We start from the raw sequence: 72089 nt of genomic DNA, 5'->3' as shown, positions 1-72089 counted from the left end.
GAATATTTTTAATCACTCATGTTAGACCAGTGAATTGTAGCGAAAGATTTGATGAAGTTTCTGTCTGTTTGATCATTGTGTTGGAAAACTGGCGGTCAGATCAATCACGATTGATACCCGGTGCAGCGGAAGTTTAAAAATTTTATTATGGAACAATTCCATAGTGTGAGTATCAACCGTTCAACGATTAAATTATAAGTGTGTGTAAAATTAAATAACAATTATTAAATTTTACCTTCAATCTCGAAGCGAGATTATTGGACACCACACAGATTTCTCTGCGCTTCTTGTATCTCCCAGGAACTGATGAACTCCTTCTATCAGGTCCACGAACGGAGGTTTAATCCCTCTGATAGATTGCACTAGAAAATCTATCAGAAGTTTTTCTGCGAAGAGAATAAACGAATTTGATTTGCTATTCCTGACTGCAATTCAAAATTACAGACCGGAAAATTCTCTGACAGAGAGGGAGGGGTCGGCCGAATAGTTATGAGAGAGAGCTAGGGTTTTTCGATTTCTGTCTCTCAAATTAATGACCAGTTGTGTGTAATTTCTGTACTGCAATAACTTATTTATAATGCAGGCCACTAATAGCTTAGGGCCCATTAGTCATAAGTTGAGGCCCGACAGGCAAAGCCCGCATGTTCAGAAATTAATATAAAATTCATCGTGACTCCGATTGATGAACCGATTTCACCAATGTGCACAGAAACCATTTCTGCACATTTTAAAGTCTAGATAAATTTTCCTGAATCCGAATTCAGTGGTTTCCAAAAATGTCCATCCCTATGTCATTTTAGGAAATCCTACTCCCTTACTCTTATTTAAGAAGTCCAACTTCTTTGTTCATTAAATTTAACTCTTTAAATTTAACTATCTCAACGGGGATTAAAACTCCATTACACTGTGTGACCCTCAATGGTTCAGGGATACAGCTAGCCGTGGGCTCACAACTCCTTGTGACTCGGAACAACACTTTCCGACTTGCCCAACGAATCATGGTAAAGCGCCTAGCAACATCGCCCCATGATTCCCTAGGTATCACTGATAGTGCCTACAAGAACCAGTAGATTTTGGTTAGCGTACAGTACGGTCCCTTCATCCATATATCCCGATCGAATCAACAACCATTGGTATATCGAGAGTCGCTCAAGATTCGATAACTATGCAATACATCTTGAAGATCAAATTAGTGACATCGCATGTGCTACTAAGAAACCATTTCTTAAATCACATCTTGTACTCTGGCCAGAGATTCGTCACACTAATATCTCCTCAGATCGCATAGGATATCCACACTCGCAAGTATGTGGTGAATCCTTGACAACAATGCATCGACTCCTATATGTGTCGTAACTGCACCCAATCCCGACACCTGATGACCCCATAGAGTCGGTAAACGAGTCAAAGCACAGTACTAGCATATAGAGTCTCCATGATGTTTCAAGTAGTAAGGACTAATGGTGTACAACCAAAACCGCGAACTTTATCCACTCGATAAGTGATAACCACTTGGAAAGTCCGGATAGGGTAGTTCGATTATTCATCCTATGAATATCCATTTGCATGCTTCGAACATCTCCATGTTCCCTACCAATGAAATGTGGTACTCCGCATCGCAAATGCTAGTCTCAAACTCGAGCGATCCTTATCCTTATTATCGGACGGCTCAATCGACTAGGAACAGTTTAGAATATACAGTGACTATAAGATGTATTTCATGATAGACATCCCCATGTTCTACCACATCTTACATACACTATAGTATATTCAAGGTCTTTATCAAAACAACAATAGTATATCACAATATAACAATATGAAGAAAGATAAAGTCATTGCCATTACTAAAAGTGTAAATTACATTAAACAAAAGATCGTTTGTACAAAGAGTCATCAAAACCCATAGCCACAAGTTGGCTCACTGGGCACCCACTCTTTCAATCTCCCACTTGCCCTATAGCCAACTAGTCATACTACGTAGACCCATTGCTTCGCGATGTTTGTCAAACAATGGTCCCGGCAAAGGCTTCGTAAGTGGATCAGCGATATTGTCTGCAGAGGCCACTCGTTCGACAGTGATGTCTCCTCTTTCCACAATCTCCCGGATGATGTGGTATTTCCTCAGTACGTGTTTGGATCTTTGATGAGACCTTGGTTCCTTTGCTTGAGCAACGGCACCCGTGTTGTCACAGTACACCGGGACTGGACCAACAAATTCAGGAATGACGCCCAACTCTTGGACGAAATTCCTCATCCAAACGGCCTCTTTAGCAGCAGCTGATGCTGCAATGTATTCAGCCTCAGTGGTGGAATCCGCTGTGGTGTCCTGCTTGGAACTCTTCCAAGAGACAGCACCGCCATTGAGCATGAACACAAATCCAGAGGTTGACTTCGAGTCATCCACGTCACTTTGGAAGCTAGAGTCGGTATAGCCTTCCAATTTCAGTTCTCGTCCTCCATATACCATGAACATATTCTTAGTCCTTCGTAAGTACTTAAGAATGTCCTTCACGGCTTTCCAATGCATTTGACCGGGATTAGCTTGATATCTGCTCGTGACACTCAGAGCAAATGCTACATCCGGTCTGGTAGATATCATCCCATACATGATACTACCTATAGCTGACGCATATGGTACATGTGTCATATTCTCTATCTCTGCATCAGTCTTGGGACACATAGACTTGGATAGAGAAACTCCATGACACATGGGTAGATGTCCTCTCTTGGACCCATCCATTGAAAACCGTTTCAATATGGTATCGATGTAGGTTGATTGTGTGAGTCCTATCATTCTCTTAGATCTATCCCTATAGATCTGTATCCCAAGAATGTAGGATGCCTCACCCAAATCCTTCATCGAGAATCTACCTGATAACCATATCTTTGTTGAATGCAACATCCCTACGTCATTCCCAATGAGTAGGATGTCATCAACATAAAGTACTAAGAATGTCACAGCATCCTTAACTACTTTCTTGTACACGCATGGTTCCTCCGGGTTCTTGATGAAACCAAAATCTTTTATTGTTTCATCAAATTTCTGGTTCCAACTTCATGATGCTTGTTTTAGACCATAAATTGATCTCTGAAGCTTGCATACCTTATGCTCGCTTCCCATGGATGTGAACCCCTCAGGCTGCTTCATATAGATTTCTTCCTTAATGTCTCCATTAAGAAAAGCAGTCTTCACATCCATTTGCCATATCTCATAGTCATACCATGCAGCTATGGCAATAAGGATTCTTATGGACTTGAACATTGCAACTGGTGAAAAGGTTTCATCATAGTCAACTCCTTGCCTTTGAGTATAACCTTTTGCCACCAATCGTGCCTTGTAGGTCAATACCTTACCATCAGGCCCAAGCTTTCTCTTGTAGATCCATTTACACCCTATTGGAACAATTCCATCATGAGGATCTACTAAAGACCAAACTTGGTTTGTATGCATCGAATCCAATTCAGACTGCATAGCTTCAAGCCATAAATTTGAATCCGCATCAGAAATTGCTTCCTTGAAGTTTCTTGGATCACATCCAATGTCGGGTTCATCTTGATCCCCTTCAAGAAGAAGACCATATCGAACAGGAGGTCTAGAAGTCCTCTCGGATCTTCTAGGTTCAGGCGTGTCCAGCAATGATTCCTGAGGTGTAGGATCGTTATTTTGTATTTCGGGTTCTTCTCGAACTTCTTCGAGTTCCATCATCTCGCCTTTCTTATCCAATAAGAACTCCTTCTCCAAGAAGGTGGCATTCCTAGAAACAAACACCTTTGTTTCCGCAGGATAATAGAAATAATATCCGATTGAATTCTTCGGATACCCCACAAAATAACATAAGCTGGATCGACTATCTAACTTGTCTCCCACTGTCTGCTTCACGTAAGCAGGACATCCCCAAATCCTCAAGTACGAATACTTAGGAGCTTTGCCATTCCATAACTCGTATGGTGTTTTGTCCACTGCTTTAGTGTGGACGTTGTTCAACAACAATACCGTCGTTTCAAGCGCATAGCCCCAAAACGAAGGTGGAAGCTCAGTGAAGCTCATCATAGATCGAACCATATCCAACAAAGTTCGATTACGACGCTCCGATACACCATTAAGCTGTGGTGTCATAGGAGGAGTCCACTGAGAGAGAATCCCATTCTCTTTTAGATAGTCCAAAAACTCGGTACTCAAGTATTCTCCACCTCGATCCGATCGAAGTGCTTTAATACTTTTACCTAGCTTGTTTTCTACTTCAGCCTTGAATTCTTTGAACTTTTCAAATGCTTCAGACTTATATTTCATTAAATATAAATACCCATACCTTGAATAATCATCAGTAAAGGTAATGAAGTAGGTGTGGCCATGTTGAGTCCCTACTCTAAATGGTCCACAAACATCTGTATGGATCAAATCCAACAGATTTTGACTACGCTCAGGTTTCCCTTTAAAAGGAGATTTAGTCATTTTTCCTTTTAGGCAGGATTCACAAGTAGGTAGAGAGTTAATATCAGACATATCAAACATGCCCTCTCCCACTAGCTTGTTCATTCTCCTTGAGGAAATATGACCCAGTCTAGCGTGCCAAAGGTTTGCCGGGTTTTGACTATCGATTTTCCTTTTGTTTGTTGTCGCCGGTTTATCAACATAATTTATTGGAACGTCTTTTAGTTTTAAGTTGTATAGATCGTTTTCAAGTTGTCCATTTCCAATCAAACATTCATTCTTGTAAATATTGCAAATCCCATTCACAAAATTGCAAGAATAACCATCTCTATCAAGCATAGAAATAGAAATAATGTTTTTAATTAAATCTGGAACAAATAAAACATCTCTTAATAATAACTTAAAACCGTTCTGCAAAGTTAAACAAACATCTCCAATGGCCGTAGCTTCAACTCTGGAACCATTCCCGAGCCTCAGCTAGGTCTCACCCATTCTAAGCCTGCGACTTCTTGTCATCACCTGCAAATCATTGCAAATGTGAGATCCACATCCGGTATCCAATACCCAAGAAGTTGTATTAAGTGAAATGTTTATTTCAATATAGAACATACCCTTTGCAGTTCCCAACTGCTCTAGATATTCCTTGCAGTTGCGCTTCCATTGACCCGGCTTCTTGCAGTAATGGCAAACATCCTTGGATTTTCCATTGTTTGAAGCCTTTGTCTTGTGCTTCTTCTCGGGCTCGACTTTCTTGGGTGGGGCAGAACGTTTCTTGCCCTTCATACTTGGCCCCTTCTTAGCAGAAGATGAGGAGCCCACCAAGAAAGCTGGCTTATCCTTCTTAAGTGTGGATTCATATGTAACGAGCATATTGACCATCTCTTCAAGGGTGGCCTCTATCTTGTTCATATTAAAATTTACCACAAATCCGTCAAACGAAGAAGGAAGAGACAGAAGCAGTAAATCCACATTGAGTTCATGCTCCAACACCAAATCAAGGGTTGCTAATTTCTGTATGAGCCAAATCACTCGTACCCCATGATCACGGACCGAAGTCCCTTCACGCATGCGACACGTCATCAGCTCCTTAACAGTAGCGAACCTTTCAGCCCTCGATTGAGCCCCAAAAAGTTCCTTGAGTTGAGCGTGAATGTCAGCAGCATTCACGGTGTCCTCAAATCGCCTCTGGAGTTCATCAGACATCGAGGCTTGCATATAGCATTTGGTCTTGATGTCATGGTCCCACCATGCATCAAGTTTGGCCAATTCCTCCGGACTTACATCAGCTGGTGCTTCCTTCGGAGGTGCTTTCTCTAACACGTAGAGCATTTTCTCCGAAGTTAAGACAATCTTCAACTTCCGGAACCATTCCGTATAGTTGGCGCCAGTCAACTTGTTTTGTTCGAGGATCGAGAATAATGGATTTCGCGAATTCATCGTATGAAATACTGAAAAGAAAAACAGACATATATCAATGATTGTTTAAGTAATTTACTAAGACATAAAATAGGCGAATTTAATTTTATGAATCTCACTCCCACTATTTTAACGATTTCACCACCCTCTAGTGAAAACGGGAAACCTTTTCCTTAGTGAGAACATGGAGTCCAATTGACAAACTTATGGTCCCGAATAATATCAGCCAACCATAATTCTCAAAAGGTAGAGCCCAATTGCTTCCAAAGCAACCCCCATGTGTTTACCTCATGTCCAATAAGGGCCCAATAATATGACGCCGTTTAAAGTGACATGTCAAGATGACCCATCAATATTAAGTTGTGATGGACGGTCGCCATGTGGATCCCCCAATAATATGAGCCGATCCCATGGGAGTTCCACCCAACTTACAACATTTGTCGATCCAATGTACAGCTTTCCGACGGACGGGCCCCCCCAATAATATGAGCCGGACCGTATCCGCGGGTAGCATCACATACATTGACCGTTGATGGAAGGTAGGAACATTTAAACAAATTTAAATTTCCTTTATTTATCTTGATATCAATTTTAAATCATATTTAAAATGAGGGATTTTTAATTATAAAAATTTGTCTCATCATAATCATTTTATTGCACGCTTGCCGGATTCACGCAATTATGTCTAAACATGCATACAATCATAATATCATATATTATATAGGATGATCGATTCCATTTCTAATTGATCCGTGGTTGCCAATCACGAGTCTTAGTCCAATCCTAGGTAATATGCAGTATGCAATGCAATCCTATTACATGTGCTTCCAATTTACATTTCTTCAGTCTTTATTGTCTGCTGGGCCCACCATCTTCAAATCTTGATCTCCCATTAAATCTAATGTATTTACAATAAATAACAATGACAAGTAGGGGATACATTTTTAGGGGTGGGAACGGACCATAAACCAAGCCCACTTTTATTACATATGACATTCATACTGGGCCATAAACCAGGCCCATTAATAAAACCAACAACAATAAAAACAAAATGTAAATTCCTAACATACACCTACAAAATTGGTCATGGCAATCGATCATCCTTATCCAATACCATTTAATTCAAAATTAATTTATTGGATAACATGCAGTGGCAATTCAAAATTAAACAGGATAAAATCATATTTTATATATAAAATCTTATTTTACATATAAAATCATATTTTATCTCTTTATCAAATAAAATCATATTTTATCTACAAAATCCAATTTTATAGATAAAATCATATTTTACTTAATATATCCATAAGATCAAATCTTATCATCAATTGTACCAAAAATAATTGATTTCAAAATTCAATTTAAGGATAAAATATTAAAATTTTCCAAAAATTCAAATTTATCCAAAAATCAGTTTTAAAATTTACGGACTCGAACAATTCGATCCGAAATCTCGTGAACCAATCAAAAACAATTTTTTGACCGGACCAAAAATAAAATTTTAACACATTAAAATTAATTTTAAATAAAAATAATAATTTTTCCCGCGGGCCGCCCGGGACACTCCCGGGCCGGCCCGCACCCGTGGGCGCGGGCTGGGGCAGCCCGGCTGCCCCATTAGGGCAGCGACATTCGCTGCCCTGGCGGCGCCTGGCGGCGCCGTGCGCCGCTCGGGGGCATCGCTGCCCCCACCGGGCAGCGATCCAATCGCTGCCCGGGTTTTGCCCCGAAATTTTTTTTTTTTTATTTAAAAATATTTATTTTGTTTCAAAAACCGAGACTCAAAAATTTTTGTACAATCGATTAATTTTAATCGTTTGATCTGAGCAACCTGGCTCTGATACCACTGTTGGAAAACTGGCGGTCAGATCAATCACGATTGATACCCGGTGCAGCGGAAGTTTAAAAATTTTATTATGGAACAATTCCATAGTGTGAGTATCAACCGTTCAACGATTAAATTATAAGTGTGTGTAAAATTAAATAACAATTATTAAATTTTACCTTCAATCTCGAAGCGAGATTATTGGACACCACACAGATTTCTCTGCGCTTCTTGTATCTCCCAGGAACTGATGAACTCCTTCTATCAGGTCCACGAACGGAGGTTTAATCCCTCTGATAGATTGCACTAGAAAATCTATCAGAAGTTTTTCTGCGAAGAGAATAAACGAATTTGATTCGCTATTCCTGACTGCAATTCAAAATTACAGACCGGAAAATTCTCTGACAGAGAGGGAGGGGTCGGCCGAATAGTTATGAGAGAGAGCTAGGGTTTTTCGATTTCTGTCTCTCAAATTAATGACCAGTTGTGTGTAATTTCTGTACTGCAATAACTTATTTATAATGCAGGCCACTAACAGCTTAGGACCCATTAGTCATAAGTTGAGGCCCGACAGGCAAAGCCCGCATGTTCAAAAATTAATATAAAATTCATCGTGACTCCGATTGATGAACCGATTTCACCAATGTGCACAGAAACCATTTCTGCACATTTTAAAGTCTAGATAAATTTTTCTGAATCCGAATTCAGTGGTTTCCAAAAATGTCCATCCCTATGTCATTTTAGGAAATCCTACTCCCTTACTCTTATTTAAGAAGTCCAACTTCTTTGTTCATTAAATTTAACTCTTTAAATTTAACTATCTCAACGGGGATTAAAACTCCATTACACTGTGTGACCCTCAATGGTTCAGGGATACAGCTAGCCGTGGGCTCACAACTCTTTGTGACTCGGAACAACACTTTCCGACTTGCCCAACGAATCATGGTAAAGCGCCTAGCAACATCGCCCCATGATTCCCTAGGTATCACTGATAGTGCCTACAAGAACCAGTAGATTTTGGTTAGCGTACAGTACGGTCCCTTCATCCATATATCCCGATCGAATCAACAACCATTGGTATATCAAGAGTCGCTCAAGATTCGATAACTATGCAATACATCTTGAAGATCAAATTAGTGATATCGCATGTGCTACTAAGAAACCATTTCTTAAATCACATCTTGTACTCTGGCCAGAGATTCGTCACACTAATATCTCCTCAGATCGCATAGAATATCCACACTCGCAAGTATGTGGTGAATCCTTGACAACAATGCATCGACTCCTATATGTGTCGTAACTGCACCCAATCCCGACACCTGATGACCCCATAGAGTCGGTAAACGAGTCAAAGCACAGTACTAGCATATAGAGTCTCCATGATGTTTCAAGTAGTAAGGACTAATGGTGTACAACCAAAACCGCGGACTTTATCCACTCGATAAGTGATAACCACTTGGAAAGTCCGGATAGGGTAGTTCGATTATTCATCCTATGAATATCCATTTGCATGCTTCGAACATCTCCATGTTCCCTACCAATGAAATGTGGTACTCCGCATCGCAAATGCTAGTCTCAAACTCGAGCGATCCTTATCCTTATTATCGGACGGCTCAATCGACTAGGAACAGTTTAGAATATACAGTGACTATAAGATGTATTTCATGATAGACATCCCCATGTTCTACCACATCTTACATACACTATAGTATATTCAAGGTCTTTATCAAAACAACAATAGTATATCACAATATAACAATATGAAGAAAGATAAAGTCATTGCTATTAATAAAAGTGTAAATTACATTAAACAAAAGATCGTTTGTACAAAGAGTCATCAAAACCCATAGCCACAAGTTGGCTCACTGGGCACCCACTCTTTCACATTGCACGACAATAGGTGTTTTGTGGATCTTAAATTTGTTCTGTGAATTTTGATGAGTCTCTAACATTGCACTTATGATCTTAAGCGCACCAAAATTTGAAAAAAAAATTGAAAAAACAATTTTTTTTGAAAAACTCAACTCCATCCATGGCTAAGTTTGCGGATGATATGAGATTGATGCTCCATCCAGGCTATAGATGACTGGATTGAAAATCCTATTACAGTTATAGTTAAGTTTGCTAGTTGATCGAGCAAATACTAACACTTAAATTCAATATAATTATCTCTCTTTTTTATGCTCAATATTATCGCAAGGGCACGGCTCAAGTTATAGAAAAGTGTACGCCTAGAATTTCCATAATTTGAGTTTTGTGCCTAAACCTGTTTTAATATTTATAATTTTTAATTTTTGGTATTTAATTACTTAAAATAGTTTTAAATTTTATATTATTTAATTATTTTAAATTTTCGGTGTCAGTCGCTTTTAAATTTAATTTTCCGTGCTCTTGAGCTATTTCTTTTAAATCTCTGCGAGGATTAGTATTTTAATTTCCAGACTATCGAATTCAACCTTTTATTTTGATTTGGGAAATCCTAGTGTGTATTTTGGTGCAAACTAATTTAGGGATGTAAAGTTAACACCTTAGTTTAGCACTTTAAATTTTAATTGACATTTTTCACCAAGGTTTGGATTTAACCCTATCTTTTAAATCACACACACACACACACTAACACCTAAACACACACACACACACCTTCTCGCACAACACTCACACCCACGCCGTAAGAGAGGAAGATTCCCCTGTTCTTCAATCCCGCTCCCTTGGGTCTTCACCGTGCCTTTTCTAGCTTCGATTTTTCTCAGAATCGATCCATGGCCAGTTAGAAGTGGAGCTAGTGATCATTGTTCTCGGATTTTCTTTTTCCCAGACTTCCTTTCTCAGCCTTGCTCTCGGCCGCAGCTTCCTTTTCCTTGGGTTCATCGATTCTTGCTTATTCCAGCTAGGCAAGATTGTGGTTCATTTCTTGCATCTATTATACGATTAATGTGTATGCATTTCGGTGAAAGTTGTTGCATTCCCCCCCCCCCCCAATATTTTTGATTTTTTTTCCAGAATGTATGCGTGCCCTGTTGGATTCCATCTTGGCCGAACGGCTCGTACTTGGATTTTTTTTATTTGTAGTTGGTTTTTAATGATCACAGGTGTAGATTATTTGATTTTAGAGCGTTGAAATGCAATGGTGTTTATGTTAAGCATTTTCAAAAATTTCAGTTCTTGGCTTGCTTGTTTCGATTTGTTTTTCTTTTTTTTTTTGTGTGTTGTTGATGGTGTGAACGGTATGGAAATGTGGGGGCTACCACAGGTGATATGTAGTTCACGTGGTAGCAATAGAATGAGTCGGATGTGATTTGAGATTGGGAGAGGGGCTGTTCTAATTTTTGGCAGTAACTAAGGGCTGTTTTTGGGTTGCCTGAGAATGAGCATTAGCGAGGGGTTATGGCAATTGTTAAGGGGTTTTTGGATGAGCCTAGAGGTTGGCATTGATGCTAGGAGAGTGGCTGGAGGATCGAGGGACAAATTGATAGGATTTGAATCGGATTTTAAGAGGTAATGTGGAGCAGATTTTGGTGACATTATGGACTGCCCAGAAATGTGGGTTCATAACAGGGTTAGAGGCTGAACTCGGAGAAGGGCTCGGGGCTGGTCGACGCTTTAGGGAGTTAGGGAAATGAAGTTTTGAGCAGAGTTCAATTTGGATGAGTTTTCCCTAAGTTTTAATCCTTGAGACTGAAGAGGGGCATAATTTTAGGCAAACAGACTTCTGTTCGGGTTTGAGCTTTTAAGTCAAGGATAAAACAGACTTGGGTTAAGGGTACGGGACTAGAATTAACTTAAGAGGTTAGGAAAGTGTTGTTTCAAGCAGAATCTCTTTTGGGCAAGTATCGAGTGAGTTATAAGATTGTAGGGTGTACCACTCCTTTCACCTAAGTGCTTTAACCATGGTTTAGACTCCCACCCTTGGTACCTCCCTAAATCACCATTTCCAGTCATTCACCATCGAGTCCTTTGCATGTTCATTGAGTCAATATCTTCGTAAACTTTACATCAACATGTGCATGCTAAGTCTCAAATTCAATAAAGGAAAGAAATATTTTTGAACGAAGTGAGATGGTTGTGGCTACATATTCATGTGTTCGTGTGGGGCTGAAAGACGTTTTGGCCTCCCTTACCAAATCATTATGGGTTTCCTTACCTTAGCATGTATTCGTGTGGGGCCGAAGCTATTCTGGTCTCCCTTACCAATATAGGGCAAGATTGGGTTTGGTTTCATCTCGACCTCCTTGCGGCATTGTGCACTATAGCCATGATCATGATCGCAATCACAGAGTCACAATTCATGGATCGGAAATCACTCAAAATTTATATGACCATGTTCCAGTACATTTTTATGCTATTCATTGATTTATTTGACTTAGTCTTGCACATGTCATATTAATGAATTTATTCTTTTTACATGTTCATTACTTTTAAGTTCAGGGAAACTAACGGTTATTTTGTTACACACTATTTTAAATTCTGTGTGTGCTTGTACCTATGTAGTACTCGTTATCATCCCCATAGTCTTGCTGGGTTTTTTAGACTCACCCCACTTCTTCCTACTTTCAGGTAAGGATGATTATCAGTGGACTGAGGGGCAGTATCCCCTGGGTGAGGTTCCCGGAGGCACAGGCCTGTGACCATGGCTCCATTTATTTTTTCGCTGTGTCTTTTCAGTTTGAATGTCTGTAATAAATTACATTTCTACTTTCATGTTTTATTTGGTAGCAGGATGTGTTTCCCTACGTAAGAACATTTGTTATGTATCTCTTTTATTTATGGTTGTTCGGTGGGGTGCTCAGCTGTCATGTTACTTTGTTTTTGGGACTTGTTGGAATATTTGGGAGATTTTATTTAAAATATTTTGAACTGTTGTCTGCGTTTGGTGGTTTGTTCTTTAAACAAACGGGTCATGCCGAAATTTTTAGTAAATTTTTGAAAACCCGCGTATTATTCTCTTTTATTTATTTGAGTAGTAGTAGCTAGTCATTTCAGTTGGTATCAGAGCATGTTCTTGGTTTGGTCTGTGCCTACTACCGATTGCCGAAACTCAAAGGGATCTTGCCTCAAAGTCTGTAAGATTTAAGTGCATTTATTACTATTTGTTTAAGATCATTTCCGCTAATCCTTATAATTTTTGAGCTTGTAAAAGTTTAAGGAAAATCTTTTTCTAAGGCATGAAATTTGAATGTGGGAATTTTAACATGCGTACAGATGGCCACTCGTCGTGGATGTGCTCTGTAGCCGCCTCCTCCTCCACCGCCGCCACCTCCTCCTCCACCACCTCCACCAGTTGCGGATGTCGGGACGCAGGTGCTAGCGGGTTTAGCCCGTATCCTAGAGCAACATGTGGACGCTCCGAGGGCTGGACTTGGGAATGTTTATGAGCAGTTTAGGAAGATGAATCCGAAGGACTTTGCTGGCACCACTGGTCCATTGGTAGCGGAGGGATGGATTCGTTCGCTTGAGGTGATCTTCCGCTATATGCAGTTGGGAGATCTGGACCAAGTCCGCTGTGCTATCTTCCACCTTCAGGACTATGCTGCCCTTTGGTGGGAGGGAGTTGAGAAGACAGTGGACACAGCTACCCTACCTTGGACTGAGTTTTGGAGACTTTTCTTTGTAAATTATTTTACTGCGGATGTGAGGGCCCGTTTGAAGATGGAGTTTTTGAGCCTGCGACGGGGAGACTTATCAGTGGCTGAGTTCGTGGTGAAATTTGAGCGAGGTTGCCACTTTGTGCCTTTGATTGGGGACGATGAGGCGGAGAATCTCCAGCACTTTATAGTTGGGCTAAGACCCACTATCCGTCGAGATGTGCTCATGGCGGAGCCAGCTGACTATGCTTCGGCACTCAGACGAGCTTTGAGGTCTGAGCAGACTTTGAAGGATATCAGCACTGAGGCGCAGAGTAAGAGGCCGCTACCATCTCATGGTTCACAACAGCAGCATGGGAAGAGGCCATTCATTGGGCCGCAGCGTCAGCAGGAACCCTTTAGACCTCAGGGGCATCTAGCCGATAGGCCCCATGGACATCATGTTCAGCGACCCCAGGGTCAGCAGACACCGAGACCCGCTCCTCCCAAGGATGGGGAGAATCCTGTATGCCCAAAATGCCATCATGCTCATCTTGGACAGTGTCTGGCAGGTGCCGGAGTTTGCTATCAATGCAAGAAGCCAGGACACGTGGTTTCAGATTTTCCATTGTGCGCCATGCCGACTGAGGGGAGGGTGTTTGTGATGCAGGCCAAGGAGGCCGATCCTGATACCACGCTCGTCACAGGTAATATTTAGAGCATTTAATTAATGGTGATTTAATTGATTCATAGATGCAATTTTCGATTTTGAGCTTTTCGTTTTGGGAATGAGGACTTGTTTTAGGTTGCATGCTTTGTGTTAATTGGTCGTGTTTAAATAGATAATTTTGATTATAGAATTTGTTGGCTTAGAATAAACCTAAGTAGGACTTGCCTTATTTGCTTTCAATCTTTTCGTGGTTATAATCACCTTTAATGCAGGTAGAATTTTAGTAGCCGGTGTGGCCACTAGAGCCTTGTTAGACTCAGGGGCTACCCATTCTTTCATATCGGAGGCTTTTACCCGCAAGCGGAGCATTGAGTGCGAGGATCTGATTGGTGGATTCACAGTGACCATCCCATCAGGGGAAGAACTGTCCACTAGGAGAATGGTGAGGAATCTTGAACTTCTGTTTCAAGGGCAATCAGTAGTTGCAGACTTGATAGTATTGCCCATGCCTGAGTTCGACTTGATTCTCGGGATGGATTGGATGACGAAGAACACAGTGGTGATCGACTTTCAGCAGAGGTCAGTGTTGGTCAGACCAGAGGGAGAAGAACCGTTTTAGTTTGAGGCTACTAGGGGTTCGAGGAAGACGCAGATCATATCTTTTATGCAAACTCAGCAGATGGTGCATGAAGGATGTGAGGCGTTCTTAGCCAGCTTATCATTGACAGAGTTTCCGGTGCATCCAAAAATTTTAGATGTGGACATTGTTAGGGATTTTGAGGACGTTTTCCCAGACGATGTTGCAGGCATTTTGCCTGATAGAGAAGTGGAGTTCTCCATCGACTTGGTACCCGGTACTGTGCCAATTTCTAAGGCACCGTACAGGTTGGCTCCTACGGAAATGAAGGAGTTAAAAGAGCATATTATAAGGGTTTCATATGCCCTAGTTTCTCTCCATGGGGTGCACCGGTCCTTTTTGTGAAGAAAAAGGACGGAAGCTAAGGCTGTGCATAGATTATCGGGAGTTGAATGGGGTGACAGTGAAGAACAATTACCCACTGCCCAGGATTGAGGACCTCTTTGATCAGTTGCAAGGAGCCTTTGTGTTTTCGAAGATTGACCTTCGATCTGGTTATCATCAGCTGAGGGTGAAAGAATCGGATGTGTTCAAGACAGCTTTTAGGACTCGTTACGGTCACTACGAGTTCCTCGTGATGCCGTTCGGGTTGACGAACGCGCCAGTGGTCTTTATGGATCTTATGAACCGCGTGTTCCAGCCGTTCTTGGACCAATTTGTCATCGTCTTCATTGACAATATCCTCATATATTCCAAGGATAGAGAAGAGAATTCGTAGCATTTGAGGATTGTTCTAGAGGTACTCCGGGAACGGAAACTTTTTGCTAAGTTTGACAAATGAGAGTTTTGGTTGGAGAGAGTAGCATTCTTGGGACATGTCATTTCCGAGAGAGGTGTTGAGGTGGACCCCTCCAAAGTTCAATCAGTGAAGGAGTGGTCAGTACCTAGAAACGCCTCGGAGATTCGCAGTTTCCTCGGATTGGCTGGTTATTACAAAAAATTTATCAAGGGATTTTCGTCCATTGAAGTGCCCTTGACAGCATTGACCAAGAATAATTTTAGGTATGTTTAGAGTTCCGAGTGTCAAAAGAGCTTTGATGTATTGAAGTAAGCTCTTACGACAACACCAGTATTGGCTAGGCCGTTGGGGCAAGGTGATTTTGTGGTTTACACTGATGCTTCCAAGTTGGTATTGGGAGCAGTTCTTATGCAGCGTGATAGGGTTATTGCATATGCTTCTAGATAGTTGAATGAGCATGAGAAGAACTATCCTATGCATTATCTGGAGTTAGCGGCAGTAGTGTTCGCTCTCAAGATTTGGAGACACTATCTTTACGGAGAAAAGTGCAAGATATTCACGTACCATAAGAGTCTAAAGTACTTCTTCATCCAGAAGAAGTTGAATATGAGGCAACGAAGATTTCTAGAGTTGGTGAAAGACTACGATTGTGAGATCAGTTACCACCCGGGTAAGGATAATGTGGTCGCAGATGCATTGAGCCGGAAGACGGCAGTGATTGCTTCCATGTCAGTGGCTAGACTGTTGCAGGATGAGATTCAGAGGTTCGGATTGGAGTTCTATGCTGAGGGTAGGGCTCCTAGATTGTCAGCCTTGTCAGTGCAGACCACATTGTTTGACCATATCAGAGTTGCTCAAGCAGATGATGAGCAGCTGAGAAAGTGGAGAAAGAGAGCTGAGGAGAAAGACAGTGGTTTGTATTCTGTAGTAGATGGGATTGTGAAGTTAAGAGATCGATTTTTGGTTCCTGCAGGTGACTCTCTGCGAGCTGCTATCATGGTAGAGGCGCACACATCACCGTACTCTATTCACCCAGGTAGTACGAAGATGTATCGGGACCTTCAGCGGGTGTCTTGGTGGTCGGGCATGAAGCGTGACATCGCCCAATTTGTTAGAATTCCTGACATGCCAGCAGGTCAAGGCAAAGCATCAAATACCAGCAGGATTGCTTAAGCCACTCCCTATTCAAGAGTGGAAATGAGAGAACATTACTATGAATTTCGTTGTTGGTTTGCCGAGGACAGTGAGGAGTTCGAATGCTATTTGGGCTATAGTAGACCGACTCACTAAGTTGGCACACTTTTTTCCAGTAAGGACGACCTTCACGATGATGCAATATGCGGAGTTGTACATCCGAGAGATAGTCAGACTACATGGTATCCCTGTATCCATAGTGTCTGCTAGAGATCCGCGGTTTACTTTAACTTTTTGGAAGAGTCTTCACTCAGCTTTGGGGACGAAGCTTTTGTATAGCACTGCTGTTATCCCACAGACGGATGGACAGTCTGAGAGGGTGATTCAGATTCTAGAGGATCTTTTGAGAGCTTGTGCCATTGACTTTCAAGACAGTTGGGAGACGAGGTTGCCATTGGTAGAATTTGCTTATAACAACAGCTTTCAAGCCACCATTGGTATGGCGCCTTACGAGGCACTCTATGGGAGACCGTGTAGATCTCCGGTATTGTGAACCGAGATCGGGGAGAAATCAGAGTTGGGACCAAAAATTGTTCAGCAGACTGCCGAAGTTGTAGCCAAGATCCGTGACAGGATGTGGACTGCACAGAGTTGGCAGAAGAGTTATGCTGATCACAGGAGGAGAGACTTGAAGTTCTCGGTGGGAGATCATGTGTTCATTCGAGTAGCACCGCTGAAGGGAGTTATGAGGTTTGGGAAGAAGGGAAAACTGGCATCGAGATTCATAGGACCCTTCGAGATATTTGATAGGGTAGGGGCATTGGCTTATACGGTGGCCTTGCCGCCTAACCTTGATGGGGTACATAATTTCTTCCTTGTGTCGCTGCTGAGGAAGTACATCTCGAACCCGTCCCATGTGCTCAGTTTGGAACCACTTCAGCTATCTCCTCACATGACCAATGAGGAGAGGCCCATCCGGATTTTTTATAGACAGGAGAGAAGACTCCGTAACAAATCGATTCCAATGATCAAGGTGAGATGGCAGAACCATTCGGATGAAGAGGCCACTTGGGAAGCAGAAGAAAATATCAGAGCTCGCTATCCAGAACTATTTGATGAGTCTCGAATTTCGAGGACGAAATTCTATATTAGGGAGGGAGGAACTGTGACGCCTAGAATTTCCATAATTTGAGTTTTGTGCTTAAACCTCTTTTAATATTTATAATTTTTAATTTTTGGTATTTAATTGCTTAAATCAGTTTAAAATTTTATATTATTTAATTATTTTAAATTTTCGGTGTCAGTCGCTTTTAAATTTAATTTCTCGCGCTCTTGAGCTATTTCTTTTAAAACTCTGCGAGGATTAGTATTTTAATTTCTGGGCTATCGAATTCGATCTTTTATTTTGATTTGGGAAATCCTAGTGTGTATTTTGGTGCAAACTAATTTAGGGATGTAAAGTTATCACCTTAGTTTAGCACTTTAAATTTTAATTGACATTGTTCACCAAGGTTTGGATTTAATCCTAGCTTTTAAATCACTCACACACACACTAACACTTAAACACACACACACCTTCTCGCACAACACTCACACCCACGCCGTAAGAGAGGGCGATTCCCTTTTTCTTTAATCCCGCTCCCTTGGGTCTTCACCGTGCCTTTTCTACCTTCGATTTTTCTCAGAATTTATCCATGGCCAGTTAGAAGTGGAGCTAGTGATCATTGTTCTCGGATTTTCTTTTTCCCAGACTTCCTTTCTCAGCCTTGCTCTCGGCCGTAGCTTCCTTTTCCATGGGTTCATCGATTCTTGCTTATTTTAGCTAGTCAAGATTGTGGTTCATTTCTTGCATCTAATATACGATTAATGTGTATGCATTTTGGTGAAAGTTGTTGCGTTTTTACCCCCCCCCCCACCCCACCCCCCCCCCATATTTTCGATATTTTTTCCAGAATGTATGCGTGCCCTGTTGGATTCCATCTTGGCCGAACGGCTCGTACTTGGATTTTTTTTATTTGTAGTTGGTTTTTAATGATCACAGGTGTAGATTATTTGATTTTAGAGCTTTGAAATGCAATGGTGTTTATGTTAAGCATTTTCAAAAATTTCAATTCTTGTCTTGCTTGTTTCGATTTTTTTTTCTTTTCTTTTATGTGGGTTGTTGATGGTGTGAACGGTATGGAAATGTGTGGGCTACCACGGGTGATATGTAGTTCACGTGGTAGAAATAGAATGAGTCGGATGTGATTTGAGATTGGGAGAGGGGCTGTTCAAATTTTTGGCAGTAACTAAGGGCTGTTTTTGGGTTTCCCGGGATTGATCATTAGCGAGGGTTATGGCGATTGTTAAGGGGTTTTTGGATGAGCCTAGAGGTTGGCATTGATGCTAGGAGAGTGGCTGGAGGATCGAGGGACAAATTGATAGGCTTTGAATTGGATTTGAAGAGGTAATGTGGAGTAGATTTTGGTGACATTATGGACTTCCCAAAAATGTGGGTTCGTAACAGTGTTTGAGGCTAAACTCGGAGAAGGGCTCGGGGCTGGTCGACGCTTTAGGGAGTTAGGGAAATGAAGTTTCAAGAGGAGTTCAATTTGGATGAGTTTTACCTAAGTTTTAAGCCTTGAGACTAAAGAGGGGCATAATTTTAGGCAAACAAACTTCTGTTCGGGTTTGAGCTTTTAAGTCAAGGATAAAACAAACTTGGGTTAAGGGTATGGGACTCAAATTAACTTAAGAGGTTAGGAAAGTGATGTTTCTAGCAGAATCCCTTTTGGGAAAGTATCGAGTGAGTTATAAGATTGTAGGGCGTACCGCTCCTTTCACCTAAGTGCTTTAACCATGGTTTAGACTCCCACCCTTGGTACCTCCCTAAATCACCATTTCCAGTCATTCACCATCGAGTCCTTTGCATGTTCATTGAGTCAATATTTTCGAAAACTTTACATCAACATGTGCATGCTAAGTCTCAAATTCAATAAAGGAAAGAAATATTTTTGAACGAAGTGAGATGGTTGTGACTACATATTCATGTGTTCGTGTGGGGCTGAAAGACGTTTTGACCTCCCTTACCAAATCATTATGGGTTTCCTTACCTTAGCATGTGTTCGTGTGGGCCGGAGCTATTCTGGTCTCCTTTACTAATATAGGGCAAGATTGGGTTGGGTTTCATCTCTACCTCCTTGCGGCATTGTGCACTATAGCCATGATAATGATTGCAAGCACAGAGTCACAATTCATGGATCGGAGTTCACTCAAAATTTATATGACCATGTTCCAGTACATTTTTATGCTATTCATTGAGTTATTTGACTTAGTCTTGCACATGTCATATTAATGCATTTATTCTTTTTACATGTTCATTACTTTTAAGTTCAGGGGCACTAACGGTTATTTTGTTACGCACTATTTTAAATTCTGTGTGTGCTTGGGACCAGAAATTGTTTAGCAGACTGCCGAAGTTGTAGCCAAGATCCGTGACAGGATGAGGACTGCGCAGAGTCGGCAGAAGAGTTATGCTGATCACATGAGGAGAGACTTGGAGTTCTCGGTGGGATATCATGTGTTTATCCGAGTAGCACCGCTGAAGGGAGTTATGAGGTTTGGGAAGAAGGGAAAACTGGCACCGAGATACATGAACCCTTCGATATATTGGATAGGGTAGGGGCATTGGCTTATACGGTGGCCTTGCCGCCTAACCTTGATGGGGTCCATAATTTCTTCCATGTGTCGATGCTGAGGAAGTACATCTCGAACCCGTCCCATGCGCTCAGTTTGGAACCACTTCAGCTATCTCCTCACATGACCTATGAGGAGAGGCACATCCGGATTTTGGATAGACAGGAGAGAAGAGTCCGTAACAAGTCGATTCCAATGATCAAGGTGAGATGGCAGAACCATTCGGATGAAGAGGCCACTTGGGAGCATAAGCAGATATCAGAGCTCGCTATCCGGAAATATTTGGTGAGTCTCGAATTTCGAGGACGAAATTCTGTATTAGGGAGGGAGGAACTGTGACGCCTAAAATTTCCATAATTTGAGTTTTGTGCCTAAACCTATTTTAATATTTATATTTTTTAATTTTTGGTATTTAATTGCTTAAATCAGTTATTAATTTTATATTATTTAATTATTTTAAATTTTCGGTGTCAGTCGCTTTTAAATTTAATTTTCCCGCGCTCTTGAGCTATTTCTTTTAAATCTCTGCGAGGATTAGTATTTTAATTTCCGGGCTATCGAATTCGACCTTTTATTTTGATTTGGGAAATCCTAGTGTGGGGACCTCGGGTGCTAATCTAATCTTACAGGTCGATTAATAACTAAAAATATTCAATCTGAATATTAGTCTGCTTAATAATCAAATAAATAATACAGGACATGTGGCGACGCAAAACCTTACATTTGGAGACGCAAAAACACGTCGCTAAAAGAATAAATTTTTTCTATGGGCAGACCCCCACACGGACCTTGGTCCGGACCCTGCACGGACCAAGGCACGGGGTCCGTGCCTCCTCTGGACCTAGGTCCGTGCGCAAGGTTGAAATAAAAAATGAAGGAATTTCAAGGCAGAGTCCACCCGAACCCTTGCACGGACCTTGACACGGGGTCCGTGCCCTGTACTAAAAATTCATAACTAAAGATTTTCAAGTCTGAAAAATGATATAATTTATCATATAAGTTTTTCAACACGATTCTACATAATTGACATGCATTTTAACATTCATCTACACATTTGTAATACATGAATTCGCAAGTATAAATCAATAGTCGACAACAACATATACAAAGGTGCTTGTATTTCTAACATGTTTACTACATTTATAAACTACATGTCATCTGCTTAAAACCCGAGTCACCACTTCTAATCTTTCAATCTTGTGCTATCCAAGCCATGTCTGACTTGATCATACCCCAACCTGATGCAATGCACACATACAAACAAAGCAACAGCCGGATAACTCCGGTGAGAATATAATTATCAGTATGAAAGACATGCATATACACCATATAAGCATATTGAATCTATATGCTATAATAATTCTCAATCATCAAAACATGTACCAACATGTAATCATAGAAATCTACTCCATTCTTAAATTATTAAAGCATAGCTATTCATCTAAATCAATAGCATATTAAGCATATCAATACATTCATATCTAGAATGACATATCACAACATGCTAGCATTTATAACTACATATGCTAAACCATAGAAATCTCTAGTTTAATGCATAAATGCAATGCATGTGTCAAGGAATAGACTATCAAATCTGATACCAATAAAGTTTAGTTCTTGGGATCCCAGGAAAATAAAATCTTTAACCGACCACCAACTTACCCAATCAAGGTGGCGTTAAATATCTCAAATCCCTTGACTTTGGTGCAACTATAGTGAGTCTTCTAGCTCTGGAATTAAATCTACATTCCATGCCACTCAACTACAGCCCTCCAAAAGTCATATGCACTCTAGGCCAATCAGCCCTCTGTGTGTTTCAAGGTAGGGTTCAAGATGAATGTAACATAATCTTGATGCATTAAATCATATAAATACGGATAAACATCTTGAACACACAATTTAATAAACATTCATAGCAACAATATCAAGTAAATCACATAAGAGTACTTAACCAAATAAGTATGTGATTTTAGGAAAAACTCGAAAACCATCACGTTCTCGAGTTGTTCTACCTTGCGAGGATAATGTTGATTCATACCTTTCGATCATAGCTTTGACATATTTAAACTTGCTAGCTTCAGATCAGATGGCATCTCAAAACGTCTATTCATTCCACGCTTGCTCATCGATGTTGATAGTTGAACAAAGTCTTGATTCAACTTTAATTGTTCAAACGGCTCGAACTCGTCGATTCTACTTCGATATCTTCACATTCAATTCTGAAATGAAGTATAAATAAGCTCAATACAAGCTTCCAATCTTAATCAATGCCTCTTTCATGCTTATACAAGTCAAGACTTGATAATATAACCGGAATTCAAACCGACGGCGTAACGGATCAAAATCGGAAATTCTAAACACATGAACATCATCAATACTAAACATGATATCATCTTCAATTCTTCAAAACAATTTCGAAATCAAAAGCCCCAAATTCAGATTTTCAAAAATTCTTTCAAAATTCCAAAACATGTCCAAACGACGATCTTTTCTTGATCTGTCTTAGATATGCTATCGTCGTACATGCTAGAACACGTTTATACAATCAAATCTTAATTCTAACAATAACTTAAAATTCAAACATGGTAGAACTTCATAAAACTTAAGTCAAAACGTAGCATTCAAAGCCGTGATCGCAAATATATGATCAATTGAAAATTATACCGGGCGGATCAATTTTTATCGGAGCTTGAAATATAAAAAATGGCTTGGAACCCTTTCTCTTTTCTCTCTCGGTTTCTTGGCTGAGAATATGATCCCTTTTCATCCTTATTACACGTTTAAACATCAAGTTTCAAGGAAATTGCACTTTGGTCTTTGAACTTTGACATATTTGCAAATCATTCCTCGGACAAGCGATTTAATTCAATTTTAATCCTAAATAATTTAAGAATATTAGAATTTAAGTCTAAACTCTAAATATTCTTAAATATTCTCGGATTAAAATTAAATTATTTCAGACCTTATCGCATTTTAGTCCCTGATCTTATCACAATTTGCAAATTGGTCCTTTCTCGGATTTCATCCTCAAAGTCAATCCCTGATATTTATAACATTGGAATTTACATCTTAAATTACATAAATATCAATTCAAATATTTTTAATTTTTTAATTTAAGAATTCCAGATATTAAAATCTTAAAATCCAAAAAATTCTCAAATTAAATATTTTTGACCCGAAATTTAAATCTCTGATTTCCATACATTATTAAATTCATATTTCTATTATGCGGAATTTAAATCTTAAATCCCGTCATTAATAACTTAATATTTTCGGGCCTTACACCTAATGTGTATTTTGGTGCAAACTAATTTAGGGATGTAAAGTTATCACCTTAGTTTAGCACTTTAAATTTTAATTGACATTTTTCACCAAGGTTTGGATTTAACCCTAGCTTTTAAATCACACACACACACTAACACCTAAACACACACACACACCTTCTCGCACAATACTCACGCCCACGCCGTAAGAGAGGGCGATTGCCCTGTTCTTCAATCCCTCTCCCTTGGGTCTTCACCGTGCCTTTTCTAGCTTCGATTTTTCTTAGAATCGATCCATGGCCAGTTAGAAGTGGAGCTAGTGATCGTTGTTCTCAGATTTTCTTTTTCCCAGACTTCCTTTCTCATCCTTGCTCTCGGCCGCAGCTTCCTTTTCCTTGGGTTCATCGATTCTTGCTTATTCCAGCTAGACAAGATTGTGGTTCATTTCTTGCATCTAATATACGATTAATATGTATGCATTTCGGTGAAAGTTGTTGCGTTTTTACCCCCCCCCCCCCCCATATTATTTTCGATTTTTTTCCAGAATGTATGCGTGCCCTGTTGGATTCCATCTCGGCCGAACGGCTCCTGCTTGGATTTATTTTATTTGTAGTTGGTTGTTAATGATCACATGTGTAGATTATTTGATTTTAGAGCTTTGAAATGCAATGGTGTTTATGTTAAGTATTTTCGAAAATTTTAGTTATTGGCTTGCTTGTTTTGATTTGTTTTTCTTTTCTTTTCTGTGTGTTGTTGATGGTGTGGACGGTATGGCGATGTGGGGGCTACCACGAGTGATATGTAGTTCACATGGTAGCAATAAAAAGGGGCTGAATTTTAGGCAAGTTTGAGCTTTTAAGTCAAGGATAAAACAGACTTGGGTTATAGGTACGGGACTGGAATTAACTTAAGAGGTTAGGAAAGTGTTGTTTCAAGCAGAATCTCTTTTGAGCAAGTATCGAGTGAGTTATAAGATTGTAGGGCGTACCGCTCCTTTCACCTAAGTGCTTTAACCATTAGACTCCCACCCTTGGTACCTCCCTAAATCACCATTTCCAGTCATTCACCATCGAGTCCTTTGTATGTTCATTGAGTCAATATCTTCGTAAACTTTACATCAACATGTGCATGCTAAGTCTCAAATTCAATAAAGGAAAGAAATATTTTTGAACAAAGTGAGATGGTTGTGACTACATATTCATGTGTTCGTGTGGGGCTGAAAGGCGTTTTGGCCTCCCTTACCAAATCATTATGGGTTTCCTTACCTTAGCATGTGTTCGTGTGGGGCCGGAGCTATTCTGATATCCCTTACCAATATAGGGTAAGATTGGGTTGGATTTCATCTCGACCTCCTTGCAGCATTGTGCACTATAGCCATGATCATGATCGCAATCACAGAGTCACAATTCATGGATCGGAGTTCACTCGAAATTTATATGACCATGTTCCAGTACATTTTTATGCTATTCATTGAGTTATTTGACTTAGTCTCTTCCTACTTTCAGGTGAGGATGAGTATTAGTGGACTGAGGGGCAGGATCTTCTGGGTGAGGTTCTCGGAGGCGCAGGCCTGTGACCGTGGCTCCATTTATTTTTCCGCTATGTCTTTTCAGTTTGAATGTCTGTAATAAATTAAATTTCTACTTTCATGTTTTATTTGGTAGCAGGATGTGTTTCCCTGCGTAATATTATGTATCGCTTTTATTTATGGTTGTCCTGTGGGGTGCTCAGCTGTCATGTTACTTTGTTTTTGGGACTTGTTGGAATATTTGGGTGATTTTATTTAAAATATTTTGAACTGTTGTCTGCGTTTGGTAGTTTGTTCTTTAAAAAAACGGGTCATGCCGAAATTTTTAGTAAATTTTTGAAAACCCGCGTATTATTTTCTTTTATTTATTTGAGTAGTAGTAGCTAGTCGTTTCAATCGTCCTCAGGGAATAAGTCACAAAAATTCAATTATTTAATTTCTCTATCCAAAGTAACGAAAATTTGATCATTGATTATTCTAAAATTATAAATTAAAGAATTCAATTTTAAAATACTTTAATAAAAATAAAATAAATCACAGCAATGCTTAGCACAGAAAAAATATAATATGAGGAAATTTTGTTGGAATCTCGGTTTACCTTCCCCCTAATTGAATATGGACGATTTAAACTTACTTTTACACTCATAAATTTGACAGGAATTCCTGAAATATTGACACTCTCTCTCGAGTTTATGCCAATCTAATTCAATTTAATGAAACAATTAAATCTCTTTAATTGTTTATCATTACTGATTGTTTTGCGTTCATTGAATTCCTACAACTTTCAATCTGATGGTCTATGGTTATCAACATGTACTAAATATCATATCTCTATGCATATTTTAAGTCAATGGATTTAATCATTTGTCCTAACCATGAATCTATCTCTCGACAGCAATTCACAACTTACGAATCTATGTTAAAGTTAGCTACTCCACAACATAGAATAATAAACCATGATAAAATCAAATACTTGTATAAAACTAAATCAATTCGTCTAATGATTCAATCACAAAAACATGTTTCGGGGTTAGGATCCCCTAAATTCTAACAAAATAGAGTTTAGCTACTACAACTCATAATAAAATTCAAACTAATAAAGTTTTCAACATAAAATTTCAGTAAAATTGAAGAAGAAGAACTCCCAACGAGAAGAAGAAGAATCGATCTTCAGAGCCACCTCCGCTGATTTTGCTGTGTTTTTCCAACCCTCAAAACGTCTCAAAATATTCTATATATAGTGCCCCTTAGAGTCCTTTCTTTTTAAAACACTCGGAATAATAACTCTCAAAATTACGCGCGGGCGCTCGGTCTGCTCTTTTTTACCGACCGAGCGCCCAAAATTCTTCAACCTTCTACCCGTCTAAATGATGCCAGCGCTTGGTCTGCTCTTTTCTGCAGACCGAGCGCTCAAAATCCACCAACTCTCTGCCTCCTAAAGAATGCCAGCGCTCGGTCTGCTCTTTTCTTCAGACCGAGCACACCCCCTTGTGAAGACCGAAAATATGATTTTTTTCCCGCTTTCCTGCCAATTTAACCTTAAATCAATAGGAGTAAAAAAACACATAAAACTACACTAAATGCAAACAAAATTAGAAAAACACTAACAAGACGACAAAGAACGAATGCAAAACACTAATAAAACAAACAATAAAACATGAAAAAACGACTCTTATCACTGGTAATTATTGGGGCTAATGCAAAACCGGATATAAAATCCGAAGGTGTGTAAGTTCTTAATGGACACTTGAGAGTGAAACTTGCACTTATATGTCATAGGTCGCTAAGCAATCTTGAAACGGATTCTGTCTAAGTTTCATGTAACTGGAATGACATTGATCACACACAAGTTCATGCTAAACCGAAGGTGTATTATAAAAATTTGAGAGAATTTGTGTTTTTAAGTTGACATAGAAATTCTCTGAGGCTGGTACTTCCCATGAATCGTTCCCACTTTTTTTTGTTTTTGTGTGTTTGTTGCATTGTTTGTCTTGCTCAAGGGCGAACAAGGTTTAATTATGGAGGAGTTGATAAGTGCATTTTGTATGCATTATTTTGTGCTATTTTTAGGTTTATTTGGAATGCATTCATATTGTCTCATATGTGTTTTTATGTGTTTTATTTATGATTTAGAGCATGCATTTGAATTTCACTCTCATGTGTTTTATTTGTAGGAAAAATGGAAAATCAAAAGAGTTTTATGCACAAGAAGAAAATGAAAGAAGATTAGAGCAGAAGCAAGCGCAGCAGAATCAAAAAGGATAAAAGACGCACATATGCGCCTTAGGAAAAGCGCATCTGCGCCTTGGAGTAATAGAATGCACCTCCGCACTTCTGCACATGAAGTTGCACATCTGCACAAACTGGGAAGAAACAACAAAGCGATTCTACTCTATAGGGGATGCGCATTTGCGCTTGCTTCTATGCGGAAGGAAATTACGGGCAGAAGATCTCTCGCTCAAACGCAACTTCTTGTCGCTCAAGCGCGATCGCAGATAAGGAAAAAAATACATATTTTGGAAATTAAAACTCTTAACTTTCCGTGCCATCTAAGGGGATTTATTTTATGGACTTTCAAAGACATATAAATAGGAGATTATCAGATGTGAGAAAAGAGGCAGATGGCACGAACGTGAAGAGGCGGCTAGGCTTGGAGATTTTTGAAGAACACTAAATTTTTCTTTTTTTCTTCTTTTGATTTTTAGTTCATGATTAAAAACCTTATTTGAATCATGTTTTTTTTTTATTATGGAGTAGTCTTTTAATTCGATTAAGGCCGTGAGATTGGGGCAAGAAAATTTTATGTTGAACACATGGATGTTGATTTGGGATTTTTGATTTATATTTAGTTCTTGATTATTGGATTTATCTCTTGATTCTTGTGAATAATCTGGCCAATTGTTTACTTGATTGTTTATCGATTCCGAGTCGAAAGGTTAGGAATTGATTGTATTCACTCCAATAATTGACATATGGTTAAACCGACTAAAAATAGTATTCAATTTCAATATGCGGCTTTAGGTGAAAACTAAATTCTCATAGTTCCTAATGCATTTGAATTTGCTTAGAATTATTAATCAATCCATCAATATTTGAATAGTTTTAACATGTTCTAAAAATATACTGTTGAATAAATTAGGAAAATTCGACGTGACTTAGATTTAATTTAGATTCTAGATATTGACACGTGTTTGCATAAATTGTGTGGTACCTTCGTGTACTTTAATCGGTTCGTTTCTATTGAATTTCAAACCCAAGTTTTAGTTGGTATTTTACTTGTCATGTATTTTTCAGTTATTTAGTTATTAATTAAATTTTATTCAATTCACAAATCTCTTTTATTTCTTAGTCTAGATTAAGTTTAAATAACCATATTTTGGTAATCCTAAATTCAGTCTCTGTGGGTTCGACACTTGGAATCTCTGTCCACTTACTATAACTTGACCTAGTGCGCTTGCTAGTAATTTATTTAATACCAAATTGGTCGGTCATCCATCCATCCAAGGTAGATCAATTTTTTGATTTCCTTTGAGAAGGGTAGGGATGATCTTGATAGTCTCTCTATCAACATAAAGTGGTTCATATTAATCACGCATAAAGCCTTGGGATTCCTGAATTCGAAAGATGAGATAAGGATATGGCAAGCCAATATATTTGAGTCTACCATCTACAAATTTCAAAAAAGTACAGAACACCAGTTTGACAAAGTTGAAATTGACATTTGTGCCCATGTCAAACAAAGTAAGAACTTGTACTTGTGTCTACACTATTGAATTTGTAAACAAAGCCCAGTTCTTGACAAGGTTTTTGAAGCACAGAGTAGAATGACGCTATGCGAGTAATTGGGAGTTTATGTGGTCAAAGATGAAATTTCTTCACCAACCCGCCAGTGATCACTCCATATCAGGATCCAAGCTTTCTTCAGACAGTCAGGAGTCCAATAAAAAGTGTTATGATAGAGGGGTTGAAATCATACAGTCTCCCTTGTACAAAAACCTTCCCAAACATCCTTGAGTTTTCATCCCCAAACGCAGTAGTGAGATTGCAGTAGAATTCATGCACAGGGGATGCACAGTAGGGAATCACTGCAGACACAGTAGAAAAATCTCTTGATCGACCAAAAAAGACACCATGTTGTACTTCTCAAAAGATGAACGATCTGCATTTCTTTCATCTATCAAGACACGATTTTCCAATAGGTCCAAAGTGAAGCAGCATCAGCAGATTAAAACTTATTAGAAAAAGAGTTTTGAATATCATACTCAGCATATGCTTTGATGTTGGAACCATCGTTTGCAGCAACACAGATACTTCAGTTTCCTTAGAAATATATTCTGACTCATCAACAGCAAAAAAGGAATCCGAGGAGGAATATGATGAACTTGTGGACTTGGATGGCATAATGTCAGCAAATTCTTGAGTCATCTCAGCATCGGGCTCATCATCAGACTCATGCACAATAGCTTTCGAGGATGAAACACTGTATATCTTCAAAATTTCCAAAAACTGAGCCAGGGACATCTCGAACTCAGCAAGGTCTTCTTCATTCAGAGTGGCATTAGAAGTGAGATCATGGGTAAATCGGCATGGGATGAGAATTTGAAGATTCCTCATCCTCCGATGAATCGGCCGCAACAGCAGAGGAAGAATTACCACCAACTGAGGGTTTTGATCGAGAAACCACCTCGTAATCCTCATATGCCAAGTGATCACCTGATGAAAAATCCAGATCAAGGATAAAAGAGGGACGAGAAGCCCCACCTGCTTTATAGCTCTTGGATTGTGTGTAGTCTAGGTTGAATCTTGATAGCCATTTGGAATGACGCCGAATTTGAGGGTGATGACGTACTCAGTTAAGTATGGAGAAATCCGGTGGGTTCTCGATGTCGATAGCATTACAAGGTCTCTAGTAGAAATTTCTTCGAGAGGCACAGTGGGTTCCAAAACTGGAATTATAGTCAGGGATGGCACAATCTCCTCTAGTGTTGTTGTCTAGGGTGAGGCAACACTATGATTGTGACCCATCTCCGATCGGATTTCTTGTGGATCAAAGCTATTTCCTGTCATTGTAAGTGAGATTGTGAAGGAAATTAAACAATTTGCAAGGAGAGGAAGAACATAGAGGGGCGATGAGAGAAAAATTCATAAGGATCAAGGTAAGTGTCAAGATTGAGCCCTAATTTTAAATTTAAAAGGCCAAAGACATGGTAAAAGATCCACTAAGCAGTAAATATTCAAATCCTATCTCAATCATAACATTGTAACAGTAAAAGCAATGGGAAAATTTTTGAATTTTTTAGAAATTTGGAAATCCATTATACAAGGTAATAATATAGTAGAATCAATATCCAGATTAACCCAAAAATAATAACTCCACGCCGTATGTAACACTAGTGAAACTGAAATTCCAAAAGACAGAATTATGGTTAATTTGATTTTTCATCATATTTCTTCGAAAATACGAACAATTTCATCAGTCCAAATATTCACAAAGTAATGCAAATGCATGACCTGAGGATGTCTAAAATAGAATGTGAAATAGAAAAAATGCAATAATAATGCATGAGGAATGTTTACAAGTGTGGTGTTTGCTTCTGATGTTGGAAACATTGCATGGAAACACTGTAGTTTTTAAAAAATCTAGATAATTTTCACACTTAGTTGGCCATAAATTCTTTTTATTGGTTCGGAAGTGGTAGCCTACACACTAAGAAAACAGTCTACATAGGACTCCCGTAGGTAGATTTTTCCATTCTCTTCCGAAATTTGATGTGTTTGACAATTGCGTCAACACTTGTCTGATTTGTTCACATTTAAATTTTCTAAGTATTTTTCACATAGAACAAGGTCATGGAATAAACAAACATTCCTCAACTACTTGGTGACTTAAATGAGTGAACAATATGTCTTAGTGTGTTAAAAAATATTTTAAGCAGAAAAGCTACTGATTATCCAGTTAATGACCATAACAGAGGAAACACTTCACTTGAACAGAGTGCATGAATGTTAATGCAAGATGCCTAAAATCTTAAAATTTAACAAGTATGCATGGTGTTGTTTCATAGTGTTGGAAACACCAAGGATAACATCAGTAAGATTAAAGTGATCACATACTAAGAAACTTCTTAAGGTTGGAAAATCACTCAAAAATCCAATGCTTTCGTGAATATATCAGCTAGTTGATTGTCAGTACCAATAAATTCCATACATATAAAATATTTCTCAACCAAGTCTCGGATAAAGTGAAGTTTAATATCTATAAGTTTAGTGTGGGAGTGTTGCACTGGGTTCTTTGAGATATTAATTGCACTAGAATTATAAAAAATATACAATTGGAATTTCACTTTTAAAATCATAATCACCAACCACTTGACTCATCCATAAAATTTGAAAACAATAGCTTCCGACCGCCAAATATTCAGATTTAGCAGTCGAAAGTGGAACACAATTTTGCTTTATATTGTACCAAGAAACGAAATTGTTACCAAGATACCTGTTGTACTCTTCCTATCATCTAGATCACCTGCCCAATCAGTATCACTAAACCCAACCAAATTAGTATTAGTTTTTTTGGTATACCACAGTCTTAAATCCATTGTTCCTGCTACATATTTCAAGATCCTTTTTACGGCTTTTAGATGAGAAACTTTAGATCAGATTAATATCTAGAACATAGACATACACTAAACATAATATATGGACGGCTTGCAGTTAAATATTGGAGGCTGCCAATGATCTTGCGGTACATCTGTTGTCAACATCGTTTGCAACACCGTCTTTGCACAGTTTCTCACTTGAGCTCATAGGTGTTTTCATGTGTTTAAGGTTAGCACCACAAAATTATTTATCAAATTTTATCATACTTACTTTGACACAAGAAATTAGAATCAGATATTTGTTTACCTTCAATTACGAGAAAAAAACTTATCTCTCCTACCATTCTCATTTCAAAAGTAAATAACATGCATTCAATGAAGTGATCAACATGCTTTTGAGATGAAACACAAAACTGTATGTCATCCACATAGATTTTTGACAAATTAAGATATCACTTTGAGTCTTTGAATAAAGAGAGCCTTCAACTTCACCTATTTTGAAGCCATTACTCAGAAAATATTCTTCAATATATCATACCATGGATGGGGTGCATGCTTGAGTCCATATAGGGGCCTTCTTTAATTTGTAGACATGATCCTACTGCTTAGGCATCTTCAAAACCCTCAGGCTGTTTGACATAAGCTTCTTCATTCAAAATGTCATTAAGAAAAGCACTTTTCACATTCATTTGATACATTTTAAAACCCATGTGACAAGAAATTGCAAGCAACAAACAAATAGACTCAATACGAGCTAATGGAACAAAAGTTTCATCAAAACCTACCCCTTCTACTTGTGTATAACTTTATTTCTAACAATGTTCCCCGTCTCATTAGTTTTGTTTTTTTAAAATCCACTTAGTACCAATCACATTACCATGAGCAGGAGGGGGTACAAGATACTCCACACCATTTCTAACAAATTTCTCAAGTTATTCATGCATAGAATTTACCCAAAACTCATCTTTTAAGGCTTCATTCACATCCTTAGGCTCAATAAGAGACACAAAACTAGAATACTTTACCTAAGATTACACCGAAGTATTGAATGCTAACCCAATCATCTTTCGATAGTAAATTTTTTCTCTTTCTAGAGAGTGCATGCTTTCATGTAAGTTTCCAATTACCTTTGATGTTGGATGATTATTCTGAGTATTCCTTGGCACTTTCTTTTCATCATTTTCTGCTTACACATCAGCCTTTATCTCATCATCAGAGTGAACTTCTTCAGACTGTGTCAACTAGAATTTCGGTGTTGGCAACACCAAGTACAACATAGGGAGTTTCCAGTTTTTCATCCACCAAGTTTTGGACGTCATCTTTTGTCGTATTTCCTTTTAGATCTGCAAGATTATCAAACACAACATTAACAGATTCTATGATAGTGCTAGTTCTTAAGTTTTACATCCTAAAGGTACGGCTATTAGTAGCATATCCGACAAACATACATTTATCACATTTAAAATCAAACTTAGCCAAATGATCCCAGAAGCGAATTGTACAGCTTAATTACAGTTTGTGCTTCATTAAAAAATAAAAATAAACAAAGCAGTGTTGAAAAGGTTACTTACCTTCCTTGTGTGGCGTGTGGGAAATCAGTTAATGGTTGCTCCGAATTTAGAAGAAAGTTATTGGATTTTAAAGATGAAAGGAACACATACCGGAAATATGTACTTAATTGCCGACGAAAAAGAAGTATGTGGATCTTGAAATTTTGAATTGCTAGAAATTGAAAAAGATTTTTAATTCCATTTGAAAACAAAATCTGACATATAATCAATGCTAGTAAAATGCTTCAAGCTTTAATGAAATTCGTCTTATTTTTACAGAAACATCAAGCTTTATTAATGTAATTCTTCATCCACCGTCAAGTTCCAGCGTCATTCATGAATGACTTTTGAAATCTTTACTATGTATTTTAAAGCATTGAAATACTTATTAATACAACAAAGAAACAAATTCAGAGCACGCATTAATGTTCACAGATTGACCACGTTTCCAGTTATGAAATTCTCAATCGCGATATATATATAAGAGGAGAAAGCATTTATAATAAGATCAGTGAGAAAGTAATTGAAATTTCAAGAGCCGCGAGGAGTAAGAAATAAAGTAAAAAGTTAGAAGGTAAAACCAGCCATGAAAGATGACAATTTTCAGAGTTGCATCTTCTTCCTCATATCATATATTTTCAACAACGTGAAGAAAATTAATCTGAGTAAAATAAGATTTGACAAGATATTCTTATCAGTTAGTATCTGTCCAAATCAATTTATTTAATTGTTATGTATATCATTTACATCCTTTGGTTTTGTTCAAGTAATCTCATCTGATCTGCTCAGGTATTTTTGGTATGCTCATACACAATTGATCTGCTTAATTCAATGATTTCTTTGTCATCACCAATAATTGTTACTTAACAATGAATGTTAAAAAAAAAGTGATTTATTTTAGTGCATTCAGCCATTCCTATGTTGAGTCCAAATACTCCATTGTATCTTGAAAACTCCAAGAGATAGGATAGCATTAAAAAAATTACCTGAGTAACTGAATTTTCTCCAAATAAATTGATGTTCCTATAACATAAGAGCATGTACAAGGGCCAATGAAGTTGGGCGATCAAGTCCAACTTCATTGGCCCATATCATCATTGCCCCTTCCAAGGGGCAATGATACCGCACGCGGAAGTTTCCGCGTGCAGTCAAGATGGTTGGCCCCCGCGGACACTCTCCGCGCGGTCAAGCCCCACCAATCTTGTTTTTCTTTTTTTTTTTTATTTTTTTTCCATGCGGGGCCCACAAATCTTTTTTTTTCTTATTTTTTTTTTATAAAAAAACGGGATCTCAACTATTATTTTAATTTATAAAAATAATTTTAATTAAAAATAAATTAAATAAATTGTTAAAAAAATCAAAATTTAAGAATAATTAATAAAAATATTTAAAAAGGTCAATGACTATATTTTTCAAAATCAATGAAATTTTATTTTTATTTATTTGTTTCAAATTTAATTCATGTGTCTTTGTTTTCATGTTTGTTTTTTATTTTGGAATATTATGTATGCTTTTAAAATTATTTTTTTTATGTTTTAAAAAAATATTTTTTTATTTCTTATATTTATGTGCATTTTTTAATTTAGTTTTTAATTTAATTATGTTTATTTTTAATTTGTTATATTTATGTGTATCTTTATTATGTTTTAAAAGCATTATTTAATTGATTAAAAAATTATTATTTCAACATCACCACTACAACATCAACACACCATTGTAGGAACGCACAATGAAGTTAACAACGCTGACATCATCACGCAATCAAGTTATCAACTTGACCACACCAACTTCCTCACATCCTTGTACATGCTCTAATACCTTTTCTAACTTTTCAACAAAATATGGACAGCAAAAACAAAGTTTCAAATATTAAATTGAAATATATGTCATGCATTCGTCTAGAAATGATATATCGTATCGTATCGAAAACTGCATACTATATATCGTATCGAAAATTACGATATAAGAAAAAAAAATTCTCGGCATACCGATATCCGGGACTTTTTAAATAATTATTACAAATTTTAAAAATGTTTAAACAAATATAAAAAATATATATTTTTTAAATAAATATAGTAAAACGGGGTCTGAGACCCCGCTTTATGTGAAGAGTTGGGGTCTGGGACCCCGACTCCTCCACTTTGTGTCACGAAAGACACGAGTTGTACAATCAAAACAAGATAATCACGTTAATAAAAATAATTACGTTGTACAACATTTTTTTAAAGTAAAACTGCACAAAGTTGTACAATCCAAACAAGATAATCACGTTAATAAAAATAATTAAACAAAATAAATTTAAATAGTAGTAATAATATTTTAAATCAGTTTTTTGTCGAAAAAAATATTCTAAATTAGTTTTCAAAAAATTATAATAAATTTTAAAATAAGAAAAGAAATAAACTAAAAACAACTAGTTAACGATAATATTATCCAAAAAAATTGGATTATGAACTTGAAATTTTAAATGAGTTTATAATAAAATTATTCAAACGATGATCGTGACGAAACCACTTTTTGATCAATTAATTTGAAAATTTTTAGATTATTATATTAGCTTATGTAAATCAATTAATTATATATACGAAAAAAAAATTGATACTTTTTATTATGTTAATTTAAATAAATGAAAATATTATAATTAATATAGTTTATATAATTTTTTTTAAAAAAAATTTCTGTGAGATGATCTTTACTCTTTTTTAAAAGTGAGTGGTTAGTTACTTACTTAGATACACTTCACAAATCATTTGTATAGGGAAGAAAAATGTCTAATTATGTATTTTACTTATTTTATATTAATACAAGTTTTCATGTTAAAAATTCATATTAATAAAATTGATAAGTTGATTTTTTTTTTAAAGAATGAATGCTTATTTATTGCTATGTTAGAAATATCGAATCTATAAATATATTTATCACTATATTTTTTTTCGAACGGAGTCGTATTCACCAAACGATTTTGATAATATATATATATATATATATATATATATATATATATATATATATATATATATATATATTTAACGATCATTTAACATTAGTAACATGTTTACTTGTTTGAAATTTTCATCCGGAAAATTTATAAGTTCATTTTTTGTGTAATTTTTACTATATTAAGTTAATAAATAGAATAAATAAATTTTAAAATTAATTGTTTTAAAAATAAATACATAAATTTTCAAGTAATAAAAAAAAAACAAGTCTCAAAATAACAAATGATCCGGAGTAAAATTTTTGTGTTAGGTTAAATTTGCTCTTTTAGTCGCAAAGAAAGAAAATTTAGTTGCCCCTACTTTCACTTGGAGACTTCTTTTGCACAATGACCTTCTTTTGCACAATGACTTTCCTATTGACCGTGGTTTTCTGGACATATACCTCACTTAGCTTGGACTTACTGGTTCAGTTTAGGATTTTAAGATAGTGTTTGCAACCTCTAAAAATAAGTGATTATGAAGATTCTCTTCACAAATTAATGAAGAGAATCTCCATAATCACTTATTTTTAGAGGTTACAAACACTATCTAATAGTTTTTCATTCGCGCCTCAGCATCTGATCTGCTTTTGTCTAGCTTGAGTAGTAGATGTTACTGATATTTAGTTGCTCAGGATTACTATTGGTGACATTTTCGATTGATGCAAGTAGGGATCTGCCAAACCCTCCTACTACCTGCAGTGTTTTTTAAAAAAAGAAAAAAAAATGCACGAATCAAATTTAATTTTAATGCATTTAAGTTTTTTTTTTTTTTAGTTTAAAAAACTTATATTATTAAATTTTAATAATTCAAAATAATTTTTTAAAATATATAAAAAATAAAAAATATTAATTTATATATTATTTTAAAAAATTATATTTTTCACGTTTTTTTTTAGTTTATTAGTCAAACAAAAGATTGACCTTTTTTTTTTACGATTTTGCACAAAGTGAAGTTTTTTGCTTACGTTTTAATAGACGTTTTTCGCAGTTTTTAGAACACTAATTTTATTATGTATTTAATATATTTTTTTCCAAAAGCATTAGATTTTTTTATTGTGCGACATCAACTTTGCACATCATTCCTTGCTCATTAAAGATCAAAGCCGCTAACAATTAATGTTATAATTAGTTGGGTCATTTTTCTCTTCTGACACAAGTTGAGGAGTCGGGGTCTGAGATCCCAACTCCTCCCATAAAGCGGGGTCTCAGACCCTGTTTTATGATATATTTTTAAATAATATATATTTATTATAATTGTTTAAATTTTGTTTAAATTTCTAATAATTATTTAAGAAACCCATTGTATCCGATATGCCAAAATTTTTGATACATATAACTAGAATATCGATTATGCTGAAATTTCACGGTATACCTAAATTTCGATACGGTATCTGTATATATCGTTTTATACCCAAAAAAACCTTATATATATATATTTTTAATTTATAAATTTATTGTTAAAACAATATTATATATTTTAAAATTTTTATATATTATTTCGGTATGTCTATATTCCGTTACATATCGAAATTTTTGAATTCTATACCGTTACTATTACCGTACAGAAAAAATTGATATTATTAACAAACCGTACCGAAATGTTAGGTATAACAATAATTTGATAAATTCGGTAGACTTATAGTTCCATGCTATTAATTACAAAACATGAATCCCAACATATATCCGATCTCTATTTAATTGACCATTTTTAAATATTATTTATTGCATGGAAAACTTTATCAAAAATTGGTATTTTCTCAATTTGGTCACGCACTCATACTAATTGTTTCTAAAAAAAAAATTAAACCTTGCTAATTTTAATAAACAGTCAATTTTTTTAATGCAAAATCAATGGTTTGGAGAAGGAGAAGAAAAAGTTTTTAAAAGAAACATGATCATAAAATAAAAATTAAAAAAAATCCGGATAGAAGATTGCGATGAATCGATTACCGATTAGAGAAAATATAAAACACTACGGTCCATGTTTAATAAATCAAAGAAGAAGGTTTGATCAAAGAAGAAGGCCAAACCTGAGAGATTGATGTAAAAACTCATGGTGGAAATACTCTTAAATTTTTTTATGACGTGAGAATCTATAGATGCTATTTTAGGTACGCATTGGGTAAACTCCCGGGCTAACGCAATAACCTAGAAACCATGCTAGTCAGGTAAACCATACTAGACATGTCTTGTGTGACAACCTGACAGGCTAGTCCAAGAAAATATTAATAGAAAAAATCGAACACTCTATTCCACAAACTTAAACACCCCTTAAGACGGAGATTTTTTTTCGATGAGTGATAATAAAGATGTTTGATGGCACAAAAAAGAAACCAATATTATCTAGCTACTTTATTAAAACAACGATATATATTATATTTGTATTTATTATATATACTGAAGTTTTTTAGACTAGCTAATATTTTTCGTTTTAGATTTTAGTTTTGTGACAATTATTTAAGGAACCATTGGTGGGTTGCATAAGTTGACTTTAATACAAATCGAAAGTTCAACCTGGTCTTTTGGGAAAAATAAAATGAAATAAAACCAACTTAGGACGACTAAATTAATGAAATATTCTTTTGAAAACAAGTACATGTCCTTCGTCCTTGTGATGAAGTCGTTGGTGATATGATTGATACACGAATTTTTCGTAAGTCGACACGAGAAATTATTTTTTTTTTATTTTTAATGGGAGATTTTGATGTACTGATAAAAATAAATCTCCAACGAATGAATTTGAAGCAGTGTTCAAAAGTTGTAGGCCACAAAGTTTTTATTTAATTGTCTTTTAATATATATTGACCTATTCCATAACATTTATGTAATATAAGAATGCAAAATAAGAATTTAAAAAAAAATCGAAACTTGAAATAGTCTTCGCCAACTCGTACACGGTTCATATATTCCACACTACTATAAATATACACAATTATTTTAAACATTCAATATCTATCACAATCCAATATTTCTACTGATTATTACTTAAAACTCTTCAATTCTTGCAAGAATTTGCATCCTCCCAAGATTTCAGTCATGGGTTTTCTCACATTTTTTCTTACATTAATATTCATATTCAATCTTCATATAATGCTAGGAGCCCAAGACAACAATTTAGAGACATATATTGTTCACGTTGAGTTACCTTTGGACGGCCCGCAACCGAGTTTGAGTAGTTTCCTGGATGATCTTCAAGGATGGTACCATTCTTTTTTGCCAAAGACGACGAATCCGAGCTCGAATGAGGAACCCCACATCATATATTCTTACCACAATGTTTTCACGGGATTTGCAGTAAGATTGTCTCCAGAACAGGTGAAAGCGATGGAGAAGATGCCCGGATTCGTGTCGGCTCGGCCTCAAAAAACTATGGCTCTCCACACAACACACTCTCCAAATTTTTTGGGGCTGAATCAGAACACTGGGTTTTGGAACAATTCCAATTATGGGAGAGGGGTGATCATTGGCGTTTTGGACACCGGAATCAAACCCGATCATCCTTCGTTCAACGACGAAGGGATGCCGCCACCGCCGGCTAAGTGGAGGGGGAGGTGCGAGTTTAATACATCATCTGTGTGTAACAACAAGCTCATCGGAGCGAGATTTTTCACTATAGGTGATGGCACACCGTATGATGAAAATGGGCATGGCACGCATACGGCGAGCACTGCGGCTGGGAATTTTGTGAGGGGTGCGAATGTGTTCGGAAATGCGAACGGTACGGCCGCTGGAATAGCTCCTCTTGCACATATTGCCATTTACAAGGTCTGCCAGGCAAGATGCTCGGAGAGTGATATACTTGCAGCCATGGATGCTGCTATAGATGATGGGGTTGATGTCCTTTCACTTTCTCTTGGTGGACCGGCTAGAAATTTTTTCGATGAAAACGTTGCTGTTGGGGCATTTAGCGCCATGGAGAAGGGGATATTTGTGAGCTGCTCAGCAGGGAATAGTGGCCCTACTCTTGGGACTATTGAAAATGGTGCTCCTTGGGTTCTTACGGTCGGGGCCAGCACGATGGATCGAAAAATCAGGTCCACTGCGGTGCTTGGAAATGACGAACAACTAGATGGGGAATCCAACTACCAACCGGCAGGCTTTGCCTCAACATTCTTGCCTCTTATTTATCCTGGAATGGTTTCAACTGATCCAAATGCTACATTTTGCTTTCCCCGATCGTTGATCAATGTTGATGTCCAAGGGAAAGTCGTGTTATGCGACAATGGAGGTGGGATCGGAAGAATCGCGAAGGGTAGGGCCGTGAGAAATACTGGTGGGGCTGCCATGATTATAGTAAACCAGCAGTCGCAAGGCTACTCCATCTCTTCTGAGTCGCACATTCTCCCGGCAACACATCTCAGTTACGAAGACGGACTCAGAGTCAAAGCCTATTTGAACTCAACAACCACACCCATCGCCACAATTTCTTTCAAGGGTACAGTAATTGGGGACACCAATGCTCCCACCGTTTCATCATTCTCTGCCAGGGGTCCAAACAGGGCCAGCCCTGGAATCTTGAAACCAGATATCATTGGCCCTGGTGCCAACATCCTTGCCGCTTGGCACAAATCTGTCGAAAACAACACCAACATGAGATTAAATTTCAACATCATCTCTGGAACATCAATGTCATGTCCCCACCTCAGTGGCATTGCAGCATTGCTAAAAAATGCGCATCCCGATTGGTCTCCAGCCATGATCAAGTCCGCCATCATGACCTCCGCCGATCTAGTGAACCTCAACAGAACCTTAATCCAGGACCAAATGCTTCGCCCTGCAAATGTTTTCGCTACCGGTTCAGGTCACGTAAACATACTCAAGGCCACCAATCCAGGCCTCGTTTACGACTTGACCCCAGCAGATTACCTACCATACTTATGTGGATTGGGGTACACAAATCAACAAATAAGTTACATTTCAAATCGGTTCGTAACTTGCTCCCAGATTTCAAGCATCCCAGAAGCAGAATTGAATTATCCATCATTTTTTGTGGTTCTTGGGACCGCGGTTCTAGGAAGAACTACTCAAACATATAGCCGAACAACTACAAATGTTGGTGATGCAAATTCAGTTTATACAGTTGAAGTAGTTGGATTGTCGGGTATTGTTATGAGTGTTGAGCCCAACGTTCTTCAGTTTTCAGGATTGAATCAGAAACTAACTTATCAAGTGAGATTTGATAGATCGCCAGAGGTTGCGAGTAATACAATTGTTCAAGGATTTCTAACATGGACATCTGCTAACCATTCTGTTAGAAGTCCCATTGTTGTTTCTATTCTTTGAGGATTTCTTAATTGCTTGTAAAGTATCGGAATAATGGTTTTTTTAGCATAGTATTGGAATAATTGTTGGAAAACAACATATGTACTATAAGGTGTAATTGCAGGTTATCTTAAATTCATGTAGAGTTAGTATTGTTTACGGTGTTGATAACACTAGAGGCAATATGCAGCGAAATTAGTAAAACACGACGAACTAATAAAACAAATAAACCAGATATTAATTATGCACAAGTAACTAGTACTTGTGCGGGTGCCTTAGAGCCAAATAATCTTTAGAAAACGTAAATCAGTTTTACAAACCAATACTAGTGATTTTTACGAAAAATAGTAAAGACTAAATTTCTCAACAAGTTGAAAACCCAAATTACATTCTAAACACTTAGAATAATAAATAAATCAGATACAACTTCCGTATGCCAAAACTGGAAAAACAGAAAAATTCGTTGAACAACATTATGTACTAAATGATGTCTCCGATGTCTCCAACATGCACGACAACACGGGTAAAGTAGCGGCGAAGGCTATAGAAAATTCTTCAGCAATCTTTGAATCTTTTGCGTGATTTTTTTATGAAAGCTTTGTGAATTCAACTTCTAAAGTTTTGATCGTTGGTGCGCATGAATCCTTATAGATGAGAGTCCAAACATGGAAAGGATTTCTTAGATAGAGTCCTATACAATAAAAAAACAAAATATATTAGGAAAGGAACTCTTTTTAGCACAATAAATCATATCTTGATAATATTAGATAAACATAATACTAAAAAATATCGTATCAAGATATTAACAAATGTAGGTAAATATTCAATCTATATATTCTCGATAATTATTGAAATATTTAAACCTAGAAAATATCAAGTCTAGAAAATCAAAACTCTTAAAATAAATCTTTCTAACTTGGGAAAAAATCAACAAGGAATTAATACTCCTTTCAATCTCTCCTTTTTTTGCTTTTTTGGACAAATCAAGCACAAACGAGTTAAAGTAAAAACTCCGCCTGAGTTAGAACATTTTTCCCCTTGAATAAGTAAGTCTCCCCCTAAATGTGTTGTCTCTCATGTTGACAACACGAAAGATAACATGGACCAGAACACATGGGGATTCTGAAACATAAATTTAGCAGATCTACAATCTGTCTTAATAATAAATTTTTGATTATATAAATCATCTTGAAATTTTAAAACACATCTAACAATAGCAAGAATTCTTTAGCTACCGTAGCATAATTCTTTTGGGCACTATTCTATTTTCCAGAATAAAACCGAACAAGATTTTCTTGTTTAGTTTCAGTGTTTATTTGTTTAAGAATTCCTCCATAACATATATTAGAGGCATCTGTCTCAATAAATTTTTCCCATTGAGGATTTTTCAACTTAAGACAAGGAAGATTTTTAACTTTTTCTTTAATTCTTTGAACCGCTTTAGTATGATCTACAGTGCAAGGAGAAGGATTCTTTTTAAGTCTATCATATAAAGTAGCAGAATCATTTGTAATGTTTTGAATATAAGGAGAAATATAATTTAAACTCCCTAAAAATCTTTGTAACTGAGTTTTATCAGTTATTTCATTTGAAAATTTATTTCCAAATTCAATACTTCTTTGTATGGGAATAATATTACCTTTTTCTATCATATGACCAAGAAATCTAATATTAGTATGGAATAAAATCATTTTTGATTTTGATATAATAAGACCATGTTAAATAACAATTTTTCTAAATATTTCTAAATGTTTGAAATGGGATTCAATATCTTTAGAAAAAATCAATATATCATCAATATAAACAATAATAAAATTGCTGGAAGGATAAAAAAAATATCATTCATAATTTGTTGAAATTCTGAATGGACATTTTTAAGGCCAAATGACATAACTATCCATTCATAATGTCCTAGAGGAACTTTAAAAGCAGTTTTATATCTATCAAATTCTTTTATTTGAATCTGCCAATATGTTGATTTTAAATCAAACTTGGAAAATACCAAATCATTAACAAGTCTATCTAATAAATCTTTTTTATTAGAAATAGGATGTCTAGTCCATTTTAAAACTTTATTAAGAGGTTTATAGTTTATAACCAATCTAGGAACACCTTTTTCTATGTTCAGAATGTTTATTAACATAAAAGCAGTATAAGACCAAGAAGATTGAGAAGGAATTTTTTCCTAATAAAGATTTTTATTTCATTCTTACATAATTCTATGTATTCTGAATTCATTTGACAAAGTCGAGCCTTAGTTGAAATATTCATTTCATCAAAATTATCTTCATAAAGAAGAGACACAATATGTTTCTTTCTATCCCAAAAAAACATTAGGATGATCATTACAAATTTCTAAGAAAAATTTATTATGAATAAATTTATTTTTTTTCTTGTAATTTATGATTTTTTTTAATTTTTCATCAATAGTTAAAAAAAAATTGATTTCTTTTTCTAAGGAATTTATATAAAAAAATTTCCAATTAATTTTATCCTGAAGTTCATTTAAAACTCTATATATAGGTTTTATTATAAATTGAAAAGTAATAGGTTTTCCTTCAAAAGTACTTGTTATTCTTTTGTCATCAATATGAGTTAAAGGATAAATTTTATAAATAAAAAAAAGACCAAGAATGAGTTGGCTGAAAATATGTTTAGCTAATAAAAAACTTGTTGCTATACAATTTTTATCTTTGCAAATATAAACAATAGGTAATTTATAATTTATTTTAAAAGGTTCTCCTCCTTCATGAGACAAAGAATGAGTAGTCTTATAAAAATATTTTATAGGAATAAGACCTTCTTGTATTAATATAAATCAGCATCACTATCAATCATGTCAATAAAATTTTTCTTATAAGAGTTATCTATCAAAAGGGTAATATTAGTATACCATTTTTGAGATATTATCATGCTTAAAACTGAAAGGTGATTGTCTTCAAATAAAGATATTTTTTGAAAATAATCTTCTGGATCATAATCATTTTTTTTTCTTTTCCTATTTTATTTATTCGATTATGAAGAATAATATTTTCATTTTGTAAATTTTTAATTTTTTTTTAAAATTATTAATCTCATGAAGTAAATCTGATATAGTAACTGGATTTTGATTATCATATTTTTGTTTAAGAAGTTTTTTAACTTCTGTCATAAAATAAGTTTGATTAATAATGTTATCCGTCTTAATATTATTAGTTGACGGGCTTTTTCAATTTGATCAATAATATTTGATATTAAAGTTGGATTTTTAATCATCTTGAGAAAATCTAAAATATTATTGTTGTCTAAGACATTAATATTAATATCATTAAACTGAAAAATGAGTTTATAAAACTCATCATTATTTTCATTATTTTTGGTACATACTTGTCTTTAAATGCAAGCATCACAATCTTATATTTCTGATTTTGAAATAACAGAATCATATTCTAAGGTATTTAAATCTTTAGAACTATAAGACTCATTTTCTAAACTATAGCTATTATCACTATTTTTAGAATGGTCAGAATTTAAAAATATTTTATATAAATTTTCCGTTATAGTTTCATCAATATTAAAATTTTTAATATTTTCTTTGGTCCAACACTTATTAGCATAATGACCTTTTTTTTAACATTTATAACAAATAATTTGTGTCTAGGATAAATCCTTTTCTTTTTTCTTATTTCTTTTCTCTTTTCTTTTTTTATCTTTTTGTTTTTTTGATAAATTTTTTCTATAAAATTTCTTCTTTCTATAAGGCCTATCAGATTTTTCCTTATCATGTAACATCTTTTTATCTCTAGGCATATTTATACCAAATTGGTCGCAAAATTTAGCAAGTTATCTTTTTTCTAACAATTTTTGTCTTTTTATTTGTTTATCTAATTTCAATTCATCAAGAGCTAAACCTTTTTGGACACAAGTACTAATTAATTTACCATAAGTATAATTGTCATAAATAATAGATCAATTATCTTTTCTAAAAACGTTTCTTACTTTTTCTGCAAATAATCCTGGAAGTCAATAAATTTGGACTTCCATTGACTAGTATTACAATCAGATAATTCATATATTCTTGATAAGAAATTATCTTAACTTTTTTTTTATTTATTAATAATGATAAGGAAAAAAGTAATTTTCGATTTATCATTAACTCAATCTTGACATTAATAATTCAAATCAAACATATCATTATTTATTTCAATCATATCTAATTTCATCAATAATCTCAATCTACTTTATCCATATATTATAATATTCGTTGAATCAAGTTGTTCTTAAATAAAGTGTTTAAAAAATCATTCATGATGTAAATGAGTCGAACCGAGCCGAACAGTGTCAGGCTCGAGCTCAGCTCGTTTGATATATAGAAGGGCTCGAGCTCGAACCGAGCTTTTATCATAAGGCTCGAGCTCGGCTCGTTTAGTATATATATATCGACTCCGGCTCGGCTTGGGCTCGGCTCGAGCTTGACTCATTTATTATATTAAACGAGCTTGGCTCGAGTTCGGTTTGTTTTCAGGCTCATTAAGCGAGATCATTAAGAAGGCTCGTTAGCAAGCTCGTTAAAGCAAACTCGTTAGCCAATTCATTTTCAAGCTCGTTAAGCGAGCTTGTTTTCGAGTTTGAGTTTTTTTTTTCAAGAAAGATTTAATTTAAATTTTAATATACAAGTTTTTAAAATATATAAATTTACTCAATGAGCATATAAACAACTAAAGTGGCTGAGCTCGAAAAACTATATAAACTAATATATATTCACGAGCCAACAAAATGAGCCGAGCCTGAACCCGAGCTCAATCTGACGAGCCACTAGCCGATCCGGAGCTCGAGCTGGCAAGCCAAGACCAAGCTAACATGCCACCTAAACGAGCCGAGCTCGAGCTCCCAAGCCTATTAACGAACAGGGTCGCGAGCTAACAAATCGAACATCCTTAAGCTCAAGCTCGGCTCATGAAAATTGCCGAGCTCGAAATTAAGCTCGAGCTCAGGCTCGGCTCGCTTAGGTTAACGAACCACGAACAAGTTTTTCCACATGTCGAGCTCCGAATAACTTGCGAAGAGTTCGATTCATTTACACCATTTTTCATATTGTAATGAAGATAACAGGTTTTATTTCTCAAATTCTTCACCGTAGCAACGATTTTTTAAAGAAAAATAATGATGCTAACTATGTTAAACTACGGGTGCTATCGAGTCGAACCGAGCCGAGTATCATACTACTCGAACTCGAGCTCGACTCATATTTGACTACTCGAACTCGAGCTCGAGCTCGATCGAGTAATTAATTTCGTACTCGAGCTCGAGCTTGACTATAGTTCGAGTTTTCGAGCTCGAAAAATAAATAAATAAAATATTTTATATATATATATATATATATATATATATATATATATATATATATATATATATAGACATTGAAAGCTCGTGCTCGAGCTCGATGTATGATCGAGTAATTAATTTCGTACTCGAGCTCGAGCTTGACTATAGTTCGAGTTTTCGAGCTCGAAAAATAAATAAATAAAATATTTTATATATATATATATATATATATATATATAATATATATATATATATATATATATATATATATATATATAGACATTGAAAGCTCGTGCTCGAGCTCGATGTATGTTCGAGCTATATATAGACATTGAAAGCTCGTGCTCGAGCTCGATGTATGTTCGAGCTACATATATATATATATATATATACAGACATTGAAAGCTCGAGTTCGAGCTCGATGTATGTTCGAGCTACTCGAGCTCGAGCTCGGTGAGTCGAGTTTTGACCGAGGTACTCGCGAGTAGCTCGGCTCGTTTGTACCTCTAAATTGTTGTTAAACATATTGCCCAACAAAACTTTTAAATTATACGAATCTCCACTTGCCTTCAAACGAAATGCAAAGAATATTTAGCTAAAAGCAGTCTCTTTGTTAAAAAGAAACAAAAAACAAAACAGAAGACATTTGTTCCCACGGGCATACCCATATAACATAGATTGACATCCAATTCAATGGTTTCTTATCTTACAGTCGCCCAGTCGCCCAGTATTTTCTTGCTAATATCTGCAGACAACATTTGAGATATCAACTAGCTCTCTCTATAACGTCTTTCAGAATTTGGGAATAAACTACGGTAGTCCAATGCATTCTCTTCACCGTGATGGGAATACCACCGCATTAGGCACAAAATCGAAAACCATCTTTCTATTTACCATTTAATTGGATTGAAAACTTTAATGTGAATGGATCCAGTCCATAATTCATGTCACTTGGAGCATAAGTCAATGAGGAAGAGCCAGTTCGACACGTCTATAAACAGCTTGAAACGTTTGGCCACCATTCCTCTCAACTTTCTGCCCTTCCTCAGTAGCAGTACTCAAGAGCTTTACAACCGGATCATTTTGTAGTTCATCCTCAGTAAGAGGCTTAAATAAAGGGTGATCCTCCAAACATGATTGCATCCACAAACCAAGCTCCTCCACATCGGTTATTGTATAGATTATCCCACCGACTCTAAGCACATAAGCATACTCATCGAGCAAATGCGAACTGATGACCCTACGCCTATGGTTTTTCTCTTTAAAATGAGGATCCGGAAACAAAAAGAACATCTTAGTGAGCTGTCCTTTCTCAAAGTAATTGGGAATGTATTTCATGGAATTAGTCCGAACCACTGACGCATTCTCGTACCGGCCTGGATTAGCGGCTCTCAATGCTAATATCCTTTCCTTCACATACTCTGTCACCTTGTCCCTCAATTCCATCCCAATCATAAGCGTATTAGGAAATAGAGTTGCGAGGCTAATTACAAGCCCACCAAATCCACAACCAATGTCCGCAAATTCAATCTTTTTGGAACCATCATACGTGGGGTAATGGAGGGTGTAGTCAACGTGACTAGGTGAGATTGGAACAGGGAAATGAGAATCACTCAAAGGATTGCTATGAGCCCGAGCTCGATAAAATCGCTTTCGAGGTAGTCCCGTTGTCTTGCTATGAGTAGGGTGCTCCAACATTTTCGGGACACCGGTAGTCTCTCTGCCAATTGCATCCCAATCCAATCAAAATCAAAATCAAAATCAAAATCAAAATCAAAATAGCATATATTTGCAACAGAAACTCATAATGTTCATCCAGCCAAAACAAGGTACAATAGCTTGAAACGCATAGCGCCAACTACAAGCTGTTCATTATACATCACAGATGGAAACTTAATACAACAGCAAAGACAGTTTTCACAAACAATATAGTCAGTTCAAGGTATTTTAGCCAACCATTAGTGTCCTATAACAGGCACATTTTAATACTTTACATATTGTGGTCATATTCAATTCATTTGCATACATTTTCAGACGTCAACACTGCATAAAATATCTTAGACTTCCCTACAAGAATTTGAGCATCTTGGCAACACAACCCCGTTATGGCTCCAAAAGATCCAGACTCGGGTAAAACATCAATTTGAGGCGACTCCCTATGGGTAAAGCTTCTAATTTCTCAATTTCTTGAATTATTCATTCATGAATAATTTGTTAGTTTCAATAATGTCGAAAACAAAATTACATAAGATCCCCAAAAATCCTCCTCCTTTAACATTAACTAATTACATCCCAATCTACGAAAACGTTATAGACTACAATTCAACCACATAACTCGAGAACATTCATCCCTTCAAAATGATTCGCGATAGCTTCACAGCAACAGTACAACACTTTGCGTTGTACATTATGGATTAAAGTAGGCACATCCAAATAATCAAAGTTAGTACCTTTACTAAGCAGGGTGAACCCATTTCGAAGAAATTAATATCAATAAAATCTAATTACGAGATTAAAACTTTCGTCTGAAAGCATTAAAGTAAAAAAACAAAAACGAAAATCAACAAACGGAGATTTAAGGATGCTATATAAGCAAAAGGGTTTTAAGGAAAATAAAAAAGGAACACGGAGAATTAAGAAATTGCAAACCTTAGAGCGACAGAGAGGGAGAAGAGGTAGTGGATAGGACAAGGATGTGGGGAAACGATTTGTGCCCTAATTTCAATCAGGTGGTTTGATTGGGCTCTTAAGCCGTTCATAGCAGAGTTTAACCTATCTCAACTATTATCTAATCTATTATCTATACTAGCGATTGGGGCACAAACGCATGTGTAACCTAATGCATAAATTTATATATAGATTTTGCTTTATAATTTTTTTTTCTAAAGTATTATTTTTAGTTAGTACATTTTAATTTTCATATTCATGAGATATAAATGTACTCCATTTATTTTTACAATGAAAAAATATATATATCAATTTTAACAATGATAAGCATAAAAGTTTATAACAACGATAAGTCATAAGGTCAAATTTATTTGCAAACCATCACAATATTTAAAGTCTTTGGAAGAAATAGGGAAAAGTAACTATGACATTTTCACAAACGATTAATTTGCGACCAATATATGCACCAATCCTTCAATTATCAGTAGTAACAAAAAAAATTGGTTCACAAAAAAAAACAATGTAAACCAACATAAAACACAACCAGGTGATAAAAATCTATATAAAAAACCTAGTACCATTAGTCGTTTAAAATTCCAAATAACTGTGAATCAATTCTCTTCCAACATGGTTCGTCATTCTTGAATTTTAAAAAAGGAAAACATAAAATAATAATAAAATAAAAATAAATGTAAAAGGTCATCAAACTCACGGTAAGTGAAGAGAGGGAGAATATTTTCAACCTGCGATATGAAGGAATTTGTTGCAAAAGGCCTATTATGCAAATTGGGAGTATAAAATGTCAAGACAGTTGTAGTATCTCTCCATTTTATCACCCACGACCACTGAAGAAGAGTGGGACAAAATTTTTTTTATTTTTTGGACGGAAGAGGAGAGTTTTTGTAATAACTATGGGCCTATGGCCATACCAACCGTAGTGTCAATTTAATAAGAGTATCAACAAATCATCATACATGTGTTTTAATTTTAACAGCCAATGAATTTAAAAATAGTTACCATTCTTTCGGTGATATCTTTAATTACTTTTCATATTCTTCCAAGTTCATTAAAGGTACCTAAAAAACCAACACAAAATAAGTGAGTTTAATTTGAAAGAAAAATTCACTGTAAGTTAGCGTAGTCATAATTTTTAGCAAAAATATTGTTCTTTTTTACACATTCAATGGAACGTTTAATGATTTATTTCTCACTAACAAAAAATGAGTATAAAATAACTATAACAATCCTATCTTGGGGATATATTAGGAGCAAATTATTAAAAAATAATAGCCCCTATTTAAACACAGTAAATAAGAAGAAATATTTCTTATGTTTAAAATTCTAGAACGACCAAGTCATCCATCAGTAAATAATAGTGTGACCACGATACATTAAAATTCAAGCTTTGGTTAGCAAACAAAACTCTTACATGTTTAAAAATTTATTAATAAATTTTTTTTGGACAACATAATTGCTTATCATCCCATCAGAAGACATAAAATTTAGAAAACAACATAAAATTTGTGCACAAATTTTAGAATTTTACTGTGAGAAACTTATTTCCCATTGAGTTCGAAAGCAAGAGATGTGGAAGGTATTTCAGAGACATAAATTTGGAAGATTTCGAAATGTTTCTAGGGTTAGAAAATTACCAAAACTGGCTTGCGAGATGATGAGAATATAATGGTAAATCGAGCCATACTTGAATCGCATCAGAATTATAGGAGGTGGAACGCTTTTATTATATTCTTCCAAGCACTGTTGGACCAGCATACCGCCGGCCAGGAACTCTTGTGAGAAAAGGAAGGAAGAAATCATATGTGAAACAAATGAAAGTGAGAAGTAAACTAAACAGACATACATAAATCTCTGCCCATGAAAAACACAGAAAAGGAAACCAAATCAACGCATTAACCAAAAGAAAACCATTACAAACATAAACGATAATCGAACTAAAGCGACAAAACTAAGATCATATCGCAACCTATGATTAATCAGAGCAACCCAATATGAAATAAAAATTCAATACGATCATAATTCATGAAAAATTTCCGATTTAGTCAAAGGTCATGTACAAAATCGAGCAAAAATAAACAGCAAGGAGAGAAAAAAAAAAACAAACAAAAAAAGGGAGATAACTTGAAGTAGTAAGTGAAGTTAGCATTTCGCAAACGTCCTGAGGCTGGAGGCCGGTAAGATTCCCAAGCTCTGCGCTGACACATGTAGTTCACCATTATTCACTGTAAAAGATTCGAATCTCCGAATTTCTCGCTCACTCTGCGATTCCTTTGCTCTATTCTTATGTAGGTATCTGAATTCAATTGTCGCGTTCAAGCACGATGCGACATTGAGATAAAGTGGGACGGTTTTTTACCCACGTTTGTGAGAATAGGAGGCAAGTTTTAATTTTTTGATACCAATGCACCATATCCAATAAGTTAGTATTAGGCCCACATCTTTAATAGAATAGTAAGAGATACCATACAAAAAGCCAAATAAGGAAAAAATTCTGAATAGAGGTTACCTAACCACTCTGATAAGAATCATACATTCTGATCTTTTTCATTCCTTGGGAAAGCATGCCATTGTGCGATCATAATACCCCAAATCCACACACAATCAAAAAGTGGATAACAAACAAACAATGACAGACAAAAGGGTATATAACAACAAATAGACATGATAGCTTCCAACGTGAAGAGCATAATTGGTTGTGAGAGCCTAGTGATAGTTTTCATTAACCTCAATCCTCAAGAAGAGTATGAGCAATGAATTTGCAAAAAGATGTTGAAATTAAAAGCCAAAGGTATGTTCTGAGAAGATGTTCAATAGTATATAGCAAGGAACTTACTTGAATATTAAAAGGCTCACTTAATTTTCGATTAAATAGAAAAAATAATATATGGTTGAATAATCATAGGTGTTTCACGTATTGGTATTGGTATGTGAGAATAAAGAGTTTTATTACTATATTATAAAGCTAAAGAAGCCTTTTGAAACTCAAATTTGATTACAATTGAGTGAAACTAACATTCTGGAATAACATGTGCCATGGAAAGCTAAACTGTAAATAAATATATATACCTATCAATCGCAAATAGTATCCAGTGTGAGTCGCTCTGGATCACTGAATTCGTGGAGCAACACAAACTTATATCCATCAAACACGAAACATATATCACACATGAGAACAAACACCATAACTAAATAAACATTAATATAGATGGCAGAAACCGATTGGGGGTCTTTGGTGGATCCTGTGCGTTTGGATTTTTTTTTTTGAACAGAGAAGTTCACACTTTTTGGAGAAGATTGCAGACGTGTTGAAGGGGTTGGGAGATGTGATGTTGCAGCGGTTGAGTTTTTTTAACGGAGAACTTTTGTATAAATTCATATAAAAGAAGGGTAAAATAGGAAAAATGTTTTGGTGTGTTAAAGCCACACCAAAAACAGTTTTTAAAAGTGTCTCATGCTTAATATAATAGAAAGAGATTATAAAAGATGTGTAGGTTAGAGTAACTACCTTGGGGACACCAAAATAATTTATTCCAAAATTATCATTTTCTAACCATTATTTTACTAAAAACATCCCACTAACTTCATGATTTATTTTTTTAAAAAGACCTTTTTTTTACACACACAAAGTGTATGCATTTTTTACTAGTATTTTATAACAATTGAAAGGCACATAGTAACTGTCAACATGAGGACACCAACTTTTGTTTTTGGTTTTACCCTCTCATCCCATTTTTATCCACTATTCAACTAAACCTCCCACTCACTCCACCCACAAAATTAAAAATACATATAAAATAACTTTTATTTTATACACGCATAAGCGTGTGCCTTTTTTACTAGTAATAATAATAGGTCTACAATGATTCGTCATGTTTTAGTCCTCGTTTGGTATCAAAATCCAGGCCAAAAAAGTATTTTTTTTAAAAAAAATGTTTTTTTGGCTAATAAGGTGTTTGGATGACCAAATAAGTGCTTAAAAAAACACTTTTTAAGTAAAAAAAAAAAAAGAGTTTTTTCAAAAGCCAAATATTATAACTTAAAAAAGCACTTATTTTAAAAAATCACTACAAAATCCAAACGGGCTCATTATTAATTATGTTTTAGAGATATGAATTATTAGATACATGATTTCGATATTAATTTTTGACGTAAGATCTCATTATCTATTCTATTTTATAATAGTTGAGAGGCACATAGTAACCGCCAACATGAGGACACCAATTTTTGTTATCGGTTTTACCCTCTCATCCCATTTTTATCCACTATTCCACTAAACCTCTCACTCACTCTACCCACAAAATTAAAAATACATATAAAATAACTTTTATTTTACACACGCATAAGCGTGTGCCTTTTTTTACTAGTAATAATAATAGGTCTACCATGATTCGTCATGTTTTAGTCCTTGTTTGGTATCAAAAGCCAAGACAAAAAAACATTTTTTAAAAAAAATATTTTTTTGGCTAATAAGGTGTTTGGATGACAAAATAAGTGCTTAAAAAAGCACTTTTTAAGTAAAAAAAAAAAAAAGCTTTTTCAAAAGCAAAAAATTATAGCTTAAAAAAACACTTATTTTAAAAAATCACTACAAAATCCAAACGGGCTCATTATTAATTATATTTTAGAGATATGAATTATTAGATACATGATTTCGATATTAATTTTTGACGTAAGATCTCATTATCTATTATATTTTATAATAGTTGAGAGGCACATAGTAACTGCCAACATGAGGACACCAACTTTTGTTTTCGGTTTTACCCTCTCATCCCATTTTTATCCACTATTCCACTAAACCTCCCACTCACTCCACCCACAAAATTAAAAATACATATAAAATAACTTTTATTTTACACACGCATAAGCGTGTGCCTTTTTTACTAGTAATAATAATAGATCTACCATGATTCGTCATGTTTTAGTACTCGTTTGGTATCAAAAGCCAGAACAAAAAAATATTTTTTTTAAAAAATATTTTTTTGGTTAATAAGGTGTTTGGATGACCAAATAAGTGCTTAAAAAAGCACTATTTAAGTATTTAAAAAAAAGAGCTTTTTCAAAAGCCAAAAATTATAGCTTAAAAAAGAATTTATTTTAAAAAATCACTACAAAATCCAAACGGGCTCATTATTAATTATGTTTTAGAGATATGAATTATTAGATACATGATTTTGATATTAATTTTTGACGTAAGATCTCATTATCTATTCTATTTTATAATAGTTGAGAGGCACATAGTAACTGCCAACATGAGGACACCAACTTTTGTTTTCGATTTTACCCTCTCATCCCATTTTTATCCACTATTCCACTAAACCTCCCGCTTACTCCACCCACAAAATTAAAAATACATATAAAATAACTTTTATTTTACACATGCATAAGCGTGTGCCTTTTTTACTAGTAATAATAATAGGTCTACCATGATTCGTCACGTTTTAGTCCTCGTTTGGTATCAAAAGTCAGGCCAAAAAAAATATTTTTTTATTAAAAAAATGTTTTTTTAGGTAATAAGGTGTTTGGATGACCAAATAAGTGCTTAAAAAAGCACTTTTTTAAGTAAAAAAAAGAGCTTTTTCAAAAGCAAAAAATTATAGCTTAAAAAAACACTTATTTTAAAAAATAACTACAAAATCCAAACGGGCTCATAATTAATTATGTTTTAGAGATATGAATTATTAGATACATGATTTCGATATTAATTTTTGACGTAAGATCTCATTAGCCAATATACACTAACTATGAACCGGTTCTAGCATCCCAGAATTCAAAACCAAACCAACTTAATTGGTCGGACCAAGTCTTGTATATCCCTACTCAAATATTCTTTCATTGAAAATGAAACCAAAAAAAATATAATAATACTAATAAAATAAATCGGCCAAGCCTTGTAGGCTTGTAGTGTCAAGACTCAAGAGTGAGGCTCTAACAACACCATATATATGATCTTTTTACAAATAAGCGTAATTAATTATGTATTATTGACGTGGTAAATCATGAGACATTAGATCTATCATTGGGCTATTACTCATATGCTAGCTAGATTGAAATCTACCCTTAAAGCAACATATATAAATTAATATTTATGGACTGCCTGAGAATCAATCTTCGTCTGAATCAACCCATGCATAGTACCTGGGGAACATGGCCGGGCAAGCTTCCACTCATTGGATTTCTGCTCATCATCACAAAATTTCTTCGACATGAAATACGGCAGCTGAAGATTGCTTAAATGCTAGTTTCTGCACCTCCGATCCAATTCCTACCTGAAGCTAGCTTTTGGAAGATTTCGGCCTGGCCTGAAGAATAATTCTTTGCCTTGACAGATTTAGGATTGGGCAAATTAAACTCCGAGGTGCTGCAGTGGATCATCTCTAATTAATCTGCTAATTAATCCCAACAATAGCATGCATATTGAGCCCATCAAGGGATCACACAACCACTGAGGGATCAGAAGAACATGAGATAATTGGAGAAGATAATTGGAGTAATTGAAAATGTAGTCTATATTTGCATTAATCCATCAACGCCTTTTATAGGCAATTGGATACATGAAATTTGAAATCAATTCCAACACATGCAAAAACATTGTCGTGTCAAATTTTATGATGGCTAGCCTATTGAATTCAACAGACATACATTGTCTACCTATTAAATGCTAGGGGACAAACTCTAAATACATGCATATGCATTTAATAACTTGAGTCTACCAATCAACTCACACAACTTTTGCTTATTGTGACAATTTTGACAAATTCAAGCATGCATACAAAATAATTTAATATTTCACAATCCTCCTTAATTTGTAATGCATATATGATTTTTGAGATGATTGATGTGATGATATTTTCCTATATTTTTGTGTGTTAATTGTTGTGATTAGGAGAGTGTGCATTGATTAAATTCATCGTATAGTTCCTAATGAATGTTTTTGTTTTGATTTAGGAAAAGAAGGAAATGAGCTGCAAGTTGAAGAAGAAAAGAAACAAGAGCTCTGATCTGCACAAGAATGGAGCGCGGATGAAGGTTTGCACATGTTGTATGCACAACATGATGCGCTATTGAAGAAAGATGAAGGAAGCGCGTTTGCGCTTGGTATCCGTGCATGAAGAGCTATTGAATTGCGCTATAGCGCATGGGAAGATGTTGTTTGCACAGGTCTTTTGTGCGAAGGAATTGGAGGCAGAGTTGCTACCACTCGATCCGCAATATCTCACCGATTGAGCGGCCGTCTGAAGAAGCAAAACAGTGGGCGATGAAATTTTCTACCGATCGAGCGGTGCCAAGAATTACGAAAACAATAGGCTATATATTTTCTGGTGCTCGATCCGCTCAACTCGTCCGATCGATCGAGAAGGCTTTTTTGGGAAAAAATCTATAATTTAGGAATTTTTATTTTTAAGGACTCTAGCCTTAATTAAAATATATATCTCAAATTTTAGAGTCTTGGGAGAGGATTCTGAATCAGTTTTGGACGGCGAGAGCTTGAAGAATTCTCTTGGCGGCTAGGTTTCTTCTCTCTTTTCTTAGATTTAATTTTTCTTTCATGAATTTTTCTAGAAAATTCATGAATATTTGTGGCTAAGTTTTAGTACTTGGTTGAGGAAGACGAACCCTTGATTTTTTTTATTCATGAGATTCAGTTTTTTATTGTTTAATTCCAAATTGCGTATCAAGAGTTGTTTTGGATTGATTGTCATGCTTGTATATGAGATTTTAGGATTGATCACCTTAGAATTTTTCTATACAATCTATTTCTAAATTAGAATTCAAATCCGTAATTGTTCGAATCATCTGATTTTTGAAGAAACTATGATTAATATTTTTTGCTGTTGAATTTGTTAAATCGTAGGAACAATAATTGACTAGATTAAATACAATCGCTGGTATTGTGTTGTGTCTAGATTCATCAGTTTTACTCATTTGAATGCTACCGTGGATTTAAATCTAATCGCTGGTATTGATTTAATTTATGGGGTAAGGGTTAACTTAGAACATTGTTGTCTAGTTAACTAAAATTAAGGTGAAACAGGAATTAAATTTTCAATGATGAATATTCAATGTGAATTAATTATATTTAGGGAATCGATGATCGAATGAATAATTTCAAGAGTGTAGTAGACCGATACCAAGTCTCGTTAGTTTATTAATCTTTCTTATTTTAATTCTTGCATAGTAGTTAGTAAAATCCAAAAAACCCCTTTTACTATTTCCGTATTTTTAAGAACACACTTAAATTTCACTTTTCTCATGGGAACGATCCCTACTCTCACTGCTACATAATTTATTTATCTGATTGGAGTCAGGTAATTTGGGTGCGACACGACTGAGCGCTACCAAATTTTGGCGTCGTTGCCGGGAAAGACGTTTAATTTAATTGTGTTCTTTTTTTTTTATTTCTATTTTTCTTCCCCCCGTGCTACTCTGGTTTGTTCATGTTTTCAGGTGAATCTTCAGAAAAATAATTTTAATACGATCCGGAGATAGACAGAACTTTCCATCGTCGGCAGAGAGAAGCTCGTAGGAGACAAGAAGAAGACGAGCGCGTGTTTGAGGATTTTAGAGGAGCAATGGCTGACAACGCCAATCTGAGTTTGAGACAACTTGGCACTCCTGATCTGAATCAATAGCCCCTATGCATTACTTTTCCTACTTTAGAAGCTAATGCTACTTTTGATTTAAAATCTGGGCTAATTCACTTATTACCTTCATTCCATGGTCTTGCAGGTGAGGATCCGCATAAGCATTTGATGGAATTTCATGTGGTATGCACAAGTATAAAACCCCATGGAGTGACAGAAGAGCAGATCCAACTGAGAGCTTTTCCTTTTTCTTTAAAAAATTCTGTGAAGGATTGGTTATACTATTTACCCTCTGGATCCATCACTACCTGGACAGAGATGAAAAGGATATTTCTAGAGAAGTACTTTCCAGTGTCTAGAGCGACAAACATCAGGAAAGAGATCTATGGGTGCAAGAAATTTATAGGGGAATCAATTCATGAATACTGGGAGCGGTTCAAGAAACTTGTATCTAGTTGTCCGCAACATCAGATAAGTGAAAACCTGTTAATTCAATATTTCTATGAAGGTTTGTTGCCTCATGACAGGAGAATGTTAGATGCGGTCAGTGGAGAAGTTTTTGTGGACAAAACTCCACTACAAGCAAGGAACTTGATAGAGAATATGACTGCTAATTCTAAGCAATTTGGCACTAGCAAGAGTGATCCAGCGCCCAGACGGGGCAACGAGGTAAAAATTTCTTCTCTTGAACAATAATTGATTGAACTGACGTCTCTTGTGCGTCAAATGGCTATAGGGAATGGACAGAATGTGAAAAAGTGTGGAATATGTGCTGCAGTGGGACATGCAACTGACATGTGTCCCACACTTCAAGAGGGATCTACTGAACAAGTCAATGCAGCAGGACGATTTCCTAGGCCACCACAGCAGAGAAATTATGATCGAATACATTCAATCCAGGTTGGAAGGATCATCCAAACCTCAGATATGGAAATCATGCAATGTGTAGTAGCCCGTGCCCGAAATCAGTGATTAAGTATTAATCAATTCATTAATCCTACTAGTTAAGAGTAAACGTGATTAAGAGAACTCTTAATGGGTTAACGGAGTCCGGAATTGGATTCAGAACACTTGGAAATGGTTTGAGGGTCATCGAGTTCGGAGGCTCTGAAGTCAAGGTTCGGACGGTCCGAAGTCAGGGTTCGAACGATCCGAAGAGTGGTTCGGACGCTCCGAACGTGCTGCCGACAGTCGTCATGGATGACGTCATTATGCTGAAGTAAGCAATGATGTAATATTGAGTTCGGATGATCCGAAGTCCAGTTCGGACGATCCAAACGTGTTCGGAGGCTCCTAAGTCAGTTCGAAGGGCCCGAACTCCGTCTATAAATAAGGGGTGCCGAGCTCATTTTTGAAGTGCACCAGTTCTCCTCTTCTCTCTCGATTCCTTAGCCTTCTAACTCAGATCTAGGGAATTCTAGGCGTCCCGTTGGGAATCCGAAAGTGGCATAGCGATCCAGGTGTCGTAGCAGAGCTGTGGCCTAGTTTTGAGGCACTCGACAGCAAAGGGCTAACGACGGACGAAGGTATAGCTTTTGCTTCCTATAAATATTTAGGAGTATGCAATAGCTTAGTTAAGGATTTTAGAGCACTATAATGATAGTAGTATCATTTGGCAGTGTAGAGCAGACTATAGGCATGGACCAAGGGTTGGTAGAGCTTGCACTGATTTGAGATACGAAAGTACTGTTCAAGAAATCCTGACTGAGTATGCAAGTATTATGTGACTGCATGGTTTATATGTCATTGATTTATGCTGCATTCATTTGCATACTGAGCTATCTCCTTCGAGATGTCTGTTAGTAGGGTTTTTCCCTATCTTGTTAGTGGTTGGACTTCCATCGATTTGGGTCCGGCATATCCACTGGTATTATGGTATGGGAGCCACCTCCTGAAGCGACGGCACAACGTGCTACGTACCAGGGCCCGGTCTGTCTCTGATATATGATCCTTGACCTCGAGTTTATAGGGAGTTCACTTTGCATGCATGTATACTCATACTTTTGTACTGAGCATTTTATGCTCACGTCTCGTACTCTGTGTTTCTGGACACCCTATTCCATGGGGCAGGTTTGCGATTGGACAAGGCGGGTGGATCCAAGAGGGGCTAGGAAGTTGTTGGTCAGCTGGAGCTTCGCCTAGGTTTTATTCTGTTGTTATTTGGATTAATACAGTTGTTCGATCTGGTTGTATAATATTTGGGTATTTACAGATTCCTTTACTTGGGATTGTATAATGTTTATGGTTTCCGCATTTTTATTCTGATATCCATTTAATTAAGTTAATTGCATGTCTAAGTTCTGTTTAGTAGGTGATCCAGGTAAGGGTCACTACATTTATGGTATCAGAGCATGCATAGTATTCTTGGGATTTAGACTCTGCATAAGGTAACCGTGAGGTGCTTTTGTAGATGGCGAACTACGATGACCAGAGTAGCCATGGTAGTGGAGGTGGATGCTGGGGGAGATGACGATCGTGAGCGTCATCGGGACCGTCATCATCGTCGTCGTGATGAGGATCGTTTCACTGTACGGCGATTTCTGCAGATGGGTCCTAAGCCCCTTGTTGGAGGTGAGTCTCCGAAGGATGCGGAGAACTGGTTAGACCGTATGGAGATGACTTTTCAGACTTAACACTGCACCGAGGAGCAGAAGATGGAGACCCTTGGCTATCTTCTGGATGGGCGAGCCCGTAGGTGGTGGAGGTTTAATTCTGCACCCTTTATTGCGGCGAGAGGAGTGGCCCTTGGGCCGAGTTCCTCACAGCTTTTCAGAAGCTTTATTTTCCTCCTGCACTCCGTCAGTCGAAGGCAGGTGAGCTACTGAGTCTGCGACAGGGAGCCATGTCTATTGATTAGTATCAGCATAAGTTCTTTGATCTGCTATCCTATTGCCCCGAGATTGCTGACAGCTCTGGGATGAAGTATAATCTTTTCCTTCAGGGCCTTAACCCTGAGATCCATGACCATGTGGCGGTTGGCGACGACATGCCCTACGAGGGTTTGGTAAGCCATTGTCACCAGGCGGAGGATAGCATTTGGCGGAACAGGTCTTTTCCTCAATCGAGGCCTGCTAGTTCTTTGGGTCCCCATGCCCAATCTTTCAAGAAGTCTGGATCTACTTCTTCCTCTGGTTCTGGAGGTATTGTCCGTTTTGGTAAGAAGGACAAGTGTGATCATTGTGGGAAGAACCATCCGACCGACCGTTGCCGTAGAGCTTCTGGAGCTTGTTTCCGTTGTGGAGAGACTGGTCATATCCGGAGGGATTGTCCACTATCTGGGGGAGGAGGTTTTGGTTCTGGTTCAGGATCTGGTTCTCAGGCTACCGTTCAGCAGAGGACGCAGGATAGCCTGCTGGGAGTTCTCATTTGAGGCCACGAGCTTCTGGCCAGGTGTTTGCCCTGAGACATGATCAGGCAGTGGATGAGAATGAGAAAGTTATCGCAGGTACATTTTTGCTTTATGGTATACCTGCTCTTGTACTTATTGACACTGGTGCATCTCATTCCTTCATTTCTGCACGTTTTGTTAAGAGGCATAAGTTACCATGCATTGCACTAGACGTAGTGATGTCTGTTTCTACTCCGACGGGCCAATCTGCTTTGGCTAAGCGTCTAGTGATGGGTTGCCCTTTAGAGTTCGAAGGAAATATTCTGTTAGCGAATCTCATGGTCCTGACGATGGACGACTTTGATTGCATTCTGGAAATAGATATGTTGACTACCTATCAAGCTTTAGTGGACTGCTATCAGAGATTAGTACGCTTTCATCCGGAGGGGAGTGAGAGCTGGTTTTTCTATGGAGAGGGAGCGCGACCCCCGATGCCTTTGGTATCAGCTTTGAGAGCCTTTCGAGCTCTAGAGTCTGGCGGGGAAGGCTACCTTATCTATGCAGTTGATTTGTCCACTGAGAGCATTGGGATAGAGAGCATTCCAGTCGTGGATGAATTTCCAGATGTTTTTCCTGATGAGATTCCGGGTTTTTCTCATGCTAGGGAAGTCGAGTTTGGCATAGAGTTGATGCCGGGTAATTCAACTATTTCTCGAGCACCGTATCGTCTGGCTCCGTCAGAGATGCATGAATTAAATAATCAGCTACAGGATCTTTTGGACAAGGGGTACATTCATCCAAGTGTATCTCCTTGGGGAGCTCCTGTTCTTTTTGTAAAGAAGAAGGATGGGTCGATGCGGCTGTTCATTGACTATCGGCAGCTGAATCGAGTCACTGTGAAGAACAAGTATCCGTTGCCTCGTATTGATGACTTGTTTGATCAGCTGCAGGGCACGTCAGTTTACTCCAAGATTGACTTGAGATCTGGGTATCATCAGTTGAGAGTCCGTGATCACGACGTAGCCAAGACTGCATTCCGTACTCGCTATGGGTATTACGAGTTTCTAGTGATGCCATTTGGTTTGACTAATGCGCCGGCTATGTTCATGGATCTGATGAACCGCATCTTCAGGGAGTATTTGAACAAGTTTGTCGTGGCCTTCATTGACGACATCTTGGTGTATTCGCGTAATACGGAAGAGCATGTTTCTCACTTGCGGTTGGTACTGCAAACTCTTCGAGATGAGCAGTTGTACGCCAAGCTGAGCAAGTGTGAGTTTTGGATGGATCGAGTGGTCTTTCTTGGCCATATCATATCCAGGGAGGGGATTTTTGTTGATCCAAGCAAGATTGAGGCGGTTCTTAATTGGTCGCGTCCGACGACGGTTGCTGAGATCCGTAGTTTTCTGGGTCTAGCAGGTTATTATCGTCACTTCATTCTGAACTTCTCTCAACTAGCTCGACCTTTGACGCAGCTTACCCGCAAGGGTGTGGATTTCGAGTGGTCCTCTGAGTGTGAGAAGAATTTTTGTGAGCTTCGACGGCGGTTGAATTCTGCGCCAGTGTTGGCATTACCGTCAGGATCTGGAGGGTATGTGGTGTACATTGATGCTTCTCTTCAGGGGTTAGGTTGTGTCCTGACTCAGAATGGGCATGTGATCGCATACGATTCTAGACAGATGAAGCTTCATGAGGACAACTACCCAGTCCATGATTTGGAGTTAGCAGCCATTGTGTTTGCTTTGAAGATCTGGCGTCATTATCTGTATGGCGAGAAATTTGAGATCTTTACCGACCACAAGAGTCTCAAGTATTTGTTCACTCAGGCGGAGTTGAACATGAGGCAGAGACGTTGGATGGACTTGCTTAAGGACTATGATTGCGAGATTAAGTACCATCCGGGAGCTGCTAATCTTACCGCTGATGCATTGAGTCGCAAGGTGCGACTATCCTCACTTCAGACTTGTTCAATGTCTAGTGCGATCAGTGACTGTTGTACTTAGGGATATACCTTCAAGCATAAGAAAGGTATGCAGAGTATCCAGATGTTTGCGATATTATCTGAGCCAGCTTTGTATTCGCGGATTCGAGATGCTCAGATGTCTGATTCGAAGACCCAGCGTTTAGCTCGTCTAGCTAACGAGTGTAGCTCGTCTGGAATTCATTATCAGTCAAATGGATTTTTGTGTTTGTCTGGTAGGCTTGTGATTCCGCAGGATGAAGAGTTGCGAGAGGAGATTTTGTCTCAGGCGCATCGTACTAAGTTGAGTATTCATCCTGGGAGCAACAAGATATACAAGGATCTACGTACTCGTTTCTGGTGGAAGGGAATGAAACGCAGTGTTTATCAGTTTGTTTCGAGATGTTTGGTGTGTCAACAGGTCAAGGCAGAGCACCGACGACCTGGAGGATTGCTTCACAGTCTGCCTTTTCCCGAATGAAAATGGGAGTTTATCACAATGGACTTTGTGACCCATTTGCCGGTATCCCTGAGGAACTGTGATGCTATCTGGGTTGTGGTGGACCGACTCACCAAGTCAGCGCATTTCATTGCCTATAGCCGGGAGTACAATGTGGATCGTATGGCTCGGTTGTACATTCAAGAGATCGTTCGACTTCATGGAGTGCCTGTGAGCATTGTCAGCAATCGGGACCCCAGGTTTACTTCTAGATTTTGGGGGATTGTTCAGCGTGCGATGGGTACTACTCTTAGTTTGAGTACTGCCTATCATCCGGAGACTGATGGTCAGTCAGAGCGCACTATCCGTACTTTGGAGGATATGCTTAGAGCGTGCATCATGGATTTTGGTTCAGCCTGGCAGGATCATTTGCCATTGATCGAGTTCGCGTACAACAACAACTATCATACTAGCATTGGGATGGCAACTTTTGAGGCATTGCAAAGGCGACGTTGTCGTACTCCACTCTTCTGGGAAGAAGTGGGGGAGAGACAGGCTGAGGGACCGAAGTTTATCCAACAGGCGATAGACATTGTTGATCAGATCAAGAAATGGATTAAGACTGCACAGGATCGTCAGGCCAGCTATGCTAATACCAAGAGTAGGCCTTTGCAGTTCGATGTCGGGGAGAAAGTGTTTCTGAGAGTGTCACCTTTCCGCAAGATTCTCAGATTTGGCCTTAAGGGCAAGTTGTCTCCCAGGTTTATCGGTCCGTTTGAGATCTTGGAGAGCATTGGCAATTTGGCTTATCGACTAGCTTTGCCACCGCATCTTTCCAGTATTCACGACGTGTTCCACGTATCTCTGTTGCGACGGTATGTGGTGGATGAGTCTCATATTCTGCAGCGGTATGAGGTTCATGTAAGCAAGGATTTGACTTATGTTGAGAAACCTATTCGTATCCTGGATTATAAGGATAAGGTTTTGCGGAACAAAGTCATTCCTTTGCTTAGTTCAGTGGCAGCGTCGAGGCACTGAGGAAGCTACTTGGGAGCTTGAGGACAAGATGCGTGAAGACCATCCTGAGTTGTTCTGATTTCATTCTTTAAGTTGTATTCAGTTGCAAACTCTGTAAACATTTGATTTGAATAAATAATGTTTTTGGTTTCTTTATTACATTCAGTACTTAAGATCTATTTTCGAGGACGAAACATCTTAAGTGGGGAGAATGTAGTAGCCCGTGCCCGAAATCAGTGATTAAGCATTAATCAATTCATTAATCCTACTAGTTAAGAGTAAATGTGATTAAGGGAACTCTTAATGGGTTAACGGAGTCCGGAATTGGATTCAGAACACTTGGAAATGGTTTGAGGGTCATTGAGTTCGGAGGCTCCGAAGCCAAGGTTCGGACGGTCTGAAGTCAGGGTTCGGACGATCCGAAGAGTGGTTCGGACGCTCCGAACGTGCTGCCGATAGTCGTCATGGATGACATCATTATGCTGATGTAAGCAATGACGTAATATTGAGTTCGGATGATCCGAAGTCCAGTTCGGACGATCCGAACGTGTTCGGAGGCTTCGAAGTCAGTTCGAAGGGCCCGAACTCCGTCTATAAATAGGGGGTGCCGAGCTCATTTTTGAAGTGCACCAGTTCCCCTCCTCTCTCGATTCCTTAGCCTTATAACTCAGATCTAGGGAATTCCAGGCGTCCCGTTGGGAATCCGGAAGTGGCATAGCGATCCAGGCGTCGTAGCGGAGCTGTGGCCTAGTTTTGAGGCACTCGACAGCAAAGGGTTAACGACGGACGAAGGTATAGCTTTTGCTTCCTATAAATATTTAGGAGTATGCAATAGCTTAGTTAAGGCCTTTAGAGCACTATAATGATAGTAGTATCATTTGGCAGTATAGAGCAAACTATAGGTGTGGACCTAGAGTTGGTAGAGCTTGCACTGATTTGAGGTACGAAATTACTGTTCGAGATATCCTGACTGAGTATGCATGTATTATGTGACTGCATGGTTTATATGTCATTGATTTATGCTGCATTCATTTGCATACTGAGCTATCTCCTTCGAGATGTCTGTTAGTAGGGTTTTTCCCTATCTTGTTAGTGGTTGGACTTCCATCAATTTGGGTCCGGCATATCCACTGGTATTATGGTATGGGAGCCACCTCTTGAAGAGACGGCACAACGTGCTACATACCAGGGCCCGGTCTGTCTCTGTTATCTGATCCTTGACCTCGAGTTTATAGGGAGTTCACTTTGCATGCATGTATACTCATACTCTTGTACTGAGCGTTTTATGCTCATGTCTCGTACTCTGTGTTTCTAGACACCCTATTTCATGGGGCAGATTTGCGATTGGACAAGGCGGGTGGATCCAAGAGGGGCTAGGCAGTTGTTGGTCAGCTGGAGCTTTGCCTAGGTTTTATTCTGTTGTTATTTGGATTAATACAGTTGTTCGATCTGGTTGTATAATATTTGGGTATTTACAGATTTCTTTACTTGGGATTGTATAATGTTTATGGTTTCCGCAGTTTTATTCTGATATCCATTTAATTAAGTTAATTGCATGCCTAAGTTCTGTTTAGTAGGTGATCCAGGTAAGGGTCACTACACAATGAACCAGCTTGCACCTTCAGTGAATCAATCGAATGCTCAATCTTATAGGCCACCGTATCCTCAACAACAACAGCGTCCTCAAATTCCAACGCCTGGTGAGTTTTTAGAAAACATTGTTAAGGATCTTGCTACTAATACTGTAACTTTTCAACAGGAAACTTGAGCAAGTATCCAACAGTTGAACACTCAAATGGGGCAGTTGGCAACATCAATTAACAGGTTGGAGGCACAAAATTCTAATATCTTACCATCACAAACAGTGGTGAATCCGAAGGAGAATGTGAGTGCAATCACCTTGAGGAGTGGAAAGGAGTTGAAGGTTAAGGAAGTGGTGAAAGAACTAGTATAGAACAAAGATGAGCAGGAATCCAAGGTAGAAGAGGACGAAATAGTTCAAATGGGCGCACCAAAAGATAAGTTCCCTCCTTTTTCTGAGTATAAACCTGTAGCCCCTTTTCCCTTAGCATTGAAAGAGTCTAGGAGGGATAAAGGAATTAAGGGGATGTATGAAATTTTTCGTAGATGTGAGGTAAATATTTCTTTGTTAAATGCTATCAAACAAGTACCTATTTATGCTAAATTTTTAAAAGAATTGTGTACTGTGAAGAGAAAACAAAAACTGAAGGGGTGTCAGAAAGTTGAATTGGGAGATCAGGTCTCTGCTGTCATTCAAAGAAAGGTACCTACAAAATGCAAGGACCCAGGTATGTTTTTGATTCCTTGTAAGATAGAAGATGTTCAGCTTGATACGACCATGCTAGATTTAGGAGCATCAATTAATGTCATGTCATACTCTGTTTATGTTTCCTTAAACTTAGGGCCTTTAAATAAAACTGAAATTGTTTGTTCAGATGGCTGATAAATCTACTATTTTTCCTAGAGAAGTGATAGAGGATGTTCTTTTGCAAGTTGGTAATTTGATTTTTCCTGCTGATTTCTATATACTTGATATGAAAAATAATGATTTGAATAGCCCAACTTTGCTCGAAAGACCATTTTTAAAAACTTCAAAGTCTATCATAGATGTTGATAATGGTACTCTCACTATGGAATTTGACGGGGAAATTGCTAAGTTTAATATTTTTGATACCCTGAAAAATCCTAGTTGTGAAAGTGCTGTTAATATTCTTGATGTCAATGATCACTTATCACAAGGAAAAAAGAAGTTTGTAATTGAGGATAAGTTGAAGGAGATTGTTGTGAGACCTGCTGGAATTCTAATGCTAAAATTTTTCCTTCTGATTTGCAGGCATCTAAAACTGAGCCGAAACTTCCTCCGGATCGATTAAAAGGAATCCCCAAGAAATCAAAGCAGAGGAAGCATGAGACGAAATTGACTGAAAAATTTCTCAAGTGGGTGAAGGTGGACAAGGGAACCAGATATGAACCACCTTGAGGAACTGAAGCATACAGTCGGGCCGACGATTGTAAACAGAGGTGCTTCTTGGGAGGCAACCCAAGGGGAGTATTTCTTTTCGTTTTTAGTTTTTTATTTTTTTTTGTTTTTCATTTTTTCTTACATTGGGGACAATGTAAGATTTTAAGTATGGGGGAGAGGACTTAGCCAGTCATTGAGAGAATTTAGCCGATTTTTTGAAAAAAAAAAAAAAATTTAGAGTTCATAGTTTGTGATGAATTTGACTTTTGAAAATCACTATCCCATGATGATATCTAATTGATGACGTGCATGCTTTTGAAAATAGATGATTTGCTAACCTTGAAACACTTTGATCTCCAATGAAAATTAAACTTTGATATGGTTGTTGAATATTTTTTAAGCACGCATGAGTCATGGCTTGTGAATTGTATATGACATAGTGAAGGTCGTGTGAGCCTTGTGATAGTCTTAGGAAGTCGCTAGCCTATCAACCTCCCTTTTGAGCTTAATCGAAAAAAAGAAAAGGAAAAAGAGTAATGAATGGAGTTAGTAAGGTGAGGGGAAAGGCATTGGAATGGGGATTGAAATTCTAGTCCTATAAATTCCAAGAGCTAAATATGGAAAAGAATGTATGGAGTTGAGGATAACCGGGTGCAATTACTCGGACAAGTGAAAAGACTATAAAAATTCTCAATGGTTTAATTTGATTTGTTGGTGTGCAACTTGAGCTATTGTGGGGTTTTACATTGAATGGATCTGTGAAGTGTGCTTGACACTTTCTAATGACCATACACACACATACGTTCGGGGCTATATCTCTAGTTGAAATGTCTGGATATTGAACTTGTTCCATTGTTAGCATTTTAGCGCCTTTCTTGATCATGCATTAAATTTATTCCTGAGGCATAAATGTGAAGATCATGGTTATTTTTGTTATGGATTATGAGTTCAAACTTATTATTGTTTTGTGTTGCTCGAGGGCGATCAAGGATTAAGTATGGGGGAGTTTGATGTGATGATATTTTCCTATATTTTTGTGTGTTAATTGGTGTGATTAGGAGAGTGTGCATTGATTAAATTCATCGTATAGTTCCTAATGAATGTTTTTGTTTTGATTTAGGAAAAGAAGTAAATCATCTGCAAGTTGAAGAAGAAAAGAAACAAGAGCTCTGATATGCACAAGAATGGAGCACGGATGAAGGTTTGCACATGTTGTTTGCACAACAAGTAGTGCCAATAAGAAGAGCGTTTGCACAACAAGTAGTGCAAACAAGGAAGAATCAAGCGCATTTGCACAAGTTGTTTGCACAACATGATGCGTTATTGAATAAAAATGAAGGAAGCGCGTTTGCGCTTGGTATCTGTGCATGAAGAGCTATTGACTTGCGCTATCGCGCATGGGAAGATGTTGTTTGCACAGGTCTTGAGTGCGAAGGAATTGGATGCAGAGTTGCTACCGCTCGATCCGCAACATCTCACCGATCGAGCGGCCGTATGAAGAAGCAAAATAGTGGGCGATGAAATTTTCTACTGATCGATCCGCAAAATCCAACCGATCGAGTGGTGCCAAGAATTACAAAAACAATAGGCTCGTATATTTTCTGGTGCTCGATCCTCTAAACTCGTCCGATCGATCGAAAAGGCTTTTTCGGGAAAAAATCTGTAATTTAGGAATTTTTATTTTTAAGGACTCTATCCTTAATTAAAATATATATCTCGAATTTTAGAGTCTTGGGAGAGGATTCTAAATCAATTTTGGATGGCGAGAGCTTGGAGAATTTTCTTGGCGGTTAGGTTTCTTCTCTCTTTTCTTAGATTTAATTTTTTTTTCATGAATTTTTCTAGAAAATTCATGAATATTTGTGGCTAAGTTTTAGTACTTGGTTGAGGAAGACGAACCCTTGATTTTGTTTATTCATGAGATTCAGTTTTTTATTGTTTAATTCCAAATTGCGTATCAAGAGTTGTTTTGGATTGATTGTCATGCTTGTATGTGAGATTTTAGGATTGATCACCTTAGGATTTTGCTATACAATCTATTGCTAAATTAGAATTCAAATCCGTAATTGTTTGAATCATCTAATTTTTGAAGCAACTGTGATTAATATTTTCTGCTGTTGAATTTGTTAAATCATAGGAACAACAATTGACTAGATTAAATACAATCGCTGGTATTGTATTGTCTAGATTCATCAGTTTTACTCATTTGAATGCTACCGTGGATTTAAATCTAATCGCTGGTATTGGGTTAATTTATGGGGTAAGGGTTAACTTAGAACGCTGGTGTCTAGTTAACTAAAATTAAGGTAAAACAGGAATTAAATTTCCAATGATGAATATTCAATGTGGATTAATTATTTTTAGGGAATCGATGATCGAATGAATAATTTCAAGGGTGTAGTCGACCGATACCAAGTCTCGTTAGTTTATTGAACTTTCTTATTTTAATTCTTGCATAATAGTTTAAAAAATACAAAAAACCCCTTTTACTATTTTCGTATTTTTAAGAACACACTTAAATTCACTTTTCCCGTTGGAACGATCCCTACTCTCACTGCTACATAATTTATTTATCTGATTGGATTCGGGTAATTTTGGCGCGACACGACTGAGCGCTACCAATGATCCAATTTTTCTGAGGATACTGGCTTTGTGAATGGATATGCTATTTGCTCTCCAGTACTAATAAAAGTTAGCTGAATTTCTCCGTCATTGACGAGATTTCAGATGAAATGGCGACAAAGTTCTATGTGCTTTGATCTGGCATGAGAAACTGGATTTTTCGTCATAGCAATAGGAAACATTTTGTCGCATAATATTTTTGTAAGACTTTTTGACTCTTGTTGTAATTTTTTTTAAAATTCTTCGTAGCCAGATTGCTTCACAAGCAGCATCAGTAGCAGCAATATATTCTGCTTCGACAGATAAAAGTGCAACTGTCTTATGTTTTTTAGAAGACCAAGAAATTGGTTTTGTACCAATACAGAATACATATCCAGAAGTTCTTTTTCTGTCATCAATTGATCCAGCCCAGTCACTGTCAGTGTAGCCAATTAGGCTATTTTCATCTTCTTTGGTATATTTTAAACCATGATTTTTTGTTCCTTGCAAATATCGCAACTTTCTTTTGGCAGCAAAAAAATGAATTTGACTTGGGTCACTCATGAATCTGGATATCATGTTCACAGAATGAACAATATCTGGTCTGGTGTTAGTGAGGTACATTAATGAACCCACTAAACTTCGATAAATTGTAGCGTTGGCCTTTTTTGCTCCATCATTTTGCTGCAATTTTTCATTTAAGGACATTGGAGTTGTGACAGGATTACACATAAATATATTAAATTTTTTTAGCAAATCTTCTGTATATTTTTCTTGAAAAATAAATATTTCTCCTTTCCTTCGTTGCACTTGAATGCCAAGAAAATATTTCATAAGGCCCAGATATTTCATCTCGTATTCTTTCATCATGGCCTTTTTAAATTCTTCTAGCATCAGAGGGTTAGTGCCAGTATATATCAAATCATCAACGTCATGAAGGCACACGATCAAAAATTCATTTGTACCTCCTTTTTTTGACATAAAGTGATGGCTCACTTGGGCTTCGATGGAATCCATTGCTGATGAAGTAACTATCGATTTTACTATTCCATGCTCGAGGTGCTTGTTTCAAGCCATAAAGTGCTCTGTGGAGGCGATAAACCATGTTTTCTTTGCCTTTCACTACGTAGCCATTTGGTTGTTCTACGTAGACTTCTTCTTGCAATTCTCCATTTATAAAAGTTGATTTGACATCAAGTTGATAGACTGATAACTCCTTTATGCAGCAACAACAAGTACAAATCAAATTGTTTCCATTCTCGCAACAGGTGCAAATGTTTCATTAAAGTCAATCCCAGGCTGTTGTAAGTAGCCTTTTGCAACAAGTCGAGCTTTATGTTTTTGGATTGATCCATCTTCATTGAAATTGTTTTTGTAGATCCACTTTAATCCAACCACACCTTTATTTTTTGTTAGATCAACCAAGCTCCAGGTTTGATTTTTCAGAATAGTGGTCATTTCATCATCCATGGCTTTTTGCCAAACTTCTTTTTTCACAGCCTCTTCAAAATTCTGTGGTCCACAAGAGAAAAATGCAACATTTGATAAATCATAAATTTCTCTTAGTGAACGTACCTTTCTCACAGGGGATTTTGAATCAGAATCTGAGTCAAATATATTTTGGCCGCATACTGGATCCACTGTAGAACTTGCTCCAGAATCTTCTGTTTGTTTTGATTCAATGGAATTTTTATTTTCTCAGTCTCATGCTTTCATTTCATCAAAGTGTACATCTCTTGAAATTGTCAACTCGTTTGTTTTTGGATTAAACAAAAGATAAACTTTTGATTCATCACTGTAGCCAATAAAAATATATTTTTCACCTTTTTCGTTGAATTTCTCTCGACGTTGTGAAGGAATGAGAGAATAAGCCAGACATCCAAATAACTCAAAAATGTTTGATTTATGGTTTGCGCTTGTGC

General features: G+C 36.9%; 3 protein-coding genes across 3 annotated transcripts; 2 read left to right on the top strand and 1 right to left on the bottom strand.

The window, feature by feature from the left end:
- The first annotated feature begins 11037 nt into the window (after window positions 1-11037).
- On the top strand, window positions 11038-14523 carry LOC140861639 (uncharacterized). Its single transcript, XM_073264660.1, has 5 exons — window positions 11038-11168; window positions 12162-12227; window positions 12336-12342; window positions 12903-13941; window positions 14177-14523. The coding sequence occupies exons 1-5, from the start codon at window positions 11038-11040 to the stop codon at window positions 14521-14523; spliced, it is 1590 nt and encodes a 529-aa protein (XP_073120761.1).
- A 24456-nt stretch (window positions 14524-38979) lies between these two features.
- On the top strand, window positions 38980-41422 carry LOC140863473 (subtilisin-like protease). The gene has a single exon (XM_073266930.1). It carries the CDS (start codon window positions 39043-39045, stop codon window positions 41287-41289), a length of 2247 nt encoding a protein of 748 aa, XP_073123031.1. The 5' UTR covers window positions 38980-39042; the 3' UTR covers window positions 41290-41422.
- A 5690-nt stretch (window positions 41423-47112) lies between these two features.
- LOC140865789 (tRNA (guanine-N(7)-)-methyltransferase) lies at window positions 47113-49349 on the bottom strand. Its single transcript, XM_073270561.1, has 2 exons — window positions 49222-49349; window positions 47113-48292 (listed from the first exon to the last, which is right to left on the bottom strand). Exons 1-2 carry the CDS (start codon window positions 49329-49331, stop codon window positions 47536-47538), a joined length of 867 nt encoding a protein of 288 aa, XP_073126662.1. The 5' UTR covers window positions 49332-49349; the 3' UTR covers window positions 47113-47535.
- Between the last annotated feature and the right edge of the window lie 22740 nt (window positions 49350-72089).

Source organism: Henckelia pumila, chromosome 4, assembly GCF_033568475.1.
Source record: "Henckelia pumila isolate YLH828 chromosome 4, ASM3356847v2, whole genome shotgun sequence".
Classification (NCBI taxonomy): Eukaryota; Viridiplantae; Streptophyta; class Magnoliopsida; order Lamiales; family Gesneriaceae; genus Henckelia; species Henckelia pumila.
Note: the sequence above shows the minus strand (reverse complement) of the source record. Positions and strands in the feature narration are given on the sequence as shown.

Coding starts and splice junctions, on each gene's coding strand:
- LOC140861639 (XM_073264660.1), top strand. CDS start 11,038: ATGAGCATTAGCGAGGGGTTATGGCAATTGTTAAGGGGTTTTTGGATG. Junction 11,169..12,161: donor TTTGAATCGGATTTTAAGAG/GTAATGTGGAGC, acceptor GTACCTATGTAG/TACTCGTTATCATCCCCATA. Junction 13,942..14,176: donor TGATACCACGCTCGTCACAG/GTAATATTTAGA, acceptor CCTTTAATGCAG/GTAGAATTTTAGTAGCCGGT.
- LOC140863473 (XM_073266930.1), top strand. CDS start 39,043: ATGGGTTTTCTCACATTTTTTCTTACATTAATATTCATATTCAATCTT.
- LOC140865789 (XM_073270561.1), bottom strand. CDS start 49,331: ATGAACGGCTTAAGAGCCCAATCAAACCACCTGATTGAAATTAGGGCA. Junction 48,293..49,221: donor TCCCTCTCTGTCGCTCTAAG/GTTTGCAATTTC, acceptor TGCAATTGGCAG/AGAGACTACCGGTGTCCCGA.